Source organism: Urtica dioica, chromosome 6, assembly GCF_054948205.1.
Source record: "Urtica dioica subsp. dioica isolate 48M chromosome 6, U.dioica_male_clone48M_v1_H2, whole genome shotgun sequence".
NCBI classification, from domain to species: domain Eukaryota; kingdom Viridiplantae; phylum Streptophyta; class Magnoliopsida; order Rosales; family Urticaceae; genus Urtica; species Urtica dioica.
Window position 1 is genome coordinate 38681949 of NC_142761.1, and position 70459 is coordinate 38752407.

General features: G+C 39.5%; 7 protein-coding genes and 1 long non-coding RNA gene across 10 annotated transcripts; 5 read left to right on the plus strand and 3 right to left on the minus strand.

Annotated features, from left to right (window-relative positions):
• Positions 1-1386: 1386 nt before the first annotated feature.
• LOC149393988 (uncharacterized) lies at positions 1387-3869 on the plus strand. The gene is made up of 4 exons (XM_089618231.1): positions 1387-1505; positions 1605-2322; positions 2531-2812; positions 3750-3869. Exons 1-4 carry the CDS (start codon positions 1387-1389, stop codon positions 3867-3869), a joined length of 1239 nt encoding a protein of 412 aa, XP_089474357.1.
• Positions 3870-9113: 5244 nt separating this feature from the next.
• Positions 9114-11009, plus strand: LOC149393989 (uncharacterized). Its single transcript, XM_089618232.1, has one exon. The coding sequence runs from the start codon at positions 9114-9116 to the stop codon at positions 11007-11009; it is 1896 nt and encodes a 631-aa protein (XP_089474358.1).
• A 5461-nt stretch (positions 11010-16470) lies between these two features.
• LOC149393990 (uncharacterized) lies at positions 16471-20109 on the plus strand. The gene is made up of 4 exons (XM_089618233.1): positions 16471-17167; positions 17628-18788; positions 18947-19299; positions 19417-20109. The coding sequence occupies exons 1-4, from the start codon at positions 16471-16473 to the stop codon at positions 20107-20109; spliced, it is 2904 nt and encodes a 967-aa protein (XP_089474359.1).
• An 863-nt stretch (positions 20110-20972) lies between these two features.
• On the minus strand, positions 20973-28619 carry LOC149393991 (uncharacterized). Its single transcript, XM_089618235.1, has 3 exons — positions 28581-28619; positions 23311-27155; positions 20973-23121 (listed from the first exon to the last, which is right to left on the minus strand). Exons 1-3 carry the CDS (start codon positions 28617-28619, stop codon positions 20973-20975), a joined length of 6033 nt encoding a protein of 2010 aa, XP_089474361.1.
• Positions 28620-32754: 4135 nt separating this feature from the next.
• LOC149393992 (uncharacterized) lies at positions 32755-34947 on the plus strand. The gene has a single exon (XM_089617225.1). It carries the CDS (start codon positions 32853-32855, stop codon positions 34746-34748), a length of 1896 nt encoding a protein of 631 aa, XP_089473351.1. The 5' UTR covers positions 32755-32852; the 3' UTR covers positions 34749-34947.
• Positions 34948-42162: 7215 nt separating this feature from the next.
• Positions 42163-44106, minus strand: LOC149393993 (putative F-box protein At1g65770). 3 transcript variants are annotated; one of them, XM_089617643.1, is made up of 3 exons: positions 43922-44106; positions 43573-43661; positions 42163-43449 (listed from the first exon to the last, which is right to left on the minus strand). In XM_089617643.1, the coding sequence occupies exons 2-3, from the start codon at positions 43598-43600 to the stop codon at positions 42290-42292; spliced, it is 1188 nt and encodes a 395-aa protein (XP_089473769.1). In that variant the 5' UTR covers positions 43601-43661; positions 43922-44106; the 3' UTR covers positions 42163-42289. The 3 variants fall into 3 exon arrangements, with proteins under 3 accessions (XP_089473769.1, XP_089473770.1, XP_089473768.1); XM_089617644.1 differs by having other exon boundaries at positions 43594-43666; XM_089617642.1 differs by having other exon boundaries at positions 43573-43666.
• A 3812-nt stretch (positions 44107-47918) lies between these two features.
• LOC149393994 (uncharacterized) lies at positions 47919-50433 on the plus strand. Its single transcript, XR_016299682.1, has 3 exons — positions 47919-48316; positions 49390-49522; positions 50197-50433. It is a non-coding gene; the product is annotated as an uncharacterized LOC149393994 (long non-coding RNA).
• Positions 50434-55865: 5432 nt separating this feature from the next.
• SLD5 (DNA replication protein-like protein) lies at positions 55866-57937 on the minus strand. The gene is made up of 6 exons (XM_089617386.1): positions 57635-57937; positions 57286-57408; positions 57097-57170; positions 56902-57011; positions 56399-56501; positions 55866-56276 (listed from the first exon to the last, which is right to left on the minus strand). The coding sequence occupies exons 1-6, from the start codon at positions 57812-57814 to the stop codon at positions 56162-56164; spliced, it is 705 nt and encodes a 234-aa protein (XP_089473512.1). The 5' UTR covers positions 57815-57937; the 3' UTR covers positions 55866-56161.
• Between the last annotated feature and the right edge of the window lie 12522 nt (positions 57938-70459).

The following is a 70459-nucleotide window of genomic DNA, read 5'->3' on the forward strand; positions in this document are numbered from 1 at the left end:
ACTTCGTGACACTAGTGTCACGAACTGGATGTTTTTCCATGTTAATAACCGTATTTTAATACTCATATCTAATACGAGTGAACGTATACAGGTATGGCGGAAATATGTTTATATGCTAAGCATAGCGGGAAGTGGGTAAAACCGGGCGTATATCAAGAGGGTGCTACTCTTACGCTTTTACTTCCTACCAAATTGAATTACCAAAGTTTGATGCAAACATTGTATGCTCGGTTGAACGTGACCCCTGCAACGCATTCAATCAACGTCAAACATGAAGCTGACAGGCTCGTACCGCCAACCATAGACAACGACGAAAGTTTGCGATGTTATTTGTACTTGAGGAAGAACGAACCGAACCGGACGAAGTTGAATCTTGTACTTGAGATTAGTCCGGAGGCATTTCAGGATAAAAAAGCGGATGACGCGTCTTCTCCACGGGTTGGATCCACTCCAACACCAAACACAAGCGAGAATGGATTTGGTTGCAATCGAAGCAGGATCATTCCAAACATGCCGAGTCCTATATCCGAGGCACGTGAATGGGACGTACCAAGTCCGGAGGCTTTCGACAATGATAATGTTGGGTTGGATGACATCAATACTGTTAGCCAGGCAACACCCCAATCCAGAAGGTCTCCACCACCAGTTATTTTGTCGATGGAGGCTCCACCACAGACTCAACACCAGGAAGAGCCTCCTCTTCCACCACAGTCGCGAACTCGATCACAGAGAAAAGAGAAGGTATCGAGCCAAGAGAATGAGGGGTGTTCGGTTACGGTTCCCGAATCAAATACATGTTTCGAGAGTAACGATATTGAGGTGTTGGACATTTTATCTCTGGTACGTGTAAAAAAAAAGGATTATATGCAAACAAAGCGGCGTTGTTGAAGCATTTGTGGATGGATGCAATCAATAATCATTATCGGTTCAAAACGAAGAACTCATCTCCGCTCAAACTTCATGTAATTTGTGCGGGAAAAAATTGTGATTGGGCGGTCCGGGCAGTGAAGCTAAAGAACACGGATTGTTTTGAAATTAGAAGGTAAAATTTCACGACCTAAAAATTGATTTTATTTGAAATTTCCTTTCTCTTCATAGATGAATCAGTCCGTGACAGATCTATCACGAAGTGAATCCACTCCTGACACGAGTGGATGCACTTCGTGACAGATATGTCAGGAAATGGATGCATTTTTATTTTTAAAATGTTTTTGATCGTGTGTATGTGTTTATGGTTCAAGATATGATCCAAAGCACACTTGTTCTGTGGAGGAAAGACAAAAAGGGCAACCGCAAGCTACTGCAGAGTTGGTTGGAGAGAGGGTGAAACACAAATTTATTGATCCAACTGTACATAGTTGTACCCCAAAGGAGATTTAGAGTTACATGCAAACAGAGGTTGGAGTCAATATTTCATACAGAAAAGCATGGAGGGCAAAAGAATGTGCAATACAATCCTTGTATGGGACTGATGATGAGTCATATGCCTCTCTTGCAAAATACAAGTACATGTTAGAGCAAAAGAATCCAGGTTCTCTCATCGACCTAAAAACTGACCGTCATAAATACTTCCTGTAATTTTTCGTTTCTTTGGCTCCGTTCAGAGAGGGATGGAAGTATTGTCAGCCTATTGTAATTGTTGATGCAACCTTCTTGACAAACTATCACAAGGGCAGCATGTTTACGGCTTCCGCGATGGATGCAAATGAGCAAATATTCCCGCTTGCCTATGGTATTGGTGAGTCCGAAACTTCCAAGTCCTGGTTTTATTTCTTCAACAAACTTAAGGAAGCATTGGGGGAGAGGGATAACATGGTCATCGTATCCGACCGAAACACCGGAATCATTAACGCCGCGAAGAAAGTTATTCCAAGAGCAGAACATGGTTTTTGCGCATACCACGTGAAGAATAACGTCAAGGCAAAATTCAAAAAACTTGGCAAGGAATTCAATTGGAAGTTCTACGGTGCAGAAAAAGCGTATACTATATTTGAATATCAAAAGTTTATGCGCATGTTGGACAAGGAAGACCCGTTGATACGTCCGTACCTTGTCAATGAAGTAGGAAATGAGAAGTGGGCACGTTGTTTTTTCAAGACATCAAGGTATACGATCATAACTTCAAACAACGCAGAGTCTTTGAATGCGTTAACTGTTAAAGCAAGATCATTTCCAATAGTGAAGTGCCTTGATTGGTTGAGGGAGAGAATGCAAGTTTGGTTCTACCAACGACGAGAAAAGGCGGCATCAACTCAAAGTGTGTTGTCAATGGAATATCATACCGAAATGTTAAAAAATCTTGCTGTCTCGGCAAATATGCAGGTTATAGTGTATTTTTAATTTTTAAATTCTGTCACGAAATGACCCGAGTCCGTGACACATGTGTCACGGAGTGACTTCAGTCCTTGACACATGTGTTACGGAGTGAATCCACTTCGTGACACAAGTGTCACGGACTCGGGTCATTTCGTGACACATGTGTCACGGACTGAGTGGTTATCTTTAAACTTTTTTTTTGCTTATGTTTTAGGTCCGGCCTTCTGCAGTATACGAATTCGAGGTTTTAGACATAGAAGGAACACCATGGGCAGTGAACTTGATTGATAAGACGTGCTCGTGTCGAGAATTTCAAACTGATCTATTTGTATGTGCCCATGCCATTGCGGCTTGTCGCTTACGCAACCTACCAGTTGAGAGCTATTGTGCAGAGTACTACACGACCGAGTATTGGAAATTGGCGTATGCAGGGGTTATTCATCCTCAAGGAAGTGAATCGTCATGGAATTTTTCCGACGAAATCAAGCAGATCAAAGTAAATCCGCCTAACTTCTTAGGTCGTCCGGCGGGTAGACCTAAGAAGAGAAGGATTCCCTCTCTTGGAGAATCTGATGCCCCGCTTCGTAAATGTTCCCGTTGTGGAGGTGTAGGTCACAATAGAGCTACGTGTCGCAACCCAATTCCTCCAGAAATGAGGGCTCCGGGGATGGGTCATTGGTGTTTTGCTATGTATTACATTTTGAATGTTTTGAACTTTATTGGTATTGAGTTTATTGTTAAGAATGGTTTATAAAACAATCTTATTGTTAAGACGTGAACATAGTCCGTGACACATGTGTCACGAAGTGATCTCAGTCCGTGACACATCTGTCACGAAATGAAGTTAGTTTGTGATACATAAATTGATTTTGAAACAATACAAAAAATTCTAAACTAAGAAATTGATGTCAAGACAATACATAAAGTTCTAAGAATACATGTATATAGTTATAAACACATGCGTACAATCATAAACACATAATTTTAAGTTGCCTCAACATTGACATTTCCACGCGTGTGTAGTTTTAGCGCTCCGTGTCGGTATAATTCGGTGGTCATCTTCTGTCGATACATGATCATGTCCTCCTATTTCAAATCAGACAATGGAAGGTTGTGCGCCAAAAACTCGGCAGTCTTGATCATAAACATGCCACAATCATTTCTGAAGGAACAAAAAATGCATGCTTTAATTAAAATGTGTTATTAAGAATGTAAAATTAAGAATTAAAAGATTTACCCATTGTCTTGTTGTGGCATTTGATCGGAGTGGACGATCTTGAATATTTCGTCATTGGAGAGTAGAACGCCGGCAGAACATATGGCAAAATGGTGGCCAAGTTTCCAACTTCCATGTCCACAAGTGTTTGGTGTCCACCGGTGGAACTCATGGAGTCGTACACCGTTATACACCTTGAACGCACATTGACAACAAGAACATACCAGTGTCCGCCATCTATGACAGGGATGAAGACATCATCGACTCCGTCCCATGGGTCCACCAATTGCTCCGCTCCAGACTCCCCGGTAATGTGGTCGACGACACATTTTTTTAGTTTCTTCTTTAAGAATACACCCGGATCTTGGCTAGCATTGAACTGAGTGTAAGTATCTCGGAGATACTTAAAGAAGACCGTGGACATGATGGTGAAGGAGTGACGTAACAAACCCGCCTTTTTCTTCTTCCGGAGGTAGTACATCGCGACGTCCACATGCTGCACGACAAAAGATAAACATAAGCACTAAATACCTCAGTCCGTGACACATGTGTCACAGAGTGAGTTTAGTCAGTGACAAATGTGTCACGTAGTGAATTCAGTCCGTGACACATGTGTCACGGACTAAGTACACTTCGCGACACATGTGTCACGGAGTGAATTGACTCCGTGACACATCTGTCACGAAGTGAATTGACTCTGTGACACATGTGTCACGAAGTGAATTGACTCTGTGACACATCTGTCACGAAGTGAGCTGCAAAACAAGACATATTTTAAAAATTACTAACACACATTAATACCTGATCAGACAACCAACCGTCCTCGTGCCACATGTTGTAGAAGAAGGTCTTCTGGTTGATAGCCATCTGTCCAAGTTCCATAGAAGGCGCTATGGTTTCTTCCTCCGGCTTATATTTTGGTTTGCCATGAGATATGTTCGTGTGGCCCCTCTTCAAGCCGACTTGGATCCACAACTTCATGACGTCAACGTCATCCTGGTTCGGTCGTTTGGTTACCTCCGACAGTGGCAGTTCATCAGGAAGCACGTCCGGAGCATTCGTGAACCTCAGAAAAGGCAACCCCTTTTTGGAAGGAGTAAACCTATCGGGGTTGTGTCGTTGCCGGGTCAAATGTTTCTTGATAGGTGAGTCTTCAATCAGGATATGGGGATTCGGTGTGTTCAAGTCATATATCTATCCAACAAGAGAAATAGAGTTCAAGTTTATTGTTGAGTTCAACCATAAAATAATATTTCATAACAATTATATGCTTATTTGAGTTCAAGTTTATTGTTGAGTTCAACCATAAAATAATAATTCATAACAATTCATGTGCTTATTTGAGTTCAACCGTAAAAGATAACAATTCATATGGTTATAAAGTCATGCTTCTAAACAAGTCAAGAATTAAGTTCAACCATCAAATTAATGGAGGTACCTCTTGAACCCCCTGTGTCCCTAACAACTCATACTCTTCCATAGCCTCTGCATTCATTTGGACTTCCAGACTGAGAGGCGAATCTTCATCACCCCAAGATTGTTGACCTTGTGTGTTTTCCACATCACTTTCGTCCTCCTGGCCATTCAAAATCATTTAGTTCAACATGAGTGTAATCAAAATAACGAAATTCAGCGACTCCGTGACACTGTGTCACGGACTAAGTACACTCCGTGACACATCTGTCACGGAGTGAATCCACTCATCTCCGCATTTAAGATTTTAAACAACAAAATAATATGTCTATTGCATATCTTGTACCTCTTGTTGACTGGTTTGCTTCCTTTTCCCTTTCTCGACTTCGTTTTTCTTCTTCTTTTGGTTGCCATCCTTCTTCTTCTCCTTCGGTTTCTTGCTCTTCTTGGCGTCATCGTCCTTCTTCTTCTTGTCGTCTTTGTCCTGCTTATTTTTCTTGTCCCCGTCATCGTCATTTTTCTTCTTGTCCTCGTTGTCTTTCTTCTTCTTCTCCTCTTCGTCGTCTTTCTTCTTCTTCTTCTCTTCTTCGTCTTTCTTCTTCTTCTCCTCGTCTTCCTCTTTCTTCTTCTTCTCCTCTTCTTCTTTCTTCTTCTTCTCCTCGTCTTCCTATTTCTTCTTTTTCTCCTCTTCTTCTTTCTTCTTATTCTCTTCTTCTTCTCTCTTCTTCTTCTCTTCTTCTTCTTCTTCTTCCTGCATTTTCTTCTCTTCTTCCTACATATTCTTCAGCTTCTCAAAATATTCTTGTTCCTCTTTTTTTTTTTCTTTTCTTTTTCCGCTTTCTTCTTCGTACTTCTTTAATTTGGCCGCTTTCTCTTCGGCATTCTTCTCTCGGCGCTTCTTTTCTAACTGCAACGCGTTTCTCCAATCGTAGTACTGATCTAGTTCATCAAGAGCCACTCTGTAGCTCTTCACCGCGTCCAAAATATCCTTTTTGAACTTCCTGTAGTCGTCTTGCATATAGCGGAAACGCTCGTGGAGATTTCCAACTAAATTTTCGAGAGAGTCGAGCCGGGACTGCCCATGACCAAAATAACAAAGTAAGCTGGCTGACGAGTGAATCCACTCTGTGACACATCTGTCACGGAGTATGGTTATTTAAATTAAAATAGAAACCCAAAATTGTGTTACATCAACTGTCTGTGCTTATGAATGGGATGGTTGTTGTGGTGGTTGTGGTGGTGGTGCTTCTGGTTGTGGGGCGTCTTTTTTGGGTTTCTTCTCCGGGCGTTTGTCCGCCCCTGCTAGCGTCGTAGAAGGGGTTGCAACGCTTGAAGAAGTGTCGCCGATTCCGTGAAATTCAACCTATACGTGGGACAAGTTAACAAATGAGTGTGATCAATATTAAGTATGAATTAACCTACAAATTTATTACCTCATTGAAGTTGATTCCTCTCATGGCGGCATCCTGAACAAGTCCGATAGACTTCCACCGACGCATTATTGGCCGAGCTGTGGTGGAGACTTTCTCACAAACCCCCATGTTCGCAGGAAAGGAAGACACTCGTACCCCCAAACCTGAAGCGGCTCGACGAATCCGGGGAGATGGAGCTTCCTTTTTTTTACCTTGATCCAATGGCTCGCCACCCTTCTCCACAAACTTCCGGACTTCGCCGAGAAGGTAGTTCCACAGGTTGCCCCATGGATAGCGACCGAATGTGTCCGTGTCCTCCACCGCCTTAATGAGCTCTAAGCACGGTGTCCTGTTCTTCGCGTCGTCCGCCAGGAGGACATTCAAGACGAAGTAAATTTTCAGGTAATTTACCTGAACTTCTGTCGGCCAATCTACGCTCGCCTCCAAGAATTGGTTGACCAAGTTCCGACTCAAATACTTCCCCGGGAAGAATTTTTTGAATAGGCTGTCATTAGAAACAACCCCCTCGAACTTGAATTCCTCGTAGTCATCGACGACTTTGAGGAATGTGATCTCCTGGAAGTCTCTCTTCGTGAACTCCCGGACTTGGCCTCCAATCTCAATTAGAAGCCCGTCAGTGGTTTCTCCGTCGAAGCTCCCGGTCCTCAACACCAAGTGGATTATAATCGCCGATGACCGGACTATTTTGGGTTGCCCCACAAACTGCCCAAAACATGATTGGGCGAAACCAGCTTGAGTTTCGGCGCTGCGGCCGAGTAAAAGAGCGAGGAAATTTTCCAATCCCCCGTGAAAGTTAAAGGAAAATCCTTCAACGTTGGACTCCGGTATAAACCGTCTCCACTCCTACACATATAAGTCAATGACATTATTACTGAAACCATTATGCTTGAGTTCGTGACAGATGTGTCACGGACTCACCCACTTCGTGACAGATGTGTCACGGACTCGCTGACATCGTGACACATCTGTCACGAAGTCATCAAGTCCGTGACACATCTGTCACGAACTCAAGCATAAAAATAAGTTTGTGACACTCACCTTTCGGGAAATAACAGTGGTAGGACTCTCCGAGGCGGCCGCAACGCCCGAGGGCTCAGCCTTGTTTTTTTGTCTATATCAAACACAAAACAAAATCAAATAACCATACATTGCTCTAATTAAGTCACTTAATTTTTATTCTATACCTTCTTCATCTTTGGTGGTGCGACGATGAACGCGTCGTCATCGTCGGATGGCGAAATTATTTTCCTTTTCTTCGCCGTCCTAGTGCTTCTTCGGACACTTTTTGAGGAGACCTCCTCTACCTTGGTTCCTTTAGACTTCGTCATTAAAGATTAAACCTAAAACAAATCAAGTCAGAATCACTGTTACCATAACAGATAAATTAGAAGGAATACTCTTTCACCAATGGTGTTACCATAACACACACACATAGAGATAGAGGAACAACGTTTCATGCACTCTCTGCTCTAACATTTTGTATACATCTAAGACCACAAATCCTATTTTCATATTTACCCATTGTTTGGCTTCACTTCTCTTACGTTGTTCACGCCTTCTATTTCACAATTTCTTCACTTCTCTAAACTTACCAAAGGAGATATCATCTCTTACCATTGTTCACGTCTTTTCAATATACATACAAAACCCAGTTACTCACTAATTCGCAACAATCTCAAAAAAATACAGATAACCACAACAACATCAAAAAAATCGCAACATCTCACTAAATCCTCCAAAAAAAAATCGCAACAATAACAATCTACACAACAATCTCACGATAACAAAAAATCACAATACTAGTTAACCATAACAACAATCTCACAAAAAATCGCAACACCAGTTAACCATAACAACAATCTCAAAAAAATCGCACCATTCATTATCACGATTATCAGATAACAACAATCTACACAATCATCTTAAATAAATCAACCATAACAACAATCTCAATGGAAAAAAGGAAAACGAGACTTACCTTGAGCGAGAAACCCTAAATCGCGATCGGGGGAGAGAGAGCGAGAAACTGAGATCTTGGGTGAGCGAGAAATAGAGATCGTGGAGAGAGAGAAACACAGAGGTGAGGCGCGACCGAGAGAAAGAAACAGGGTCGAGAGAGATAGAGCGAGAAGAGGGGCTTGAGAGCGAGGAGAGGCGCGACAGAGAGAGAGAGAGAGAGAGAGCGCGAAGATGGGTTGGGTTGAGCGAAATCGAGGGTTTGGTTGAGCGAAATCGTGGGTTGGGTTGAGCGTGGAGGTTGAGCGACCGAGTGGGAAGAAGAAGATGAAGATGAAGAGGTGTGCAAGAGATAGAGCGAGAAGAGAGGCGAGAGAGCGAGGAGAGGCGCGACAGAGAGAGAGAGAGAGCGCGAAGATGGGTTGGGTTGACCGAAATCGTGGGTTTGGTTGAGGGAAATCGTGGCTTGGGTTGAGCGTGGAGGTTGAGCGATCGAGTGAGAAGAAGAAGAAGAAGAAGATGAAGAGGTGTGTGTGGAAAGTTTTGAGAAAAAAAGAGGGAATTGGCTTCGGAATGGTTTTTTTCGTTTAAATGAGTTTTAGTGATATAATAGTCTTTACCCAGTGATCTAGATACTACATGTGTCAAATTTTTTATTTTGGGCTATATTTGGTAATGGACATTCATATTCATACGGTATATTTGTGTCAATCCCCCAAATAATATAGAAGAAAAAAAAATCAGATCAAATAGGGCAAAATCAAAATAAGAAACCTCGCATGCTGAGCAGAAGAGCTTCCGTTAGAGATTCGATGAGATCCGGATTGCTGAAATTGGGAATGGGTTTGAAGATGAAAGCTTTCCAATTCTTAACCGGTAATTCTGCTCCTCTCTTTGCCCATTTTCGCTATTATAGTTCACGCGCTCAGTTTGAGACATTGGTCCAAACTCGGTGCAAATCGAGAGACTTTACAGTCGTCGAAGCTCTGCATCTCTTCAATAACTTCTCTGATATGAGACCCATGCCCTCTGTTTGGAGTTTCAATCAATTGATTGGGTCGATGTCGAAGATGAACCAGTGCTCCACTGTGGTTTCGATGTACTCGCATCTCGTCAGGTTTCGCGGGTCCGATTTCGAACCCGATGTTTGTACTCTGACTATTGTTGCTAAGTGTTTATGGCGGTCAAACAGTGCGAAGTCAGGTTTCTCAGTGCTCTCAGTGGCCATTAAAAGCGGGATTCGTCCTGATTCGCTCACCATGAATCCTCTTCTCGACGGGCTTTGTAAGGAAGGTTCTATGGTTGCTGCAATGGAGTTATTCGAGAAGATGGTCGAGCAGAAAGGTTTGTGTAATGAGGTAACATATAGAACCATCATCAATGGGTTTTGCAAGGCCGGAGAGACCCAAAAGGCAATCGGTCTTCTTAAGCGAATCGTCAACTTTGAGGGGATTAAACTGGATTTATACAGTTTTAATGTAATCATTGACGGGCTCATCAAAGAAGGACGAACTGAGGAGGCGTTGAGCTTGTTTCGGGGCCTGACCAGCCGCGGACTTCAGCCCGATGTTGTTAGCTATACTTCTTTGATTAATGGATTATGCAAATCTGGCCATTGGGAAGAAGTCCAGAAACTTCTAGCCGACATGGATAATGATGGATTTTCACCCGATGTTCATATTTACAGTATTCTAATTGATTCACTTTGCAAAGACGAGAAAATCAAGGAAGCAGTTTCACTGTTTGAATCGATGCCAAAAAAAGGTGTGAAACCTAATGTTGTCACGTTCACGTGTCTAATTGATGCGTTGTGTAAGGCTGGTCGATTGGAAGAGGCAAAATTGCTCATTGAGAAGATGAACGATTCTGGAATATTCCCCAACATTATTACTTTCAATACAATGTCGGATGCTCTTTGCAGAAACGGAAGACCCAAAGAAGCACCGGATAATCTTGAGATAATGAGTAAGAGGGGTCTCAAGCCCAATATCTACACATACAATTCTTTAATCTACGGATTGTGCAAGTCGGGCCTATGGAGAGAAGCGAATGAGCTGTTTGACAAAATGAAGGATCAAGGTTTATCACCGGACGTAATAACATACTCTAACTTAGTGGATGCTTTCTCCAAGGCTGGAAGGACACGAGACGCTTTGGCTGTGTTTGGGTTGATGATTCGAAGAGGTCTGACTCCAAACATAATCGCATACAGCTCTTTGCTATGTGGCTTGTGTCGTTCAAATAATATGGAAGGAGCGAAAAGGTTTTTTGACAAGATGGTGTCACGAAATATCCATCCCAACATCGTGACTCGAAATATTCTTATCGATGGCTTTGCTAGAAATGGAAAGATGGATAAGGCTCAGCAATTGTTTGAAGAAATGATTCAAAATGGTTGGGAGACAGATTTGATAACTTACAACACGTTGATAAATGGGTATTGCCTACAAGGTGAGATGGAGAAAGCAACAGAGATGGTTGAAGAAATTTCAATAAAGAATATTATGCCGGATATTTTTTCGTACAACACTCTGGTCCAAGGCTACATAAAGGTGGATCAAATAGGTGTTGCTCTCAAGCTTCTCAAGGATATGATCTATGGCGGCGTGGTACCTGATTATATAGCAAGGAACAGTTTGAAGAAGATTCATGAAATGAGGTTGAAAAGCACGTAAAATAACCCCTGCAATAGGCGGTGAAGGTTATAAATTTCGAATATTTACTGGTCTTAGTTTTGACATGTCAAGGTTAGTAATTTCTCTTTTTCTTATTTTCTTAATTTCTGTAAGTTGGAGCCACATATTCCGTAGAAACCAAATGTAATACTCTGAATGTAGAAACTTTGTCTTCTTTGCTGTTTCCACTTGTCAAAGGCGCGGTGATAAAACGTTTGAAAAAATTTAAACATTTGATTGTAATGTTAATGAAATCACAATAACTTGGTCGTTGATTTAGTGACTGTGATGATAGTACTGGACTCATATTGATAAAAAAAATTATTGTAATTACAGAAGCTGATCGCAGGAAAACAATAATTTGTATACAGTGTAATTTAGTAAAAGTTGACGATCTTTGCTTATTCTGGATCTTTGTAGCTCTCGGAGTTGTTCTGTATCATATGTATAGTGACAACATCTGCAAGAGACCCAAAAACTAAGGAGTCAAATTTATTAACACAATTCCTACATTCCTTCAAATCATTCCTTCAATAAGAAAATCTTCAAAATCCGACTTGTGTCACTACTCTTTGAATAAATTTATCTATGTCCCTCCACAATCCAAAAATTAACTTTATTGGTCTTGTACGCATTAGGATCTATCCATTCCAAAATTTTACATCCTTGAGCCTTTTTACTTTATATTTTGACATTTGAAAAAAATAATAACAAACTTATCAATCCAAAAAATCTAAAACTATCAGACAAAAATAAATTAACACACCATTTAAAATATCGATACCGATACCGATACCGAGGTTCTGATTTTATGGATATATCGGGTATCGACGGATATATCGACGGATATTCTATAACAATTTTAATACCGACTACCGATTATATCGGTGATATATCGATGATATATCGATTACCGATGGATATATCGACAAAAATCTTATAACAAAATATAATAAAATATGTACCACTATTTATATTTTTAAATTTCTAATGAAACAATCAAATTTAAAATATACCTATAACTTTTTTCTTATAGATATACATTATTAATATATACATTACTTTCTCAATATTAAAAAATGTAATAAAACAACCTTCTTATCTTAATATGTACTCAAATAACATTATTATATAATTTACATAAAAGTAATTATTGATGTAATTTATAATTTTTAAAAAACTATTACAAATTAAAATTATGTTAACTTATGCTTATATATATTCAAAAGTTTGATTTTTTTTTCTTTTACAAAATGTATATAATTTAATTGTAATGAATAAAAATATATAAATAGATATTGTAAATATGATGTGGAAAAATGTATATATATATAATTTATAATACATATATATTCATAAAAAAAATAAATTGTATACAAGTGGATTATATATATATATATATATAGATTATTACAAGTGGATTTTATAATCTAATATTAATATGTCACATATGTCACTACATTACGTGTAAGGAAAGAAAGAAAAAGGAATAGTGCAAAAGAGAAAAGTCTCACATCGAAATTGAAACTAAGCAATGGAAGGAATCACACTATATATAGCTATAGAATACATTCACTTCAAATAATCAATTGGGCCCCAATTTTCGTTGGCCTAATTTGATTTTGGGCCCGGAAAACTCATTTAAAGTTTAAATTTTTTAAAGTTTTATAATAAATATGGGCGATTTTTTTAAAATATCGTTCGATATTTGGGGTTTTAAAACCTTCAAAATATCGCGATATTTTGAAGATTTAGTCGATATATCTCGATATTAAAACGAGATTTTATAAAACGAAACGGTATATACCCATTTTTATATCGAGCTTGTCCCGGTATGGATATATCGGCGATATATCGTGAGATATCGCCGATATTTTAAACCTTGGTGTTAAGAACAACCAACGAACCTTTTACATAGATTTTCATGTCCATGTACTAATAATACCGTAGTGGTAGTACATTAATTCAGGAGAAGTTATTTAATTTGTCTTTTTTTTTTCCAAATGAGTTTATGTTTAAAAATTAAAAACAATAGTAATTCTATCCTTTTTTTCTATTCTACTGAGTTGATCTTAAAAAGTAAAACCACTGCTTACTTTTCCAAGACCGAGAAACTTGGTAATGGAATCATGTAGTAGTAATTTCGACGGAGTATTAAAGGAAAGGCTATTTGGCATCCAAGATGGCCCTGTAAATTTTTTACAAAAAATTACTGAAGAACGTCATTCTAAATTATGTTACTGTCTAATGTCGATTAAATATATGCTTTAAGAAGGAAAGTTGCATCTAAAAATGACTACCTATTGTTAACAATTTGTAGGAAATTCCAGGATAAAAAGAAAAGGAGGGTCAAAGTGGTGCCACCCAAATACTAGTAATGCCAAACTGCCTGATATGAATGGCAAAGATAGAGAACATTTTTGGTGTAACACTTGTGAATGAGAGAGCAATGTTCATTCTCTCGGTCGCAGCGGCAGTTTCAGCCGTGAACACCAACACCTTCTCCATAAATTCTTTCGAACTAACTCCCATTTCGAGCGGCTCTGATACCAAATTTGATAGCCATTGCTTACACCGAGGGTCGTAATTACAAACTGCAACAAATGTGACCTCATGAATTATGTGACATGGTTACACAAAATTGACTGAATGTTAGACATACAAGACTTAAAAGAGGCTTTAGGTGAGAGAGGATATTGCAGAAAGTCTTCCATTTTTCAGATCCTTAGCATCTACCGCGAGTGTCTCTTACGTGTGATTTCGAGGTTTCCACGATATTAAAGTGTGTCATACTCGACAGAAATGGTAAAAAAATTTCTTCCATTTTAGCGTTACTTACTTTATTTTATATATATATATTTTTTATTTTTCCCGGGTGATTAGACGAGATTGCTTTGTTCTAAAACAGATAAGAATTACAACTCAAACTGAATGTTTAAGGCGTGGGAAAAATAATGAGTATATTCACATACTAGGGACAGGCTCTCGACCAAACCCAGAGACTAAACATCAATCCCAATTTATGCCAACTGATAAAAAAAATGAAAAGAAAAAAAAAACAAATTGGTCTCCTTGATGTTGAGAAAATGCAATCTCATGAAATCTTACGCATATAAACTATGCATACAAAACATCCTCATCCAAAAGCTTTTGGGTATTACATTGCTTTCAGAAGTACAAATAATGACTTTGAAATCAGTATTCAGATGCAAGTGTACAACAGTACAAGCCCATGTGAAGTTGGTTTTCTAGAACCAACACAACAAAAAACTCGCAGATGAAACATAAATTATAAATCAAATACATATATAATACAATATTTTTTTTAATTATCAACTTAATTAGGTTTGATATCTATAAATTATTATTATTATTATCAGCTTAGTTGTATTTTAAATTAACTACAATAATTATTGTTAACCGCGTTTTTGGGTTTACACTAAGAACCGTCCGTGGTTCGATCTAGGGCCGGACCCTATGATCGCACGTAGGTTGGATTTGGTGAAGTTCTTCTCTTCTCGTCGTGTTTGTGTTATTCGGATCTTCGGGTCTTCGAGTGTCCGGGTCTTCGGATCTTCAAGTCTCCGGGTCTTCGGATCTTCAAGTCTCCGGGTCTTTGGATTGTCTATGTTTTTCGTGTTCTTCGCCGGGTCTTTGAATCCTTGCACCTTCACCTAACCACAAATGAAACGTGAATCTAGAGGGACGCGGAGGGTTTTCCCTCGGCGCGTTCTCCGACGCTCAACATTAGTCGTGTTGTATTGTGTTTTTGGTAAACAATTTGTACTTGTCTCTATGTTTTCTAGAGAGAGAAAGTGGTCGTGTGATTTTTGTAGAGTTTTGACAAGTTGAGAGAAACTTACCTTGTGTTGTGAATGAGTGGAGTATTTATAGGGACCAAGGAGTTTGGTGGAGATGACCGGGTGGTCTTGGCCGAGTGAAGGCGACCGGGTGGTCTTGGCCGGGCGAAGACTACCGGGTGGTCTTGGCCCGGGTGAAGACGACCGGGTGATCTTGTCCGAGTGAAGACGACCGGGTGATCTTGGCCGGGTGAAGACGACCGGGTGATATTGGTCGAGTGAAGACGACCGGGTGGTCTTGACCGAGTGAAGATGACCGGGTGGTTTTGACCGAGTGAAGATGACCGGGTGATCTTGGCCGGGCGAAGACGACCGAGTGATCTTGACCGGGCGAAGGCGACCGGGTGGTCTTCCTTTTTTGGCCGACCGAGTGGTCTTGACCGGGTGGTCTTGACCGGGTGAAACTGACCGAGTGAAAATGACCGGGTGGTCTTGGCCGAGTGAAAATGACCTGGTGGTCTTCTTTTTTGACCGACCGGGTGGTCATTCTTGTGATTTTGTCTTGAAGATTTCTCAAGGAGCCTAGCTTGAAAAAATTATTTACAAGTCTTTTGAAAGACATTTCACGAGAATTAGACTCGGGTTTTGACTTCATGCGATGTGTTCATCGGTTTGGGCCTTGTGCATTGACTTGACGTGCCGTTTCTTATTTTAGGGTGTCGTTTTTATTTTGCGAAAATATCGTCATAACATTAACCCCCCAGTTTCTTGCGCGACTTGTCGTGTGAGAAATTCTCTAATCTTCTTCTCCGATGTCGATTCCGAAATTCTTTTGAGTCTACTCTTTTTTTTTTTTTTTTTTTTTATATAAATATATTTATTTGTATGTACTTGGATTTTCTTTATATATGTACTTCCTTTTTTTTTTTTTTATATATAAATATATTTATTTGTATGTACTTGGATTTTCTTTATATATGTACTTCCTCTTTTTTTTTTTATATAAATATATTTATTTGTATGTACTTGGATTTTCTTTATATATGTACTTCCTTTTTTTTTTTTTTTTAAGTACATGTATATATATGTATAAATATATTTCTATTGCCGTACATACATGCTTATCCATACATATATACATATGCATATGCATATTTTCTTTTGATATATATGAGTATGAGCATGCGCCTAGATGGGCATTTTAAAAAATTCACATGTATATATTTCTATGTACATACAAATGATACAATGTTCACTTTTCCTTCTGACATACACATGTTTTTTCTTTTTTCTTTTTTGAAATTGTTCTTTTGTTATACATCAGCACATTCTGACACACGCTTCCCTTTCTTTTTACCCTTTTTTTATTACTATTTTTTTTTTAAAGGAGAAGAAAGAAACAAACAGAGACTTTCTACACGGGAAAAGCATTACTCTGAGTTTCATCTCTTTCATTTTGAAACTAACAGTGCAAAAACCCTAGAAACACATCGTCCACCATTCTTGCCAGATTGAAGCTCATTCTGCAACAAAAAAAAACGTCGGATTTCAGGTGAGAATAGCTTCTTGGCTCCTCCTCTTCTCTCACACTTCTGCTTCCTTTTTTTTTTTTTTTTTTTTTTTTTTTTTTTTTTTTTTTTTTACTTTCTCCCTCTTCATTGATGGTGCTCAACGACCCCATTGATGACGGGTCCGAGGTTTTAGATTTAGTACGTTTGTCTGAAATTAATTCAAACAATGGGGAAGCTTTTGACCCGGGAGAAGAGTTTGGGGTTCATTTGCTTGACGATTTGTTTTCCACGGAGGAGGTTCAAGGTTCAGATGTGTTTAGGTACGATGACTTTGGCTGGGTGAGCGTCTTGGCGGAAGTAAACCAGGCGGATTTCGTTGACGGCGGTGGCGGACATCGTGCCTCCGGCATCGGAGTCGAAGATTCTTGCGGTGCACGAGTGGTGGGGTCACACGCGGAGGTCGTCCAGGTTGTGGCAAGACGGTCCCTTGGTGAGATTGTTCAGGCGAAGGAGATGGCGAGAATTTCCCCGAAGAATGTCAGAAGCCCGAAGGTCGCCGGCGTTGGCTCTGCGATGCCTTCGGTGCGGACGCGGGCCGGGTCAGCGAAGGCGGTGAGGGAGAGCGGGGTGTCGGCCATTCCGCAGGGATCTCCAACAGGGATCGGTGGCAGACCCAGGACCGAGTCTCCGTCCGAGGTGGTCGGCGAGGATTCGGCGACTGGATGCGCTTCTTCGACTCGTGTTACTGGTAGAGGCTTCATGCATAAGTCGTCGATGTCGGGTCAGGTCGAGGTGGAGTTGACAACGAGTGCTCTAGCGGCGGGGGTTGTCTCGGCGGCCGGAGGAGGTACGTTTCTTCTTCTTTTTCTCTTTTTATTGCACTCTCTGGTTCCCATGAGCATGATTCTCATACCATGAATACACACGTTTGTATAATTTGAGGTGGTTTGGCACAACACTATATAGAGTTCTCTTGTGTTTTGGCCATGAAATTTTTGGGTCATATGGAAATGCTTGCGGTTTGTCTAAGGACTCTGGAATGTGTTGAGGACTTTGTGATCTTTGGACTTTGCCATGCTTTAAATTTCCTTGAATACTTGGTGGATGCTTTGTGTGACTATTTGGTGGGAATTATGGGTTATTTATTTTTTTATGCACATTTGAGCTATGTTTTGGGTGGGATGTGATTTTTTGTGCCCTTAGCTTCGTACGCACGCGTTGTAATCATGTAGCGGATGGCGTGAGACATTTATGAGCATATTTTTGTCTCATTCGGAGTTTGTCTTCTCACTATTTTGCGTTGGCAGGTCCCGAATCTAATCACGAGTCGGATGACATCCCTCTTAGCGAGCTGAGGAGGAGAAAAGAGGGGAAGGAAGCAAGGCAAAAACAAGACAAGCCTCGAGAGAGGAAGAAAGCGGCGGGGAAGGTGTGGGTAGAAAGTTCAGGAGAAGGCAAAACGGTAGCCATTAATAAAAACGAAAAAGAGCATGCCTCCCACGGAAAGGTGTCCAATCCGTCCGTCTTGGAGGTCGAGAGTTCTATCACCACGGAGGAGTTGAAACTGATCCGGGAGGAGCTTTGCATCCCGAAATCGTTTCTCACTCTCGCCCCTTCTCCGAATGATATTCCAAGTTGTCCTCCTTTGGGTTACGGACCGGTACACCTCGAGAGTCTCATGTGCGGGTTAAGTTACCCCTTCCAGCCTATCGTACAAGACTTATTAGTGGTCCTTCGCATCCATGCCTTCCAGTTGAGTCCTACAGCCTATTGGGTTATCTCGGCATGTTACATGATTTGGTCGTGGTTTTCTGGTCAGGCGATGACGGCGGGGGATTTTCGTGATTTGGTGAGGCTTGTTACCTTGCCTTCGGTTTCGGGTTCGTACTTTTTCATGGACCGTACTCGGAGGCCGGAGGTTTTGGGTCTTCCTGAGAGAATTCGTAGGGGATGGAAGAAACGGTGGTTTTGGATTTCTGACAAGTTGTACGGTATTGCTCCTCGAGAATTCGGTCTACCGGCTAGTTTCAGTGCGAGCAAGGGAGCGAACAGAACAGAGTTCTGCCAACTGATTCGGTCGCTACCTGACGACGCATTATGTGCTGAGTTTTATCGGTCTCGTGTCACATGGTGGGAGTTTGGTTGGCTTCCGTTTCGTTCGGGCGTGGTCGATGGCATTGAGCCGTGCGCATCGAGGGTCCCCGATGCGCCTCTTGTGTCGAATTCTACCCCGCCGTCCCCAGAGATCTTCGAGGAAACTTCTGAGGCCTATACGGAACTTCTCGGCAACTTTGTGGCTTCTCCCGTTTCGAATCATTCCCTCGATATCCCGTGGGTTTCTTTATCGCCGTCTGGAGGTCTTTTGTCACATGAGGTCGCGACTCCTGATACTTTGCCGTCGAGGGTAGCTCCTTTGATGTCACCCGCGGATCCGTCGATTTCCTCGCCCCAGCCATCGACAGTTGACGGTATTATTTATTGGCGTGGGAGAGGCGATTGTGTGTAGCGCGTGGGTGATCGTGTTCCACCAATTGTGCATACATTCCCAATATTTACTTGCCATTGTTATTACTATAATTATTAGTATAATAATTTTAGTTTTGCTTAATCCTCTTCTTCTTCGCAGGGATGGCTCGAGGCACCCACGCTCGCAATGAACGCAGTGGATGGCCGAGCTCGCAGTATCCGATAATTCGCAGCCCGGGTGTGTGCGAGACGGGGGTCGTGCCGGCTCGCCCCTCTATTATTTCTGAGCATCCGTCGTTGGAGGTGTTCACGAGGAAGCGTTCTACTGACCCTATTCCTGATGGTCTTGAGAAAAGATTAAAGGGAGACTCGTCGTCCACGTCGGGGCGCGGGAGGAGATTGGGTGAACGTATCACCGCGGTTGTCAAGGCAGTCCCGCATGAGCGGCTCGCATCCGTGAGTCGGATGAGTTGCTTGGAGTTGATGTCCTCCCACTCGGAGCGTCTCATGATGGTTGGTGATTTATTTCATATGTTCCTTTTAGTGTTGATACCTGGTTAAATGTATTTTTGTACGAACATATGTTTTGGGTATATGCGTCTTGTTTTATATTGTCGTTCCCCTTTGTAGGCTTTTGTGGAGTCCGTGGAATCCGAGGAGGTTGTTCGATCGTTGAAGGCGGAGGTGGACGAGTTAAAGGGGAAAATGAAGACCTCCGAACGTTCTCGAAAAGATGCTGATCGCTTATCGAGGGAGGTGGACTGTCTGAAGATTGACTTAAAGAATTCCGAAGCGGAGAAGAGAACTATCCGTCACACCTCCGGTGACCTGGTGAAGCAAGCTCGTGAGCTACAGTTGCTAGCCGAAAAGAAACTCCGGGATCGTGATGACGATGTGGCTTTCACGCGCTCTGAGATTGAGCGGTTGGGAAAGAGGATTGCCGAGCTTGAAGCATCGGCCGCATGTAATGGCGACTCGTGTTCTCTTCGCTTGGAGTTGGACAAGGCACTTGAGTCGATTACCGAACTCAGAGCGTCTCTTGAGGCTAAGAACGTCTCTTTGGAGTGGGATGCGATGCTCTATGGTCGGAGGCAGACTATGATGGAGAACCCCGGCCCGCTTACCTTTAGTTATATCCCGCCAGAGTACATCGCTGCGGATGACGCACGTGCGGCTAGGCGGGCGGCTGAGAGAGTCGAAGCATCGGAGGGTCCGAGGATGTCAGGGGCTTCTGATGGTGATGTGGATCGCACGGTCCGAATGGAAAACAGAGATGTTCCGGAAGACGCCGAGAGGATTAATGCTCTAGATGGCATTGGCTAGTAGTCTTGATGCGTTTTGTTTATTTAGATATTAGGGTATTATTATATGTTTATGTATGCGTTTCAGGGCGAACCATAATTTGTTGGCTATTTTTCTTTTTGTTGACGCGGTATGTTGTGCGTCTTTTCGAGCCCTTATTATCTTTTGTGGGCCCTCCCTCACGGGTGTATTGCCGATAAATGAAAGCTCTCCCATTCGCATAATCGTCTTCTTTCCTCTTTTTTTTTCTATGTTTTTATACATCGTTTGTTGATGGTTTGTGGACTTCATAATTTCCAACGTGCTTGCGGAACCTGGGGTGCTATAGCCCTCGATTGTGTTCGCTTGCTTTGTCGGGTTTTTTTTTGTAACGTTGATGCGTGTTTACGCTCGTTTGGTGTTTACTTCGCGTCTTGTGCGCTTTGGCTTGTCACCATGGGTCTCAGATAGGATCGCTTCTGTTGGGGCTCGTTTTCGTTAGAGCCCTCGACGGGCGATCCTTCATTTTTTTTTTACATCTTTTGTGCTTGTAGACTATGTCTTTCATGCGTGTTGTTCACGTCATACCTTTTTTATTTATTTTTTTTTTTTTTGCAGCTCGTGGCTCGTTCCTTTGTATTCATTCATTCCATGTATCCATTATTAACCCCCCAGTTTTTGTATAATTCAAAGAATTGTAAAAAAAACTTAAGAGTAGAATACACAATTGAGAGGAAATATGCTTGCATTTTCATTGATCCGATTTTAAGATAAAACAAAAAAGGGCACTTGGTTGAGTGCTTAGCATTTTACTATTGGCTAAAAGTGCCAAATCAAAAGGTACGTAATCTTAACGAAAATCAAAATCAAAAGTAGAGACTTAATGCTATAATTAGCTTAATCTCCTATTGGTAATACTGGCGGAGGTGTTCCGCATTCCACGGATGTGCGATCTCGGTACCATCGATTCTTTCGATCCGATATGTGCCGTCGCGTATCACTTGTCGGACTCGGTACGGGCCTTCCCAATTGGGCCCAAGTACTCCTGCTCCTTGTACCTGCGTGTTTTGAAACACTCTTCGGAGGACCAAATTTCCTTCCGCGAAGTTACGCGCCTTAACCTTCGAGTTGTAGTGTCTCTCGACGATCCTCTTCTGTGCGGTCATGCGTGCAAAAGCGTCCGTCCTCTTTTCTTCAATCACGTCAAGCTCCATCCTTAGGGCTTCATTGTTGTTTTCTTCATCGAAATCCTCCATCCGATATGTCGGGATGCCGATCTCGGCGGGGATTACCGCCTCGACTCCATATGTGAGGGAGAATGGGGTCTCCCCAGTGGCAGTTCTAGTCGTCGTTCGGTATGCCCAGAGGACGAAGGGAAGCTCTTTAGCCCAAGCTCCTTTCTTTTCTTCCAATTTTTTCTTCAAATTCTCCTTGATGGTTTTGTTCACGGCTTCGACTTGGCCATTCGCTTGCGGATGTCGTGGCGATGAAAAAGTCTTGCTAATCTTCAATTGCTCGCATATGTTTCTGATCTTCTTGTTATCGAACTGTGTACCATTATCGGTGATTATGGATTCGGGAATTCCGTGGCGACATATGATTGATCGCCAAATGAAGTTAGTTGTATTGGCTTCAGTGATCTTGTGCAACGGTTCCGCCTCCACCCATTTTGTGAAGTAATCTATCGCGACAATGGCATAGACTCGATTCCCCGGTGCAGTGGGTAGCTTGCCAATGATGTCGACCCCCCATTTGGCAAATGGTCGGGCGACCAGGATAGGACATAAAGGTGCCGGGGGTTGCTTCGGAATGTGCGCAAATCTCTGGCATTTGTCGCACTTCCGCGCCAAGGTATGAGCATCCCTTTTGATAGTCGGCCAAAAGTAACCTTGCTTCAGAGCCTTCTGCATAAGTGATTGTCCCGCCGCGTGATTCCCACATATTCCTTCGTGAATCTCCGGAAGGACGTAATTGGCCTCGGTGCTATCCAGACAACGGAGCAGTGGTTGCGAAAACCCGCGCTTGTATAACACGTCGCCCCGTAAGACATATCTCGATGCGTGGAGCTTGATTCTCCTGGCATCGGCGCGATCGTTGGGGAGTTTATTTTCACGAAGATACTCCACGAGGGGAGTCATCCAGGAGGACCCTGGAGGTGCTTCAATGGAGTTTATTTCTTCTTTGGCGATCGAGGGGCGCGCTAGAGTTTCGATGGGAACTTTCCCCAAACCTTCATCTCCAACTCCGGAGGCTAGGCGGGCTAGTGCGTCTGCCTCAGCGTTAGAGCTTCGTGGGACTTGAACTATCTCATACCATGAGAATGATTCGAGGCGTCTCTTGGTCTCACCGAGGTAAGCCACCATATTATCTTCTTTCGCTTGGTATTCACCTTTCACTTGATTAACGATCAAGAGGGAGTCGCAATAAATTTTGAGGTTTTTGACTTCTAGTTTTTTGGCCAATTCGAGTCCCACGAGGATGGCCTCGTACTCTGCTTCGTTGTTCGAAGCCTTGAATTGAAAATGCATAGCGTACTTCAACTTTTCTCCGTCTGGGTTGACGAAAACAATTCCTGCTCCAGACCCTTGGATATTCGATGCTCCGTCTACATGCAAGCTCCACAACGGGCCCTCAAGACTGGCTTTCCTTTTCCTGGTGGGGCTCTCTCCTTCTAAGTTTCCCTGTTTTGCTTCCTCTTCTTGTTGTTGCGCATCTACCGCGTACGTAAACTCCGCTATGAAGTCAGCCACAGCTTGGCCTTTGATGGCGACCTTCGGTTGGAAATCCACCCCATACTCTCCAAGCTCTTGGGACCATACGGCCATTCTCGATGATGATCCCTTTTGAAGGGCTTTTCGAATTGGATACTCCGTTCTCACCACAATTTGGTGTGCTTGAAAATATGGACGGAGCTTCCTAGCTGCTGTTGCTAATGCCAAGGCGAGCTTCTCGATCTCGGGGTATCGAGTCTCGGCGTCTAGCAATGCCTTGCTTACGTAATAAATTGGCCATTGTACTCTTCCTTCTTCCCGTACTAAGACCGTGCTTACCGCCCTTGTAGATACCGAAAGGTATAGGTATAGCGTCTCCCCCTCCTTGGGCTTGACGAGAAATGGGGGAGATCCGAAGTAGGTCTTCAACTCTTGGAATGCACTCTCGCACTCGTCATCTCACTTAAAGTCCTTGCCGCCTTTCAAGGCTTGAAAAAATGGTCGGCAACGATCGGTTGCTTTGGAGACAAACCGGCTCAGAGCGGCGACTCGCCCCGTCAAACTCTGCACCTCTTTCACCCTCCTCGGGGATTTCATCTCCATTAGGGCTCGTATTTTTTCGGGATTAGCCTCGATTCCGCGCTGGTTGACAATGAATCCTAGGAACTTCCCTGACTCGACTCCAAACGCGCACTTGTTGGGGTTCAACTTCATCTTATATCTTCGTAGGAGAATGAACATTTCTCTCAAGTCTCGGACGTGGTCCGAAATTTCCAAACTCTTTACCAGCATGTCATCTACGTATACCTCCATCGTCTTTCCGATTTTCCTTGCAAACATTCGATTGACTAGGCGTTGGTATGTGGCCCCAGCATTTTTCAATCCGAACGGCATTACTTTATAGCAGAACAGTCCGCGGTCGGTGGTGAACGTGGTCCTAAGTTGATCTGGTTCATGCATCCGGATTTGATTGTATCCAGAATAGGCGTCCATGAAGCTCATGAGCTCATGTCCGGCCGTAGCATCCACTAGCTGGTCGATCCTCGGTAGAGGAAAACAGTCCTTTGGGCACGCTTTGTTGAGATTGGTGTAGTCGATGCATATTCTCCATTTCCCGTTTGCCTTCCTCACCATCACGACGTTGGACACCCACGTAGGGAGCTCCGCCTCGCGAATGAATCCAGCAGTGATCAACTTCTCAACTTCCTCATTTATGGCGAGATAACGCTCGGGATTGAAAGAGCGCCGCTTTTGGACTTTTCCATTCTCCGGGGAAATGACGTTGAGTCGGTGGACGATGACTTCTGGGTCTATTCCCGGCATGTCTGCGTGTGTCCATGCGAAGACATCTTTGTATTCTCGCAAGAAGGCCTCGAGTTGGGTCTTCACTATTACGGGTAGGCGCGCTCCCACCATGACTACTTGGTCGGGTTTTGTTTCATCTAGCACGACAGGGGAGAGATCGCTTGATGCTTCAATCTTCTTTCCATTTGCCTCATCCCTCGGGTCGAGTTCCCCAAACATTCGTGCATCGTTAACGGCACATGGATAATTATCTTCCATTTGGTGAATTGTCCCGATCGTGAGGTCGGATGCCTTGTGATTGGTCCCACGGATGTAGCACATTCGCGCATCTATTTGATTTCCCTTCACAACCCCGACCCCAGCGGGAGTCGGGAACTTCATGAGGAGATGATATGTAGAAGTGACCGCACGAAGCCTGTTGAGTGTCGGTCGGCCGATGATTGCATTGTGAGCGGATGGTTGGTCCACCACAAGAAAATTGACCATCCTAGTGACTTGAGCTTCTCCTTTGGTCCCGAATGTGACCGGCAATTCAATGGATCCCTCTGTGTATATGCGCTCTCCGGTGAAACCAAAGAGCGGCGTCTTGATTGGTGTGAGGCTGATTCCTCCCAAGTTCATCCGGTCGAGAGCCGTTTTGAACATGACATCAGCTGAGCTCCCGTTATCGATCAAAATTCGTCTCACCATGTTGTTGGCAACCTGGGTCTCGATGACTATCGCGTCATTGTGAGGATGCATCACCCGAACGGCTTCCTCCTCTGTGAAATGGATTGCCTCGCACGGGGTGGTTGGCCAATTCTTCTCAACGAGGTTGACGTGGTGAGAGAAATCAAACTTGAGTGCTGCCCGGGAGTAGTTCTTTCGGATCTTGTTAGAATCCCCCGTTTCCGGACCACCGAATATAGTTGATACAATGTTGAGTGGGGTGGTCACGGTGTTCCCTCGGGCATTGTCACGGTTGTTATTGCTGGCGGAGGTTCCTCTAACACCTCGTTGCTGGTGGTTGGCGAGTGGGGCTTGTCGGCTCGAGGAGGCGTTCCCCGTTGCTACCATGGCCAATACAAATTCTTTTAGTTTTCCATTTTGAATCAAACTTTCGATCTGTCTTCTCAAGTGGACGCAGTCGACGGTCACATGTCCATGATCTTTGTGGAATTCACAATATTTATTTTTATCTCGCTTGGCGGGGTAATTCTTCATAGGAACTGGCTCGGTAAACTTGCTTCCATGGAGAGCGAGAATCCTATCCGGCGGGGTGTTGAGCGGGGTGAAATCTGATTGCTTTCGAAATCTCTCCACCAAATGGGGTCTTGCTTCAACAAGAGGACGAACGTGTGGGACTAGAGCATTTCTACTCCTCTTCTTTCGCGAGTCGTTGTTATCATGGTGATCGTCTTCTCTGTTCCGATTTCCTCGCTCGCTGGTTCTTCGACTTTCGAGATACTCTTCAACAGAGATATGTTGGGCTGCGCGGGCCATGAGTTCGGTCATCGAGGATGGTCTCTCTTTGACTAAGGATATAAGGAATTCGCTTGTCCAGAGCCCATTCATGAGGGCAACAATCGCGTCGCCGTCATCGTAATCACCCACTTTATTTGACTCATCGGTGAATCGAGTGAGATACTTCTGAAGAGATTCGTCTATCCCTTGCTTGATTGACCATAAGTGAGATTTCTCCTTCTTTCGAACCCGCGAAGCGGCAAAACGTGTGAGGAATTGGCTTTGTAGGTCTTCGAATGAGGAAACGGTTCCTTTGCCAAGTCTTTGAAACCATTCAAAGGCGGTGCCTGTAAGTGTGAGACAGAACGCTTGACACATCGCCGCCGGAGACAATCTCTTCATTCTCATTGCCGTCTGGTACTGGGTTATATGGTAGGACGGGTCACTCGTTCCATCATAAAGAGGAAAATTCGGTAGGCGGAAGTCGCCCATGATTTCTTCTTCGAGTATGTTTGCGGTAAATGGGGAAGCCGTACTCTCTACTAAGTTTCGGACCGCAGGCGTGAGAGTTCGTTCTGCTCTTAGCTCCTGAACTTCATCCCTTAGCCCTTGAATCATTCTTGCCAGGTCGACATCGCCAGTCGGCGTTCCTATAGGAGCGGGTCGCGCCGTGCGACCCCTTTCGTTGGATTCCTGGTTGACCAGAGCGATTGGCGGATGAGGAGGATTTGCTATGAACGGTTCTGTCGCATACAATGGCTCTGTGTTCACTCGCTCATTGTTGCGGCGAGGGATTTCCCATTGTGCGTTGAGGTGTTGCCTCAAATCTAAGTTACGCGTGGGTGGTCTCGGAACATCTACTCGCCGTGGTTGTGAGAATCTCCGAATGTCTCCACTATCCGCCACTTCTTCTCCTCGACCTAGGCGGGCGAAGGCGGAGCGACGGGAAGGTTCTGCCCTAGGAGCGGACGTCGAGTGGACACTCCGGGGTTGGTTTTGGTTTGGTCGCCTCGGTGGCTCACGAGGGCGAGCTTCCGCATGTCGGGGTGCTCGGCCTCCTTGGCATCGGTCTTCGTCGTGGCCGTCCCTTTCGTTTGAGCGTTCACCGCGGTCTATATCTCGGATACTTGGGTCGGGGGCATCACCTTGCGTGTCATGGTCAACGTATTGGTTTCCTTCGTACCCCTCGGCGACCTCTTCCAGCTCTTGTCCTTCATGCTCTGGTAGGGCTTCCACCGGATCTTCGTATTCACCATAGATTTCGCCCAGGGTGTCTCCTTCTCCTCTCATCCTCGCGATCATTCCGGTCAAACGAAAGAAATTATTCTCAAGGCGCTCCATTCGAGCATCTCTTTCGGGGTGGACGGGTCCTGAGGTTACACTCGCTCGGGGAGCATCTTCGATTCGATTCTGTCGGGCTTGGAGTTGAGCCCGCGTGCGGTGAGCAATGTTTCTTCCTTGGCGGGGTGGTCCGCTCTCGGAGACGGCTACTCGGTTAAGCATCTCGTAAGGATGTCGTCTAGTACGGTCACACAGAGTGGTCTCCCGCTGGTAGTTCCGAAGCTCTACTTGTGGAGATGAGAAATTTGCCGTTGGGAATTCGTGGTTGTACTCGAGAACCCCCTCCTTCTAGCGCCAAAATGTTAACCGCGTTTTTGGGTTTACACTAAGAACCGTCCGTGGTTCGATCTAGGGCCGGACCCTATGATCGCACGTAGGTTGGATTTGGTGAAGTTCTTCTCTTCTCGTCGTGTTTGTGTTATTCGGATCTTCGGGTCTTCGAGTGTCCGGGTCTTCGGATCTTCAAGTCTCCGGGTCTTCGGATCTTCAAGTCTCCGGGTCTTTGGATTGTCTATGTTTTTCGTGTTCTTCGCCGGGTCTTTGAATCCTTGCACCTTCACCTAACCACAAATGAAACGTGAATCTAGAGGGACGCGGAGGGTTTTCCCTCGGCGCGTTCTCCGACGCTCAACATTAGTCGTGTTGTATTGTGTTTTTGGTAAACAATTTGTACTTGTCTCTATGTTTTCTAGAGAGAGAAAGTGGTCGTGTGATTTTTGTAGAGTTTTGACAAGTTGAGAGAAACTTACCTTGTGTTGTGAATGAGTGGAGTATTTATAGGGACCAAGGAGTTTGGTGGAGATGACCGGGTGGTCTTGGCCGAGTGAAGGCGACCGGGTGGTCTTGGCCGGGCGAAGACTACCGGGTGGTCTTGGCCCGGGTGAAGACGACCGGGTGATCTTGTCCGAGTGAAGACGACCGGGTGATCTTGGCCGGGTGAAGACGACCGGGTGATATTGGTCGAGTGAAGACGACCGGGTGGTCTTGACCGAGTGAAGATGACCGGGTGGTTTTGACCGAGTGAAGATGACCGGGTGATCTTGGCCGGGCGAAGACGACCGAGTGATCTTGACCGGGCGAAGGCGACCGGGTGGTCTTCCTTTTTTGGCCGACCGAGTGGTCTTGACCGGGTGGTCTTGACCGGGTGAAACTGACCGAGTGAAAATGACCGGGTGGTCTTGGCCGAGTGAAAATGACCTGGTGGTCTTCTTTTTTGACCGACCGGGTGGTCATTCTTGTGATTTTGTCTTGAAGATTTCTCAAGGAGCCTAGCTTGAAAAAATTATTTACAAGTCTTTTGAAAGACATTTCACGAGAATTAGACTCGGGTTTTGACTTCATGCGATGTGTTCATCGGTTTGGGCCTTGTGCATTGACTTGACGTGCCGTTTCTTATTTTAGGGTGTCGTTTTTATTTTGCGAAAATATCGTCATAACAATTATCACACTTGAATCAAATTTAAACAACAGAAAAACAATAAATAAGATATTCTTATATGGGTAATTAAGCTATATAGTCTCCTGAAAATAGGCAATTTATTTTTAACCCACATTTTGTTAATAAATGGTAAATAGCCAGGAGGATGTATTTACAGCCAAAATATGACTAGACTACCCTTTTGTTTTCCCGCCCAGTTTCTTTCAATATTTACACGTAATCAAGTCAAATATTTGGTTATTAATGCTCGCGAATATCAAGGAGGTAATTATAACCGTGTAGCTGCGTTCACACTTAACCACAACCGCTCCCATTTATAGTTTTAAAAAAAAAAATGAAAGAGAACCGAGAGAGAGAGAGAGAGAGAGAGAGAGCCGAGAGAGAGATCGAGGGAGTGAGAGCTCGAGGAAGAAGAGAATGCTCGACCGGACCACCACCAAACACCCCGTCATGAGCGGACCCAAAACCCGCGCGCGCTCGGACCGGGGAGTCGCCAGGAGTTGCCGAGAAGAGATTGACGAGGAGTTCGGCTGGAATCAAAGAGGACCGTCGGAATTCATCAAATTGAGAAGGTATTTCCCGTGAAAATTCATCAAATTGAGAATGTATTCATCAAAGAGAACCGTCGGAATTCAAGAGATTGATTTTTTTTCTCGTGCTCCCTGTTTGAATTTTCCGAGAAGAGAAGAATTTGCGTCCAAAGGTCTCGATCGATATTATGGACTCCGCGAAGAACAGTTTTTTTTTTTCAATATGTTCGTGTAAATAGAATTCATATTTACAGTATATTCGTGTAAATACGAAGCTTATTTACAGTATATTCATTGTAAAAACAAAGCATATTTACAGTATATTCACTGTAAATACAAAGCTTATTTACAGTATATTTACAGTATAATCGTGTATTTGCACTGAAAAAAAATTCTGAAAATATTTTGAGCACGAAAATTCTGGAATTTATGAATATATGGAAGACAAATAATAGCAATGAATGACGAATATATTTACAGATTTTATCCATTATTAATTGCACGAAAATAGAAACTAATTACCTAAAGTCAACGCCGAAAATTTCCAAATACATAACAATTAATGGCTGAGAACTTTCAAAATCTGCTCAAAATTCAAATTTCAAATTTGAAAACTTCCCTATTCGGTTTCAATATTTAATTCGAAATTAAAAAAAAACTGCCTAATTAAAATAGCGTAAGGGCAAAAATGTAAAACTAATTCAATTAATAAGCTGCCACGTAAGCAAGATGGCTATTTACGGGAAATTAATGAAATCGTGGCTAAAAATAAATTGCTACACATTCCGTGGCTTAAGCAGCCAATTATTTGTTCTTATAATTAAGAACAACTGTACCCGGGGCCTGGCTCAAACTAATTCAAATGCTAACGATACATTTTTTTATTTATATATATAATGATGTATACAATGAAATAAAATAAAATAAAAAAACTACGTTATTTGATAAATAATTTTGAGAACTGATATTAATATACATTATTTAATATAAATTATAAAAGAAAAAAAACAAAGTAGCAATCATTTTCGGTCTAGAAATCTCTACTCGGGATATCGCCACTCGAATAAAATTTCCGTGTTTTTCATATAGTCTTCAAATGTCACGAAAAATGTATTCACGTGGTCATATCCCGAGTATAGATTAGTGGGTCGGAAATGATTGCTATGTTGTAATTTTCGCACCAAAGCTTGTTGAAAACGTCAGGTGTATACCGCACGAACGGCAACAAAAGAATCTTCAAACTTTGGGTGAGAACAACAATTCTGGTATGTCACGTTGCTTTTGAATCTACCTTATTGAGTTGGGTTAGCAGTGAGAGCCTACATACGGTGTCTAAAACTGAATAAGAAGAAAGTTGATAACTAAAAGGAAACGAGCAGGGAATCAAGACAATAAAAGATAAAATATATTTTATTGCTTCTTATTTTACTATAGGCTCATGCATATTATTTATACAAGGAAAATAGTTTCTTTTTATTACACAAGAACCCGTGAATAAAAATCTATCATATATATGTCTGTTGTTGACAATCTACGTCGTATACTATGCACCAATGAGAGCAACCCAGCATGTAGCTCTGTGCTGGGTGATACTCTATGCGACACCTGGCAGTGAGTTTGGCACAATGGGTATGAGAATCGCAATAGACAAAACGACACATAGCTTGGTCGTTTTAGTTAATAACGAGTTTGTTTACCCGAGCGTTGCTGCGGGTTAGGCGTCGGAAAAAATATTAACCATCCTTTAATATGTTTTAAATTTAATATAGTAAAAAAAATATCGACATTAGTGATAGTACAAATTTTGATTATTAAATTAACTTTAGTCAAATATCGATTTTCATAAACTCATTCTGGAACACCCTAATTATAATCTTAATATGATGATCTTAAATCTTATTATAAACTAAAATCATAAAGTAATTAGTTAAATAAAAAATACATAATTAGTTAAAAGTTACATTATAAAGTCTGTTAAAAAAACTGATATTTAATATACGTTATTCAATGAACATTATAAAATATTTCTCTGTAAACTAAAATATTTTATTATCTAAAGTCTATGTAGAGAAATCCGTTCCCTTGGAATGGATTATATTTTAAAATTATTGTTTTAGCATTAATAATGATAATGCCATAAACATATCATTATGTTCTTTTTCTAAGAGGATAAATCTGGAAATATAAATAATCACATAATAATGACAACTTCAACCCCCCCCCCCCCCACACACACACACACACACACACACACACACACACACACACACACACACATATATATATATATATAGATATAGATTCTGTCCATTTAGCAAAGGATAATGTCAACCAAACATTCGCACCGGATTCTGTCCGACCAAACATACTCAAACATACCTTAACAACAAACATTCCTTAATGGTGTTAAACAAAATAGAATAACTAAAATTAAAAAATAACATAAAATAAATTAAGGAATGGGCGGGTATGTTTTCTTCATGGTAATCGTATATTCGCAACCAGGTATTGAACACTTGTAACTTGTGCTGAGCTGAGCTGTTTCGGCGCTGGGTGGTGATTCCACATGCTCATCCTTGATTACTACGACCTAATGAGAAATACAATTTTTAAAGAACAAAAAAAAAGTCTACAAGTATTTAAAGGTACCTTAGATTTCTCGGCCATGTTGAGAGAGTTGAGAGACTTGAATAGGCACCGATTGAAGAGGATGACTAGAACCGGCCTTTTATATGAAGGAGTGTACATAACCCTAATGACACCAACTGTCTGTGTTCGGCCTAGTTTCTTTGGCTCGTTAATTTGCCTTATATTGGGCTATTCAGACTGGTCCATTAAGCAATGTAACTATACTCACGTGAGCAGTCACAAGGCTCACAGCTCTATCAGAGACTAACATATAATGTGTTGTCACTTCAAATACCCTAAATTAGGGAATTTGAAGTGACAACACGCTATGTGATTAGCAACATTGCATGACATGTGATTCCACGACAAAACTAAGCTATCATGCAAGCCACAATCTGTATAGTGTAGCTAGCTGTTGATACAACTCTTAACAATAATCTTGAAGAAGTTAATTTTGTCTCAGTGAGAGTTGATGAAGATACAACGAAATTGTTGTTACTCTAGTGTTGGTTGTTTTTGTTATGACAAATTTGTTGTTCTCTTTGATGTTGAAAAAATCCTCTAGAACATAAGCTATCTGCTTAATACGTCAGAGTTGTGATTGGCTAATTATATCAAATACTTTGGTGCAATGTCTAATCTAGTACCATGGTCACATAACAAGACTTTAACTATAAGCCTGAGGATAAGTGACTTGCATGCTTTAGGCTTTGTTTGGTAGAGGAGTAATGGAAGGAGAGGATTGATTTATTCTATTGATGTGACATGTAGCCTTGTTTGGTAGGAAGGAGATAAAGAAAATATGAAGGATTTTGAGGGATTAATAATCCACCGGGCCCACCATTTTTAATCCTTCCAATTTTGGAAGGGAAGGAAACTAAAGAAGAAAAATATTATTTTTTTTACAAATATACCCTCAAAACAATCCATCCATCCATCATTTTTTCCTTTCTACCAAATATAAATAAGAAATTATTTAATCTTTTCCTTTCTTTTCCATTCTTTTCCATTGTAAAAGAATCCATCTATTTCCTCAAAATCTTTCCTACCGAACAAGACATTAATTACAATATGATCCATTGATCGACAAAACCAAAAAATCAGACAATATTGCTATAGTTTCCTATTTCACCCCCTTTAACTAAATAAAAAATTAAATAAAGTACTAGATCAATTATACAACATTAACAAAACAAAATTTTTTTAATTTTAAATTGTTTAAAAAAAAAATTAAAGTTGTTTAAATTTAGGCAATAGAAAAATAGAATATGTAATATTGAAATCAGCAGAATCAAAATAAGATGTGGGTGTTTACAAAGAGTGCGAAATAATATAGAAGAAAAAAAAAAATCAGATCGAAGAGGGCAAAATCTAAATAAGAAACCTCGCATGCTGAGCAGAAGAGCTTCCGTTAGAGATTCGATGAGCACCGGATTGCTGAAATTGGGAATAGGTTTGAAGATGAAAGCTTTCCAGTTCTTAACCGGTAATTCTGCTCCTCTCTTTGCCCATTTTCGTTATTACAGTTCACGTGCTCAGTTTGAGACATTGGTCCAAACTCGGTGCAAATCGAGAGACTTTACAGTCGTCGAAGCTCTGCGTCTCTTCAATAGCTTCTCTGATATGAGACCCATGCCCTCTCTTTGGAGTTTCAATCAATTGATTGGGTCAATGTCGAAGATCAATCAGTTCTCCACTGTGGTCTCGATGTACTCTCACCTCGTCAGGTTTCGTCGGTCTGATTTCGAACCCGATGTTTGTACTCTGACTATTGTTGTTAAGTGTTTGTGCCGGTCAAACAGTGCAAACTCGGGCTTCTCAGTGCTCTCAGTGGCCATTAAAAGTGGGATTCGTCCCGATTCGTTCATGATGAGTACTCTTCTCGACGGGCTTTGTAAGGAAGGTTCTATGGTTGCTGCAATGGAGTTATTCGAGAAGATGGTCGAGCAGAAAGGTTTATGTACCGAGATAACTTATGCGACCATCATCAATGGGTTTTGCAAGGTCGGAGAGACCCAAAAGGCGATCAGTCTTCTTAAGCGAATCATCGGATTTGAAGGGATCAAACTGAATTTATGCAGCTTTAATGCGATCATTGACGGCCTCTGTAAAGAAAGTCGAACTGAGGAGGCATTGAGCTTGTTTCGGGAACTGACCAGCCGCGGTGTTAAGCCTGATGTTGTTAGCTATAATTCACTGATTCGTGGATTATGCAAATCTGGACGCTGGGAAGATGTACAGAATCTTCTAGCTGACATGCATAATGATGGAGTTTCGCCTGATGTCCGTACGTACAATATTCTAATTGAATCACTTTGCAAAGATCAGAAAATTGGGGAAGCGATATCACTGTTTGAATCGATGCCAACAAAAGGTGTCAAGCCTGATGTTGTCACATTCAATTCTCTACTCGATGCATTGTGTAAGGCTGGTCGATTGGAAGAGGCAAGTGTGCTCATTGAGAAGATGAACGATTCTGGAATATTCCCCGACATTATTACTTTCACTTCGATGTTGGATGCTCTTTGCAGAAACGGAAGACCCAAAGAAGCACTGGAAAATCTTGAAATAATGAGTAAGAGGGGTCTCAAGCCCAATATCTACACATACAATTCTTTAATCTACGGATTGTGCAAGTCGGGCCTATGGAGAGAAGCGAATGAGCTGTTTGACAAAATGAAGGATCAAGGTTTATCACCGGACGTAATAACATACTCTAACTTAGTGGATGCTTTCTCCAAGGCTGGAAGGACACGAGACGCTTTGGCTGTGTTTGGGTTGATGATTCAAAGAGGTCTAACTCCAGATGTTTTCACATACAACTCTTTGCTATGTGGCTTGTGTCGATCAAATAATATAGAAGGAGCCGAAAGGTTGTTTGACAAGATGGTGTCACGAAATATCCATCCCGACATCGTGACTCGAAATATTCTTATCGATGGCTTTGCTAGAAATGGAAAGATGGATAAGGCTCAGCAATTGTTTGAAGCAATGATTCAAAATGGTTCACAGCCAGATTTGATAACTTACAGCACATTAATAAACGGGTATTGCCTACAGGGTGAGATGGAGAAGGCAACAGAGATGTTTGAAGAAATGTCATCAAAGAATATTATGCCGAACATTGTTTCGTACACCACTCTGGTCCAAGGCTACATAAAGGTGGATCAAATAGGTGTTGCTCTCAAGCTTCTCAAGGATATGATCTATGGCGGCGTGGTACCTGATCATCTAGCAAGGAACAGTTTGAAGAAGATTCATGAAATGAGGTTGAAAAGCACGTAAAATAACCCCTGCAATAGGCGGTGAAGGTTATAAATTTCGAATATTTACTGGTCTTAGTTTTGACATGTCAAGGTTAGTAATTTCTCTTTTTCTTATTTTTTAATTTCTGTAAGTTGGAGTAACATATTCCGTAGAAACCAAATGTAATACTCTGAATGTGGAAACTTTGTCTTCTTTGCTGTTTCCACTTGTCAAAGGCATGGTGTGATAAAACGTTTGAAAAATTTAAACATTTGATTGTAATGTTAATGAAATCACAATAACTTGGTCGTTGATTTAGTGACTGTGATGATAGTACTGGACTCATATTGATTAAAACATTATTGTAATTACAGAAGCTGATCGCAGGAAAATAATAATTTGTATAGTGTAATTTAGAAAAAGTTCTTTGCTTATTCTGGATCTTTGTAGCTCTCGGAGTTGTTCTGTGTAGTGCAATTCGCAACACATATGTATAGTGACAACATCTGCAAGAGACCCAAAAACTAAAAAGGAGTCAAATTTATTAACACAATTCCTACATTCCTTCAAATCATTCTATGAAAAATCCAAATAAAAGATAAATTCAATTATTAATTCGTTTAATAAAAAAAACATACAAGAAATTGATAAGATATTTGCAGAATAAATTTAATTAACATAGAAGAATAGAAGAAATGAGTTTACAATCACAAACTAGGTCCTCGGTCTTCAAAGAAGCAAGTTCTCTAATACACTTCTCAACCATAAGCATGGTCTCTATGCTTCCATATCCAGATAGCTCATTCGAAGTCTCTTTGGTCACTCTCTTCTACACTTCTAGGGCCTGATCATCAATAATGATTACAGATTAAGCACAGTGCTTGATAAGTAGAGCAAAACCTACATCTATCAGGTGTACATAAGCACAAAACATAATGGCAACGAGACGAGTAGTAGAAGAAGTAAAGGCATGATATTTCGATACAAGTCAGTATTACAGACAACCAAACGAGAAAATGGTAAGGCTTCATGGATTTGAATATTGTGTGAGAGAGAGAGAGATTTACCAAAACTTCCATGTGCGAGCTCGAGAGAATGGATGTGAAAGAACAACTCATTGATCCAATGATATCTGATATTCTAGTTATTTGTTTAGTCGCAAGGCTCGTCGTCTACTTCGCGACGCAATATTTTCATATTCTCAAAGCTTGTAGTAAAACTAATATGTGCCTTAAAAACAAACTCATAGGCAATCAGCCTAAAACACATTTAAGTTCACATTCACCCAAACATAATAAAAATATCAAAGTCTCTGTCCTATAGAAAAAAATATCTCAAGTAATAAAAATACTAGCTACCTGATTGTGAACAAACTCCGAGACATCATCACGCAGTCGCCTGTCAATGATTGAGCTCCCTTGGGATATTTTCAGTATGGTAAATTTTTTTCAAAATCGTAAACATTTTCACAATGGTAAATTTTTTCAGAATTGTAAGCAGTTTATAGTAATGTAACATATTTTTTAAGATTGTAAACAGGAAACTCAACCATAGACAATATTTTCCTCCGGCTTTAAATGAAAAATAGAAAGTGTGTTGGGCCTAAGTCCTATGAGAAAGATAGAAAGAAAAAAGAGTTACAATAATTGTCATTTTTTGGCGGTTTTGTTGCTTGCACTACAAGTTATGCAAATCTATGAAAATTTAATGGAAAAAATATGTAAATGAGAAACATACCACGGAGACGAACGTGGTGTATGATTCCGGAGGTGTAGTTTTGAAGGGTTTCGAAAGGGTACAATTGGCTGTACACAAGAAAACGACCCGTTGCGATCTTATTGAGTGGATGGTCATAGCGTCCGTACGAAACCACGCTTTTAACGCTTTGAGTGTCCAATGGAGATATTCTCCTACAATGTCAAAATACTAGAGAGGATGAATAAAAGCTCAAATTAATGTTATCTTACTAGAAAAATTAAAATGTGGCGCTAGCTCTTGATACCTAGGTCGATCACGGTTGAGAGAAAATAAGGTCAGGCGGGACGAACAATTCCGTTCACATTGCACTTGTCGCGTTTTAGTAGTTGTGGTGATAAAAATATATATTGAAAATACAAACAAAATGTTTGAATTTTTTTTTCATCTACAACTAGACTAGGCAACGCTGTATGTTACTAAATTTTAACATCAACTTTTAAGTACTACCGTGCATTAATTTATGAGACTGTTTTGCATGTCTTTAGAAAAATATTTGTATATTATTATCATTTATATCATTTTCATGTATTCAAATGTGTGGAATCAAAATTTGTTTTCAAAGTTCACATTAGCTGTCTAGTTTAGTGATGTTAGAATCAAGGTTCGAAATGCCGTTTCGAATTTCCTGATTCACGGAAAATCGACATGTCGACGGAAAATCGAACAGAAAAAATATGGAAAAAGGCAAATGAAATGTCATTTTCAAATGCCGTTTTCGATGGAAAACTGAACAGAAATAATGTTGTAAAATATATTAAAAAATATGTATGATTTTACATGTATGATTTTATCAATATTTTTATTTTCAAATTTTTAATAAAATATATTTATCTTACTTTATTAAAATGTAATAATATACAATATTTTTTTTATTAAAATGTTATATTTGTTTCTATTTATCTTACGTTATTAATACTCTTATATATATATATATATATATATATATATATTTTATACATATATATTATACATATATATATATTATATATTTATAGATATTACACGTCAACTCTATTGTATTATGATAGGATATACAATCATATCTTTATTGATTCAGTTTCAGACTTTCAGTGTTTTAAATCAGTTTTTTATTGTATTTATTTTTACCAATAATGTCCCTATCAATTTTAGCTGTCTCAAATCAAATCCTATATGTGTTTTGAATCAATTTTTTGTATTTATTTTTATTATTCTTTATGTCTTTATTGCATCTCTCTCCTCCTCCTCTTTTTTCTTCGTTTTTCTCGAACAATTTTTAAACAAGAACCAGTGCCATTTTTTACAGAGCTTGAAATTTTTTACAGAGCTTCAACCTCGGATTTCTTTGATATTTGCCGAAAAAATATTGAATTTGTACTCCGCTGTAACGAAACGAAATGGAAATCACTGAACGTCGCCGATTTTCGCCATCTCCAACCTCGCCGCCGCTGATGGAGATGAAGCGTCTAGGTTTTTTTTTAGTTTCGTTCGATATTATGAGAAAGCCCACGACATTTAAAAGCTTTTGTGAAGAAAAGGAGCCAAAAATAATCGGTCGCTTTTCTCCCGAACGGCGTGTCGTTTCGCCGGCAACCGAATGACATCGAGTGGGAAAACGACATATCATGCATCGGCGGCCGTTCATGGTCCGAAAACGCCGCCGCCGCCGATTTCCAACGAATTTCGTCGGTATTCCGTGCGATACAAGCAATCAAAGAACAGATGACAAAAGAATTTGTTTACTAGGTTCAGCTTTAGCTTAATCCCCGAAACTCCTCAACCGGTAGTTCAGTTTGATGAGACTGTTTTGCATGTCTTTAGAAAAATATTTGTATATTATTATTATTTATATAATTTTCATGTATTCAAATTTGTGGAATCAAAATTTGTTTTCAAAGTTCACATTAGCTGTCTAGGTTAGTGATGTTAGAACAGAACTCACACAATTGCACGAGCAGATTCCTTGCGATACAAGCAATCAAAGAACAGATGACAAAAGAATTTGTTTACGAGGTTCAGCTTTCGCCTAATCCCCGAAACTCCTCAATCGGTAGTTCAGTTTGCACTATATCAATAGATCACAATACACACTCAATCGCTCACAACACCTCTGAGTACAAGAGAATCACTCAAACCCCATAAAACTCTTCCCCGATCAATCGCTGAATTAACCCCAAATTCCAGACTGTGTTTTCCAAGTGTTTTTCCCAGTGTTTCCGTATTTCCCAAACCCATATTTTAGATGAGAGAACTTATGTATCGCTATGAATGATTTCAACTAACTAATTAACTTATTACATGAGATAATATATCGGGTAACAGCAACAGATCTCAGCCGTCCAAACCCCTTCCTTTCTTCTTTGTGTGCCACATCAGATAAGAAGATGTAGTTAGCATGCTGACGTGTTAGTGCTGACTTCAAAAATCTCCACCTCAGCATCATTCACGATCAGCTTCACTCGTGCAAACTAGTGGTTTATCCCACTATCGGTCGATTCATTGTTCAATCTTTGACTTCTAATCCAAGTTATCTACTCTCAGGAGGTTCAGACAGTGCTTGAAACTTCCCAAGAGTAACAACTTTTGTACCGCAATCTACTGGATTGTCGTTTGTGCCCACTTAGCTATATTGATAGCTCCTTCTGTCACTTTGTCTTTGATGAAGTGATACTTAATGTCAACATGCTTGCACTTGTCATGAAAAACAGGATTCTTGCACAGGTGTATAGCTGACTTGCTGTCAGAATATACAGTGACCACCCTTGTGAACATGTTTAACTCTTTAAGCATCCCTTGTATCCACAAGCCTTCTTTCACAGCCTCAGTAGCTGCAACATATTCTGCTTCCGTTGTTGACAAAGTAACCACTGGTTGAAGTTGTGACTTCCAACTCACGCAATTGTGATGGATGAGGAAGAAGTAACCAGTGGTTGACTTTCTGCTATCCACATCTTCAGCATAAATTACCAAGTCAACGAAACTCTCCACCTCAACTGTGTTCCCTGTCTGCTCATAAGAAAGACACAAGCTTGTAGTACAACTTATGTATCTCCGAAGCCCTTTCATTGCCATAAAGTGCTCTTTACCTAGATTAGACATGAACCGGCTGAGAAAACTTATGGCATGAGCATAAATATCGAGAAAAAATCAACCGATTTTGAATATTTTTTAAAATAAAAAATTTATTATTTTCTTTTTTATTTTTATTTCTTTTACTTATTTATTTTACTTAGTATTACTATTATCAATATTTCCTTATATATATATTTACATATAATCATCATAATTTTAATTTTAATTTTTATATGTAAAAGAAAAAATCAAGCTTTTGAATATATATATTATATATATACATATAATTATCAAATTTTACTTTTTTTATAATTTGTTAAAATATATTATAAACTAGATCATTAATTCATTGTTTGTAAATAGAAAATCAATAATATATGAGTTTATTATATCAATTTTTGTCAAATATATTTGAGTTTATTATCGTATGTAAATATATTTTAATGATAAAGAATAAAATACTAGAGAAAAAATTCATTATGTGGGCTTAAAAATGAAATTTGTAACTGGTTCAGCCTATTCAAACCTAAGAATTTCATTTTGTCCTGCGTTTCAGATTTTTTAATTTCTCGCCATTCTACTTATGTGGCACATTGTTTATACTACTTTTACCCTTATTAATTAGTTAATATAATTTATTTAATAAAATCTAATTTATTATTTAAAATCTCTAATTATTAGGATCTCAGTTATCTCTCTTTCACTCTCTATTTTCACGTTCTCTCTCTCTCTCTCTCTCTCTCTCTCTCTCTCTATTTTCACGTTCACTCTCTCTCTCTCTCTCTCTCTCTCTCTCTCTCTCTCTCTCTCTCTCTCTATCTATCTATCTATCTATCTATCTATCTATCTCTCTTTCGTCACATTTTTTAGCCATGGACAAATGTCAAAAACATTAAAAGTGCAATTAATAGTCATTAATAACTGTTAATAGGTTTCTGTTTTAACCAATAGTCGGTAATAACTGCTAATAGGTTTCTATCATAAATCTATTAGCAGTTATTACCGACTATGAGCGGTCGTGGCTGCTCATACGCGCTCACGCTTTTTTTAGGGAGTTTTACTAAATCAAACTCGGACTAGGAAGTATTAGTAAAAGTTGCATTTCATACCTTGAGAAATCCTAAATCGAAACTTGATAAATTTTAATTCACGGGCCTTGGAAATGCAAGGTAAACACACAGAAGCAACGTTGGAGCTGTCAAAGATATGCCTCACTTTCGGAATATTTCCTCCCGAAGAGTCCTCTGTAAGTGGCGCGACACTTTTATTTTCAATTTATTTTTAATTATATTACCACATCTTGTTTTCTACTTCTAAGAAACATTTAGTCTTATGCCAGACTCATCTTTGGTTGACTTGAAATCGTTCTAATGAACCCGTTCGTACTAAGTGAGATTTATTATGAGGGAATCAATGATCGAAATACCGTTACCGTTACCGTTCCAGGACTCAGAAATCGTTCTAATGAACCCGTTTTTTTAATTATTATTTCGTCAATGAAATTTTATTCGATTTTATTTATTTATTTACGCAATAATTATGTAAGCTGTCTTTTTGTCAACCGATAGCTTTGCGTACCGGCATTGGAGATCAAGAGTCGAACACGAGCAGATTTGAGCAATTTTTATATTTTTAGGTAAACAAAAATAAGCATCTTTAATTGTTAGGAAAATAAAATAACAATAAAAGGCTGTAGCTCATCGCTTTAGTTTATTTTTAACTGATTGGAGGAGCAGGTTATTTTAATCTCCCTGGATTTCTCTCACAACTCATCTGTAATTTAACATAATCTAATTGCAAGTTCCGCTTTAATTCAATAAATATGCGTTAGTGTTACAACGAAGGTTTAAACTTCATGGACAAAAAATTAACACGTCCTATTTTTAAAGCTTTGGTCGTTGTATTTTAATTCCTACTAATTTGTATATGATCTATAATTTAATTCTCTTGCACATAGAATTGTTTAGAATGCTATTTTAAAATCGCAATTCAGCTATGCTTGATATATTATTTCTTTTCTATTTGCCATTATGGTAAAACACCTAATAAATTGTGTCGAATGTACCACTTATGGAAAGATCAAGAGCAGCTCGACCACAAAACGCCTCGACTTGTTGTAAACCTATCCAATAAATTATCATAAAGGTCCTCTTGACGAGCGCAATCAAAGAAACCATTCCAAAATCGCTTCGAGTAAGCCTTTCTAGACTTTGAAATTTTTTTTGTTCTAGTCAAGGACGAGGAAAACTTGTACCTCCTTGATGTAAAGCGCTATTTTTTTCGCGAGTTTCAAAACTTGTACCTCTGTTTTATAATATTCTTAAACAATGCCTTTATTTTTCCATGGTAGATTCAAGCAGAGAATTGGCAGAGGACTGTTTCTACTAAATTCGTAAGCTCTGAGTGCTGAGACCTGATTGCTTACCTGTTAAAGCGAAGTTCCTTTTCTGTATCAAAACAATGACATTGGATAATGTGGCGCCATAAACCGAGTTTATTTTCTTTTAAGCTGGCCAAGAAACCTTTGAACTCGAGACAAGGTCGTTGTTCATAATTTTCGGCCATGTAGTTTTGAAAATAATTAATGCTAGATTTTGAATGTATGCTTTGATTAGTTCTATGATACAAGAACAACATAAGAATATCTACATTCTAGATCCTGAACTCTATCGATTGATCAATAAAAGTATAAAGTAATATCAGCAAAACACATGACTTCATTAAAACAAGAAGCTAAACAATGTAGTCCCAGGACTATAATAAATACGGAGTCATAATATGATCCAAATCAAAGGCTTTCTGACCAAGCTTCTGAACATATTTGGATGTAAACCAAAAGGTGATGTCAACTTTTGACTTTCAAGATTAAATACGCCCACATCAGATACAACTAGAGTCTCTTCAGCCGTTATTCTATCTACGTCTTGCGTCAAATAAGCACAATTCGGAAGACACCCAAAAAAGTCAGAAGCTCGAACCAATATAGCAGTATTGTCGCCCAAAAACAAGGATACATCACCAGGTAATATTAGCTTGTTCCATTCATTGCTGTGAGAGTCTAACTTGAAGACCTCGATCTTAGTCGTCAAACGAGTAAAGCTGTCCTCATAGTCGTAATGTCTATCAATACGAAGAATCTCATTGTCAAGAGTTGTTGCAAGATATCTTCTACCGAATACGTACTGCAGGTCACCATCGTAACTCGAAGCTACAATAGTCTTCTTCACAGGCTTGCCCGCATCATCAGGAACATCAAAACATTCAAGTACACCGTGAAGGTTGACAGTATAAAGTCGATTATTATGCCACATCATGTCTTCATAGCTACTACCACGGGTAATCCATGTCCACGTGGTATCTTTATTGTATCGGATAAAAGCCAACTCCTTATTTATTCCGATCGACACGAAAATAATGCAATCCTTAGCATGTGGTTTCGGGTTTGATGTGATGCAAATGTTGTTGACGTGATATTCACAAGGAGAAACATAACGGTCGACAAGACCGACAAGATGTTCTTCAACGAAATCCACTCGAGGAGGAAGTGGCGGAAGGGAAATAGTTGATGCTGCATCGTTTCCATCTCTGTTGACCCCGAAATAAGGCCTGTGAAGCGTCATCGTGTAGTCATGATTTACGGATGCTAGCCATCCATTCGAAGAGCCGCAAAAGCGCATCTTATGCGCGATGTTCAGTCTCGCTTCCGAAAATTTTCTCCGAACAGCGTCGTATACTTGCCAGCTGTCTTCTCTTTCATTTGGAACCAACAGCATCGGGACTTGGTGCTCGTAATATTCCACTCGTTTGATGTTGTGCTCCATCAGAACCTTGCACCACGACTCACACACCACTTTAAATTGCAACGAATCGATGGAAGAATTTAACTTGTCAATAATTGAGTCCAGTAAGTGCTTTGGTAAGTCTCTCCAATCTGTGCACGTAATAGAACATTTGTGTAAAAACACAATTACCAGCATTAAGATTCTTCCAAAGATGTTTAGTTCTTTTGACAGAACTAAAAAAAAAAAAAAAATTATATAAATAGGTGTATTACAATGCAATAAAAAGTCTGCACCTTCCATTGTTTTTGTTTGAGGTGAGGTGTTACTCTGATAGAAACTCTTTTACAGGCAAAAGCTCCGACTGACCTATCATCAATATAGAAGTTGATATCTAATGTTAGTCTAAAATCCAAATAAAAACATATCAATTATACATATCAACAATACATCCAAGTAGCGAGTATTTTATCATATATTGTAGTCACTTTTCAGAACATACATCATCCAAAACTACATATTTATCTATCCGTTCCCAAAAAAAAAAAAAAAAAAAAAAAAAAACTTGCGAGCATTAAAATACAAATCTATGAGCGCTTGTTAAAAATAATGGCAGATGAGAACCTGAACACGGGAAACACTCTCTGGATCTGTTTTTTTTTTTGCTCGAGACTTTATGGTTCTGTTTGGTAACTACGTATTTAGGTTGATTTTTGAGAATGACTTGGTCTGGTTTAAAGCTTTAAATAGGAGTTTCGGGGAAAGTGAAAGTCGGATTCTTATTTTTCTTTAGTCGGACTTAGGCTTTTGATTTTTTAATTGGTCGGGTGATCCACTACGTACGTGTACTACACGTTCCCTTTTAATCGAGGAAGTAAATACGGAAGGATTTTTTTTTAATTCTTTTAGCTTTTATTATAAGATTTAACGATTTCATGAGCTTTTAATTTTGGGAAAATATCAATTAATCGAAATGTTGTAATTATTCCCACAATTTTCAAAAATATAACATGTATCTCTTAAGTTTATTATTTATAGCATGTTTATTATACCCTAAAAAAATATATTGAATCAAATTTAACCCTTTTAATAATTTTAAATTGATTTTATAATTTAAAAAAATATATGAAATGCACATAATACTTTAATAGGATCATCAATTTATTTTTTCTCCAATTCGTTTTCATTTTATTAAAAAAAAAAAAAAATTCATCCTTCATCTTACGATGAGCTTGGAGATTGGCTCCGACAGTCCAAAAAAACGATAACGGTGAACTTGGACTTTTGTTGGTTAGACGAAGAAAAAAAATGTGTGAAATGTGCCCAATACGATTTCCTTCCCTCTGCACGCTAAATGTTTTAATTTTTCAAATATTTTTATCTATGAGAATAACAAAATAGTAGGTATTCGTTAGTATATTTTAATTTTTTTCATAAAATAAAACATAAATAGGCGAATATTATTTGGGATAAATAAGTCAAAACTCAAAATTTAATAAAATTGTATTTTAAGAGATATATTTGATGTATAAACTATGATTTAAGGTAAAACTATGATATAAGTAGCAACTTGAAGGGATAGATGTGATAATACTAAAAACGGTGAGAATAATCGTATCATTTCGACTAAATATGACATTTCCCTTTAATAAATGTTATATAATTTTGAAAAAAATAAATTAGGATGTCCAATAACACTATTAAATTATCGAGACTAACCAGTATAAGTTTAGAGTAGTCTAATCATAAAAAATAAAATTTTAGAAATTTTAAATTAATAAAGAAATTATAAATATCAAACATTAATAACGGTACAGGTAATTTCTAGGCTCTTGTCCAATAAATCAAATATTGAATTTCCACGATGACGCTTCTTGTCTCAAAGTGAGTGACTAAGCGATTGCGCTTCTTGTCCCAAGTGCCTAACCGGTCTCGTGCGTTACTATATCCTGCTATGAAGCTTCTTGTGCCAAAGTGACTAAGCAATTGCGCTTCTTGGCCCGAGCACCTAAGCGATCTCATACGTGTTAGCTTGTACGAATTGTGCTACTCTATCCCGCAATTACACTTCTTGTCCCACAGTGACTTAATCGCTTCTTGGCCGTGATGGGAAGTCAGTGGTATCATACACGACCAATCGCTCTGATACCAATTGTTGGGGAATATAGGTTGGGTATCAGACACGAACAATCGCTCAAATGTCATTTAATGAGAAACCGTATGTTGCGTAAGTTACTTCCCTAGGGTTAGTTACGGTTCCCATGTGTTGAACACAAATAATCGTAATAATACTTCTTATTAGGTAACCAATCTCTTAACAATACAATTTGTTTACAAATGCGGAATAGAAGAATGAGACCAAAGACATGATGCTGCCCTTATCATATCAATCTTAATTGTCGCTGTATAGCAGGATGATGATGGAGTGCCGAATGAGACCAAAGACATGGATGATGGGGACGGGGACTAATAGTGAAACTGGATACTTGTTGTAAGAGCATGACCCGTGATGACTTGAGCGGCATAGTGGTTGATTGTTGCGTAAGTCAAAGGAATCATAACTTGACGTTGACATTAAATATGAAGCTCCCGAACTCTCGAGGGTAAATGAAAACAATCAAAAACATTAGGGACAATTGATCAATGTTATTACTAGATGACATTAGCTTTGAATGTGTAAAGGATAAATTTTGAATCACTCGACTTGTAAAATTCAAGTTTAATAAATGAGCTTCCATTGTTACAATTAAATTTTTGAGTGAATTATGGTCATATAAGTTTATCGAATTAATTTAGAATATTTTAAAGTAATAGAAAAAATCGGAATAAATAAAAGATTTATCGAGTTCGTCTCGAATAATAAATTATTTTTTGAAGAAATATTCCGAAAATTAGTTTAAGAATTATTTCCGAGAAACATTAAATATATTTAAATTAATCGAGAACGCACGAGAAAATTCTCGATTTAATCATATAATTAAAATCCGTTTGGTCACGAATTTAATTAAATAATTATGTGATGAAGGATATAATTGTAATAATGTTCAGAACCCATTTGAAAGAAATTTCTCAAGTGGGGTCAGTTTGAGGTTATGAGAGAAAAAAAGATTTAATGAATAAATATGAAACAAAAGTGTGGTCAGGTTGAGGTTATGAGTGAATAAAAAGATTTAATGAATAAATATGAAACTTTTGTTTCATATAAAATGAAATTTAATCTCTCTCTCTCTTCCTCATTTTTTCTTCTTTCTCTTCGCGATTCTTCTTCTCTCTATCCTGTTCTCTGCGTGCGTCACCTGCAAAGACTAACAAAGAAAAAAAAATGAAACAAACAATGGAAAATATAAATAGTATCCCCGTGTTTAATCAAAATACAAGATTTATCCCTTCGATTTTTAGAAATATCAGACATATTCATTCACTTTCGTATAAATGACATATACTTCCCATATAAAAATGTAATATTATAAATATAACCTTTTTTCGTTTATTTTTTACAAAAAAAAAAAAAAATTGAACTCCACAAAATATCATTAATGAAATAATTTTTTTATTATCTATTCTATATAAAAAAAAATTAAATTAAAAAATATCTTTATAAAAAGTTAAGGATTTTTTTTATAAAGAGAGATTTTGATTTTCTTTAATAAAATAGTAAATAAATATTTATTCTATTAAGGGTATTTTGGGAAGTTTAAATTATTTTTTTGTAAAAAATAAACGAAAATTGTGATATTTGTAATATAACATTTTAAGGGAGATATATGTCATTTATATTAAACTGAAGGAATATGTCTGATATTTCTAAAAACTGAAGGATAAATCTCGTATTTCGACTAAACATAACTCTTGATATTTTCCCAACAAACAACCAAGCAACATCAACGACCACCATCATCATCGGCATACTTCCTTCATCTTCTTCTTCTCCCGGTTCTTCTTCTTCCTCGCGCGCTGTCAACCCCAAGACCGACTCCACCACGCGCGCGCCGACCAAGAAAAGAGAACGCGGCGAGCTCATCGAGGACGCCGACCGAGAACCAACGCCGGGAAAAGAGAGAGTGATCACCTGGAAGCTTGAAAATCATGAAAGCAAGGTGAGAAATCATTTCCTCGAAATGGAATTTTGAAGTTAGGGTTTGAGAGTGTAAATTGGGGATTTGTGATTTCAATGAAGATTTTTGTAAAATTGTAGCGACTCGAAGTTTTAAGATTAATCTTGTAAATTAAGTTGATCAAAGGACGAGAAAATTATGTAAATTAATTTTCTAAGAATTATTTCCAGTAATTTTGGATTTGAAATATATTAAGGTAATGAGAAATCTCGGAATAAAATAAAGGATTTATCGAGTTCGTCGCGAATAATAAATTATTTTCCGATGAGATATTCCGGAATTTGATTTAAGAAAATAAATTCTCAAGGACGAGAATTATTTCCGAGAAACCTTGAATATATTTGAGTTAATCGAGAATGAACGAGAAAATTCTCGGTTTGAATCATTTAATTAAAAGTTCGATCGGTTATGGTTGAAGTCACAAAATTTTGTGACAAGGATGTGATTGTAAGGTTTTCTGGACTCAATTAAAATAAAAAGCTTGAGTTGGGGTTGGTTTACAAGCGGTGGAGTTACGAGGGTATTATTTGCAAAAATTTAAAGAATTCTTCTACACTCTTCTTCTCTTTTCCTTTTTCTTCTTCTTCGATTCACTTCTTCTTCTTCTTCTCCTCGTTGCCGCTCGATCTGCAAAGGAAAGCAGAGAAAGAGAAAAAAAAAACAAAACCACGCAACCACAACGAAGAACTCCGGCCGATCCTCACCACTCCAACCTCTTCCTCATCTTCTTCTTCTTTCTTCTTCTTCAGCACCTCGCGCTCGGCCACCAGTTCCAGCCGAGACAGCGCTCGCCCGCTGAGGCCGAGAGAAGAACGCCGCGAGCTCGCCGTGGCCGCCGCCCGAGAAAGAACCACCGGGAGAGAGAGAACACACCCCGGAGAGTCCAAATCCACGAAAGAATTGGGTAAGAAATCAAAACCCAGGATTGATTTCGTGAATTCTAGGGCTTGAAGTGGATTTTGGGGCTTTTTGGATTTCGGGTTGTTTGGGTAAAATTGATTTTCTCTGATTGATTGTTTAAGCTTGATTGTCATGTTTAGAACTCGAATTCACGGATTGAAGTTGTCATTTGAATTTATTTGTTGGATTTTTGGCCTTGGCCATGGATGTTATATTTTGGCCGTGAGGTTGTTGGCCGTGTAACTTTGGGTTTAAAATTTTGGTTATGTGTAAGTGATGATTCGAGTCGTATCATATTAACGTGTCTTGCCGTTTTGTTGTGAGTTTATGTGTCGAGGGTCTAGACTCTGATATAGGTGGGCTACGTAGAGCCCAAAACAGCGAGTTCGGGACGGCGAGAGTGTGACCGGGAGACGACGGAGCTATCGCGCGAGTGTCGACGAGACGAGACCGAGACAGGGTGAATGACGGCGTTTCGGTTTAGGCTCGGAGACTCGCGGAACGCCCGTTTTAAAAATTTAACGAGTCATCTAATTATTATTACCTTGTAATTATAAAGTTTAAGGTTTTTGTAAGAATTGTTCCGAGCTAGTACGTTAGCACGTTTAAGTTGTTTTAAAGTCGGTTTCGATGTAAGTTGTAAAGAGAAAAAAAAATGGATTATCTCGTTATTATTATTAAGCTCGTTTAAGGGTTTTAAGAGTTAAGACTCGATTGTGAGTTAAGGTTGGATTTCTCGGTTACTCGAGCTTAGTAATAATAAAGTTTGATTACGTTCTTTGGAATTCGGAAAGGAAGAAACGATACATGTTTTACTAGAGTTATTCTCAGATTTCGTTATAGAAATGAGATTAGATTCGTTCAAAGGAGAACGAGCTTGCTTATTAGAATTATTTCTCGGTTTTGAGATTGATTGTGGTTTTTCGTTCAAGTTTATACGTGTTCGAATCGTTTGAAGTTTTGTTCCGAGGATATGTCTTTGGGTTCTACGATTCATTTAAATCGTACGTTTGAGTTTGAGTATTGTGGATTACTCATAGGATTCTGATTCAGGATCGATTTGATTTACTGTGATAGGACTCAAGACTGAAAGTCGTTTAGAGGGTTCACGGAGTAAGTGAACGTCTGGAGTCTCGGTTTTAGTGAACATTCAGGTTCACAGGACGAGCGAACGTCTCGTTGAAGAGCGACATAGACGCTTACTCTCGAGGTAGGTTATTATAACCCTTCTCTCCTGATTTTATGGTTTGGCCTCAAGTATATATTATTTTCGAAATGAAAATGATTGTGAACGTGCCACGAAACCTAAACCGTTCTTAGAAAATGTGGCGGAACTTCATCTCAGGATATCTGATCATGAAGTTGAGAATATTTCGATATTATACATATATCCCGTATTTGCGAAATAAAATGTTTTGTATATCCTGATAGAGCCGGAAACGTATATATATGAAGCGGAGAGTGCAATCGTATATATATAAGGGTGTGGAGAGTGCACCATTCTGATCAGAGGACTGTCACGGGTTATGTTGACAGGGGCTCAGGAAATAGTAGACGTTTAAATGGGCGTAGATGCACATTTAAATTCAATTGCATTTCTTGCATTTACATTTCTAGCATCAGCATTCCGTCATTTACATTTCTGTCATTTACATTCATGCAATTTACATTCCTGCAAGTTATACTTGTGCGTGTATGGTGATTTACACGTATAAGACTATTATTATACTTGTACGTGTATGGTGATTTACGCGGGACAAGAATATTATTATTATAAAGTAAGTATTATTTTCGAAAATCTTTTTTTAAAAATCAAACCATTACTATAGTACCTACTGAGCCTCAGGCTCACCCCTATTTCCCTCAAATTTTTCTTATAATCAGGATGTGAGAAGGAGAAGGGTTAGGAAGACCTCGGAGTTAAGTGTGGTCGAGAGTTGGAAGGTTTTCGCTGGATAGTCTATCAAGTGTCGAAGGTTGGTTTTATTTTTCGTTTTCTTTCTTTTATCTTTGGACTTGTAAAGTAATCAACTGAGTATGCACCGTGGGTTGGTTTTGTAAAGTTTATTACTGCTTAATTATATTCTAATCACACCCCACCTTTCCCGGGGCGTGACAAAAATTGATGAGTTGTTAAGGTTGATTGAGCTCGGTTTGTGATTATTGTTGCTCGGATTTGTGAATTGGAATTGATTTCTTTGAATTTTTCTTGAATTTGGCCGAAAATGTGAGAAATTAGGGTTTTTGGATTCTGACTTTGGGTTTGTTGATTCCGAGAATTGTTTGGAGATTTTGCAGTGTATTAGAGTGATTTTTATGCTCAGTTGTGTTGTGGATATAATGAATTTCGGATTGGGATAATTTTGGTGGTGAATTCTTGTTTTGGCCGTGTGACTTGATATTGGTCGTGAGAAAAATTTGAGGGTTCTTTGGAAATTCTGAAATGGAGTTTGTTGTGTTGTTGTTGTTGTTGTTGTTGTTGTTGTTGTTGTTGTTGTTGCTGTTGTTGTGGTGAGTGAGTCAGAAATGTTGAGTTCGTTTTCATTCGATGATGATTCGGGTTTATGTGAGATTTGTTCTTTTGTGGTTGTTTTGGCCGAGCCTATTTAATTGTCTAGGTTAGATATGAAATCTGTTTTGATTTGTTTTGCTGCTGGGTTCTAATCTGTTTGGCTGGCTAGTTACCTTATTTAATTTGATTTAGTGGTCGGATTGGTCCTGACCGGTCTTGAGTATAATCACTCTTTGATAGGAGTTCGGTCGAATTGTGAATATCTTAACCGGATCTGAGAATTTTATTACGTGTCATTTGGATTTGAAATTGGTAAATATGTGTTTGAGGAAGTATTTTCGATATGTGGTTGTTCGATTTCGGTTTGAGACTTCTTGGTTTGATTAAGAGTTATGGTTTGTCGTTTAGGTCGGAAAATTCTCAGATCTCGGAATGAGACCGAGAACTGGAATTTAAAGATTCGATTCTGAAATTGGTATTATTAATTGATTCGATGCTCGTTTTTTAAACCTTACAGCTTATTTACAGATCGAGTCGGACGAGAAAGAACCGGCGGAATCGAACGCATCGAAGCCGAAAGTTAGAGAATTTAGGAAAAGAGTAGATCCCGATCTAACTCGTGAGTTCGTCAATTGCTTTCTAGCATTTAATACTCTCGAGTTAGATCGTAGATCTAACGATTTGGATTTATTTTAAATAATTCTTAATTATCTAATTAAAAGATGTTCAAGAATTTAATTTTGCTTTATTAATTTGGAATTCTCGGTATGTATGATTTCGGATTATTTATTTGATTTATTTAAGACTCGTTGAAAATAATGATTGAATTTTATTTCATACTATTTCTTCGGTACGAACACGTACGAGCCTTAAATAAGTTTAATTTCCGAAAGACCGGGAAATAAGTAATTAAATTCTCGAACCCCCGAACCGACTCGCAACGAATCCCGACAACGAACCTTAAACTCTTCAACATTTTCGAATCGAATAACTAACGAAGTTTCAACTTGGGATTTTAGTTATGTCAACGCTTCAGGACGTGATAAGAGTCTCGAGAAGCGTGTAAGCGAAGAAACTCCTCAAGTCAACAAGTTTTTCGACGAACTATTCTGGGTAAGTGCGAAGACCTAAGTCAACTACTTACCAAGAGAATAACTCTGTTTACGTGCATACGTGTTAGTAAACAAGAGTAGGAAAAGCCTTAAAAACTAATAATCTCAAAGATTGAGGCTTCGGTCGCTTTTCTTGAAAACTTAGCTTGGGTTCGCCCGATAAGTTCAAGCATAGACTTGTGAAACCCAACCTATGCTACATGATATAATTATCCCTTAAGTTCTGCACTTGATCCGTTAGAACGGGGGAGATAGGAGAGTTGTGTCTACTCTCGGATTTGAATCGAGGGTAGAAGTACTGGGAGTCACGTCCCGAGTCTTCAACTTAAAACACTAACGGGCATAAAAAGGGGAATGAAATTTCTTTCAGGGTTTATCCTGAGTCGCTCTCCTGTAAGTAGCATAGGTGTGTACTCTAAGTGCTGCAGAGTACCCGAACCATAATGAACTGTTGTCGGTGGTACCTACAAATCATTGACTTGTATTAAGGAGCATATTGGTCTAGACGACGCTGAGTACTCAAACGGAGGCCCATTGAGTGCCACGTACCCAATGAGGTTGTTTCTCAAAACGCGTGCTCATTGTCGGCAGGAGACCCTGAAGGAGGCTCACCGAGTGCCCCGTGTGCCTTGGGACTACTTCGCGAAACGCGAACCCATTGCTGACTGGAGACTCAAGAGGAGGCCCACCGAGTGCCCCGTGCCGCAGTGAGATGGTAATCGCGAATCGAGAGCTCATTGCTGGAAAAGCTCGGCCGCGCCGATGTCACCATGAAGACGGTACCACTAGTGGATCCCAGACAAACGATAAAACTCTTAGGCCGCCAGACGACTGCCGCTCAAAGTCTAAGGCTGGTCTCTTATCGTTTTGAAGGTTATAGCGGGGGATGTGTGTAGCCTTGCGGATGACTTAGAGTGTACGCGCATTAGTCATGCTCTAGAACTAGTTAGATTTGCATCATGCATCATTATGTGCTTGTTTGCATGTCACATGGTATCACATGGCATTAGCCGTTTTACTTTCTAAGTTAGACTCCCACTTACTGAGTCAATCGACTTATAGTTTTATGACCTTTGGTAATGTAGAGAAGGGAAAGGCGGCGATGTAAATAAAGAAGTTGAAGATGAAGATCGGACGTGTATCTCTTGACCTTTAGGCTAATGGAAACTCACCCGGGATCAACCTCTTCTATAATAATATATATATTTTGTTGAACCCCTTCTGTACTCTACGCTCCTGAAACTATCTCCTGTAATATACGCAAACCAATGAGCTTATATGTATATATAAAGGGTCATTGTGAGACTCAAAGTCTGAATTGAGAAAAACGAAAAATTTCTCATGGTTTTTCATATAACCACTTTCGATACTTATATGTTATGTACTTTAATTATGTTTATATAAGTGTTTATGGTTATTATGTTTATTTATTGTTGTATCTGTTTGATATAACATATTGATATGTTGATTATGATACATGACGTTGATCGCCGTCGCGGCTCGTGAGTCAACGGGAGCTCTCGCGGGTCGTGACAGAATGAGTCATACATCGTTGTTGGCCGCCTCCATATCCCATGCTAAAAAAGCGTAGGACGCGGACGGTTGTAGTCTTCATCCGATTGTGGTATGTATTATGAGCCATATGTGACTCCACATTGCAAGTCACATCCAACAACCACTGCTATTTTCACGTCCATCATCACCACTACCTAACATGATCATGATAACCATCACAAATAAAACATATGACTTGATTGATAACGATTCCTAAACGTTCCGCCTCCTAAGCTACTTTAGGATCCAAGTTTTAGTTTTTGCCATATGAGTGAAGCGGATCAATCTAAATCTAATAACATAGTTCATCATCGCGCTCATTTTGGCTGTTTGACCTATCAAAAGCCCTTTGATAATATTTTAAAGGAGCTATGTGCACGGTATACTCTTTGTGCTTCCCTGTCAATTCCATTGTGCTTTAATTCATGTTGTAGATATAAAAGACAATTTTTTTTTTCCAAATTCTTCTAAGGCAGATGTTGTTGTTGTTTTTTTTTTTTTTTTGGTGGACAAGTGCGATCACACTCAAAATCCTTTCACAAGCGGATGAGAACGCGAACCGGAATAGGATTCACATGGCCTATGCTACATTAGGGTACAATTAATAATGATTAATATACGATCGATCAAATTTCTATATTCCAAAAATATTACCTGCACATAATCTCCCTCTTTCTGATATTGCATTTATCTATACAAAGTCTCTGTCAGCATTTCAAAAATGCTAACCAACAGTTTAATGTTAATACAATTAACGCGGTTCCAGGATATACATAATTACTAAATAATAATTTATACCTCAATTCCAAGTCTTGATAAATCATATGTATGATGCTAAAGTATTGAATACCTTTGCCACCGTTACCATATATCAAGGATAGTCCCACATCGACTGGGTATTACGATCCTGGGTTCTTTATAAGGGTTATGGGTTACTCCTCTAATTACCAAGCTTGGTTTTAGATGGAACCCCACACCTTTAAGATGGTATCAGAGCAGGGCCCATTCTCGGTTGTGGGCTACCTGATCGGGCCTATACTTCACGCTTCCAGTGCCTGTGCCTGTGCGCGTGAGGGGGTAACCCACAACCGAGAATGAGCCCCGCTCTGATACCATCTTAAAGGTGTGGGGTTCCATCTAAAACCAAGCTTGGTAATTAGAGGAGTAACCCACAAGCCTTATAAAGAGCCCAATATCGTAATACCCAGTCGATGTGAGACTATCCTTGATACACCCCCTCACGCACACAGGCACAGACACACATTGGCACAGGCACTGGAAGCGTGAAGTATAGGCCCGATCAGGTAGCCCACAACCGAGAATGGACCCCGCTCTGATACAATCTTAAAGGTGTGGGGTTCCATCTAAAACCAAGTTTAGTAATTAGATGAGTAACCCACAACCCTTATAAAGAACACATGATCGTAATACCCAGTCGATGTGGGACTATCCTTGATATCATATGAGTACAATACTCGACATATCGTTCAACATAGAATTTAAAAAAATAAAAAATAAAAAATTGATAGATTCGTTAGTTTTTTCAACCTGGGACAACAAAATTAGGGATGTAACAAATTGAAGGTTCCAATACAAAACTAAACTCACAGCCAGCTATAAAAACACGGAATCAAAGCTAAAATGAAAAACCTTAATACAAATAAAAAAATATTCTAATAAATTAGGATATAATAAAAGGTATTAAAAAAATAACCATAAAAATGAAAGATTATGCAATGAATCAATTCAAAAAAATCAAGATCATGCTTAAATATCAAATTCGGAGTCCAACGACCAGAAATTCTAAGAAATCTATGGGAAGTAGAGGTTTAATTGTCGAAGCAAAAATCACTTGATTTTTTAATTTTCTGAGCGGAATTCTTGATTAATCTACCGATTATGCGCGGTTCGCAAGAAACCATGCGCAAAAACCGTTCAGTTTGTGCATAATCTCAAACATTGATTTGCATTACGAATTGCCTTTTCACCAGCTCAAAATACTTTACAAAATATCAATGTAACGTATTGTTCACGTAGCAATCATATTTGGTTATTTGATTATAAAAACTATTATGAAGTGAAAGACAATTTCTTCATTCCGTTACCATTTGAGAGTTACAGACTGTCATGCATAGATACTGCGTAAGGAATTGAGGAAATCTGTAGGCCAAAGTGATCAGCTCTTAAAATGAGACTTCTTAATTTTTTATTTATTTATTTAGAAATCTCATCCTAAATAATTTATGGCATCACCCATGGTTGCTCGCTCCATCCTTGTAATCCAATCTTTCATTTGCGCCTGAGATATTTAACAAGGTAAAACCTAACGGCTAGACTTGGGAAATAAGATACGAAAGCTCAGCATTTACGGTGAGACATTGCTTCAGCAAGCCTTTGTTATTCAGATTTTTTTTTTTTAATGCTTCACTCATGAAAGCATAATGAAGATTAAATGCGGAAATCCCATGACCCAAGTCTGGCAAGTTTTCAGTTGTTTTTTACAGTTAAATAAATTTTTGCTCATTTTCATTACAGAAAAATTAAATAAGCGTACTAAAATATAACGCTAATTTACTCGAAACAATTGGATAAATAACTATCTTCAACCACATGGAGGTTATATAGTTTTCTCTGCTGTGAAACAAAAGCTCCCACTTTCACCAAATTCTGCTCAGTATAAATCAATCTTACCCTCCTCAACAAGCTTCTTTATCGGCTTGTAGCGAACAAAATACAGAACATTTGGCTCCATTTCGAATGGTTCCTCCAACGGTCTCTGGTTTGTTCTGTAAAAAAAAAAAGAAACATGCTTCTTTTCAATATTTAAGCGAAAAAGAACCAAATGTGCTTTACAAGTGCCGGTTATAGAGACATGGGCATGAGAACGAAGGGTACGAATAGGCGACACCTGTCATCGGGATTTTTTCCTTCGTCACTGTCTTCGAGCTGAATATGTCCAAGATAATACTTGGTCTTACACACGACAAATGTGTCCAGTTGCGGTCTCGGGACTGAAAATTGACATCACGATAACCATAATTTCAAGCCATGTACAAGGAGAGTCATATGGTTCTATGGATACATTTACAATCAACGTAATATTAATTTGACAAGGGTAACATTAAAAAAGATATGACACAAACATTTCTAGATTTTCATCGAAAACGACACCAATATGCCCTCAGTTTTCATCGAAAACATTTCTAAACTTTTAATCCTAGAATGAAACTATGCCTTCCGATTTGATTTTTTTCCTAGTGATGTGAATTTGGATGAGATTAAAGACTATTTTGATGGTGATTTACGACAAGTACAGTCTCAAATCGTTGAAGAACCACACTACACAAAAATCCAAATACTTATGGAATGGACTTGAATAATAAACAAGTTGAAGGGAAAATGAATACTTACTCATGTCAGACTCTTCACTGATAATGGATTGCTTCAACTCAGACTGGTAATTCTCTGGCAATCTTGAGAGAATGCTATCTTCAAGATGCGTTTTCAAATGACCATAACACCTAAGAAAGACCCACACAAAAATCACCTTCCCAAAAAAATACAAAAACAGATTGCTTAATAAACATCAACGTAAAGCTCTTTTACCTTTCGGCGAACAATTTTTCTTCTTTTGAAAGACGATCAAGGAGCTCGGTGGTGTGGAACATGTATTTCTCAATCTGCAGGCCAGAAACATAGATTTTTTTATTTATTTCTTCTAATCATGTTTGATTGAACCAATCCCAAATTTCTTTTCAGTTCAAGATTTTCAATAGGAATTGCGCATTTTAATACCTTCTGAATGCGAATTCGTAAATAGGATCTCAATAAGAATTGAGTCCTATCCAAATCCATTTGGTAGAGAGACACAGTAAGCGGGTCAACTCCGCTCTCAACAAAGTCTTCTACAGTCTCTTCCTGTGACCAAAAAAAAAAATTAAAAAAATTGAATAATAGAATTCTAGCTAATGGTCACTTAATGGTCTCAAATTACCCAATCAATCGCCCAGAAAACATACATTTTGATAAAAAGGCATGTAATTCAAATATGAAATGGACGAATTTGGTGTTGAACTTGAATTAGACCTAAGATGAGAGAGCCCTAGGTTTTTAGCTGGAAACGAACGATGGTATATATACATACCATGAGTAGAATCTGTTCTCTAACTCTGGCGATGAGGGCGGTCTCGAATTGGAAGAGCTCGGGACCCGCTTTTTCGCGGCGCCAGACGATCTTGAGGTGGTCGACGTCGGAGATGGAGATCGGCGTCTCGTAGTCTTCCGATTCCGGCATAGTCGAACCGTCTCCTGAACCAGACGCCATTGTCGAACGCCAACAACTCTCTCTCTCTCTCTCTCTCTCTCTCTGTGATATCGGTGGAGGGAAAAATGAAAACACAGAGAGATTTGGCGCCAAGAGAAAGCGAGATGTGAGGGGCGATTAGTAAAGGGTATTGATTTGAGAGGGCGATGAAGCAAAACTCACAAATTGCTTTACGGTGTATCATAAAATAATAGGATAAATTACAAGAATACCCCCTGAATTCAAGGGTCGATAATGAACTGCCCCCTAAACTCGAAAAAGTAAAAAAAAATCACCTGAACTCTCGTTCTGTTAAAGTATTGTCCCTTCTGTCAAAAATATTCCGTTAAAATGAGCACATGACTCTCATGTGATTATTATTTGAAAGGAAAATTAATAATATTGCTTAAATAATTAAATGAACCATTTATTTAAATAAAACCCCAAACCTAACCCTAGAACCTTCATCGTCGCCAATGTCATAACCCCAATGTCATAAACCACAAAAAAAAGATTAATTGATAAACTAAAAAATAACCAACGCAACAAAAATAAACCTAATCAACAAAATAATAACTATATTTAAAAAAATTAATATTTGTTTCCTAAAATTAGTTCAACATTAATTATATCATTTTATAGTACAAAATATTTATAAAACAAATCTTTAAAATATTTATATCTAATTTTACCCAAAATTTATTATATTTTTCTTCAAATTAATTAAAATTAATTATATAGATTTATTATACAAAGCATTGAATAATTATTTTTCTTAAAACTACTAAAGAGTACTTTTATAATATAAAAATAATTATTAATAAAAAAAAATTCACAATAATTAAACATCAAATATCATAATTTTTTCGAGATTTCCCTACAAAGAAAACCCAGTCCCTCGCTTTACTCTGTTTAAAAATGACAAATTCGCCGTTTACTCCACTATTTTATAATATAAAAAGTTATGAATATTTTTTTACAATAATAAAACATTAAATATATTTTTATTAAGTCAAGATAGTTTTTTTTTGTTAGATTTTTTTGCATTATGAAATAATGTACTAATTAAGGCATGTTTGTGTCTTAAAAACACTTATTGACTTTTCAAATGATAAAAATAAAAAACAAAATATAAAAAATGTTTGGTACGCTTTCTAGGTGATGTAACTTAAAAATTATTGAAGTAGTTTTGTGTATTTTCTAATCCACTCCTCCCTTTCTCTCTCTCCCGATATCACTTCTTTCCTCATTTTTTTTTGTTCATCTTCTTCTCGAAGCGTCAGCGCCGCCTCTGGATCTTTTCCAGCGGACCTTTCGCCGCCGCAGCGGACTGGACGGCGTGGACATTGGGACAGAGGTGTGGCCGAAATTTGATTTTCCTTCCAACTCTTATCACCATTGGTGCCCTAAAGCTCCATTCGCTTATGCTTCGTTCAAAACCACCGTTTCTTTGATTCCATGGCGGATATGAGGCAGACGAGCCCGCAACCGTCTTCGGCAACCCTTCTCTTTATGTTAAGAATGAAAAAGCACTACTACAAATACTATTTTCCGGTGCGGAAGACATTCGGGTGCGACTTTTCGCACCCAAAATTCGCACCAAATGAGTCTTTCAGGTGCGACTTGTCGCACCCAAAACTCAAACAAGCATATAAAAATTTTAGCTGAGTTGTCGCGACTTGTCGGGTCAGCCCGGTCATAATCCGTCTTTGGGTCCACAGCAAATTATGCTCTTATCATCCGAGTCAACTCTTGGTCAACATTTTCAAGCTCAAGGAACCACCCCCCCTAAAGATACAAACGAACATTTGGCCATGTGACTCCAGTAAACATTAAAATTTCCAAGGACATGACAAACAAAATTTATTTAAGACTGAGAGAAAGAGTTATACCAAACAGATTTATGAAAGCAATTACAAAAATATTTTCCACAATAATTACAAAAAACTGAAGAAAAAAAAAAACAAAAAAAAAAATTGAGTTAACAACCAAACAGGGATGTTTATTTAGTTTTTTAAAATTAATAACTTTGTATCTTAATGAGGAAAACGTTTTTATTTTTTATTTTTATTATAAAATGACACATTTGATGTTTAACTAATTTTTAAAAAAGTATTAATTTTTCATTAAATATGAGACTGTTACGTGTGTTTCCATTCAAGTTAATGGAGAAAGTACTTACGGCGCAACTAAAATATAACATTGGATATTACTACCGGCGCAATAAAAATGAATATAGAAATACCATTTTGAGTAAATATTAAGTATTTTTGTCGCTTAATACCCATAAAAAAATCTAGTGAACAAATTGTGATCTCCTACAAGAAAGGGGCCTTGATAATCTACCATAGATCGCACAATCTCTTCCTTTTGTGTTGGATTAATGCATGTGAGTGACATCCACACTACCCATAACTTCGTGAAAAACAACGCCTCTTACTTGGTCGGTAGGAGAAATTCGGTGATGGTTTTTGCTGATAAGTAGGCTTTCAAGGAGAAGCTTATTGAAAGAACAACTCTCGCGGGGGAGGATATTACGGTGGACAACCTGTTTGTAGAGGGCCAAAGAAAATGGGAGCTGGTGAAGGTTGCCGATATCTGTGGTGAAGGTTTGGTGGACATAATTTTGTCTCTCAAAGTTCGAGATCAGCCAAGAGAGGATGATTTGTTCTGAGATGCCATTGAACGTAGGAATTTCACGGTGAAGTCGACGCTGGCTACTCTGTGTAATTCTCTGAGGAATCCGTGCGATGATCTGTGGAGAGTAAGTTGTTTCTTTGGAGAATCGGCTCAGGGTGCTTTAATCTGGGGAAGCATTTGGTGAATTCTTTCTTGGAAATGACCCTATCTACAAAGTTTGCAATTTGGAAGATGAAACGCTCGCTCACCTTTTCTTCAGATGTCCTGCTGCGCGGAGACTATGGTTGAGCGAGGGTTGTGGGAGAAGTTGGGATTGTGGAGAAGAAGAAGACGGCAATGAATTGCTTAAGTCGTTGCTAGACCTGAACGAGGAAGTGAATGTTAGGGGTCAGAGACTTGATGAATTCCTGATAAGAGCTTGGGCAATCCTGGAATCTATATGGACTCAGAGAAATTCGATCATTTTCCACGGCAAATTAAACTGACAGTGAAGAGGCGTCCTTCATCAGAAAGAGAGTGGAAGATTTCTGTGGGAGACCGATCGAGAATCGAGATGATGACCCTTCGTTGATCCCAATCTCTAGATTAAGATGGCGGCCGCCGAAATCTGGGATCATGAAGATCAACTTCAACGCGGCCTTTAACCATGGCAAGGCTGCTGTTGGGATTGTAGCGAGAAATGAGGAAGGCGGGGTTCTATGGCAATGGTGCTCGAAGGTGGAAACTCATAATGCAAGGGAAGTGGAGCTCATCGTCATCCTCGTAGTGGTGCTCCTGGCTAAATTCTGTAACGTGGAGAGAGTCATTTTTGAAGGAGACAACAAAAGTAATAGAGACCGTTGAGAACAATTTTCATTGCCCAGATTGGAAGCTTTGCCGATTTTCGAAAAAATCGGAGATCTTATTTCATGTTTTTCTGGGAGTTTTTTTAGATGGTGTTTAGGCAGGTTAATGGCGTGGCTAATGAGTTATGTCGATAGGCTAATAGATTTGGATTCTAAGGATTTTGTAATGTAAGGGAACTCCCGCCTCTTGTGCGGGAGATCATTGCGGCTGATGCCATACTTGAATGAGATGTAAGGGGCCTATTTTCCCTCTCTGTCACACCGATATCGCACTACTACAAATTGACATATTGGGTGCGGAAGGTTATTAGTTACGGCATGTCGCACCTAATAGTCGCACCTAAGTCCATATTAGGTGCGACATGTCGCACTGGATACTCATCCGGATGACTAAAAATTTCGCTAATGTTTAGTGTTATTCGGTGCGACAATGTTGCACCTAATATGAAATTGTCGCACCGAATACCTTTAGTTGCGACAAATGTCGCACCTAATACATTTAGGTGCGACAAATGTCGCACCCAATGAGTTTTAAAATTAAAGTTGTCAGCAGAATCCCTCCGAATTTTTTTAGACCTAGGATTTGAATATTAGGTGCGACATTGTCGCACCCAATATGAATATTGGGTCCGAATACCTTTAGGTGCGACAAATGTCGCACCCAATGGGTTTTAAAATTAAAGTTGTCAGCGAAATCCCTCCGAATTTTTTTAGACCTAGGATTTGAATATTAGGTGCGACATTGTCGCACCCAATATGAATATTAGGTGCGACAATGTCGCACCCAATATGAATTAGGATTTTTAAACCCGAACTTCCTTCTTTTTCACTCATTCTCGCTCACTCTTTCTCTCTCTCACTCGATCTGTCTCTCTCCCTGTTCCCCGCTGCCGTCCTTCCGCCGCCATCCCTCCCGCCTCCGTCCCTCCCCGGTACGTCTCTCTCTCTCTCATCGTCTCTTACTGTCTCTCTCTGCCAGTCAGCCGCCGCCGTCCATCCCTACCTCCGTCGCCGTCCCTCCCCGCCGCCGTGCCTCCCACTGCCCCGCCCCGCTGCCCCCTCCCGCGCACCGCTGCCCCGCTGCACGTCGCCGTCCAGCCCCGCTGCCCCGTCCCACGTCTAGCCCCGCCAGCCCCCGTCCCGCCCCGCTGCCCCGCCCCGTCCAGCCGCTGCCGCTTAAATGAATTTTGATTTAATTTTCTAATTTCTTATTTTGTTAGGTGCGACATTGTCGCACCCGAAAATTTCGCACCTAAAGATGTGACTATTAGGTGCGACATGTCGCACCTAATGCCTTTAGCGACAGGCTTTTAGGTGCGACTTTATCGCACCTAATAAACTATTAGGTGCGACTTTTGACATATTTGGTGCGACATCCGTCGCACCAGATGACGATTTTTGTCCTAGTGACGGGGGCGGGGAGGTTTTTTCAGAGGCCCTGGTTATTTAAAAAAAAACTACATTAACTCACTTGATCAGACAAAAATACCCCTCATTTAAAATTAAGGGTTACCAAATATAAATTAAATAATAAAGTAAAATTAATAAATAAAAAATATCACAATAAATAACTCTTATATTAATAGATTAAAAAATTATCTAAAAATATTAAGAGATCTTCACCATCAATCTTCACCACTGATCTTCAACGCGACATCTGTCTCGAGCCGCCGGTTCTCTGACCAGAGACATAGAGACTCTTTCACTTTCATAGAACGTGCAGACTTGTCGTTTTTTACTTGATCCATTGATTCACCGACCGAAAACACAAAATCTCCTTTGCTTTCGCGCCTCCGAATTAACAAGGATTAACATTGAAATTTAACAACGAATTAACACTTAATTAACAAGAATTAACACATAATTAAACAGAATTAACACTGGATTAACACTAATTAACAAGAATTAACATTGAATTAACATTGTATTGACACAAAATTAACATGAATTAAACATAAATTAATACGAATAAACCAAAAATAAACATAAAAAATGTCGATTTAGTCGCACAAAGCTCGGTCGCCGAATGTACGACGAATGACGACGAAAGCCATTCATAACCGGCGCTGGACGTCCTCCGTGGCTTCGGTTCAAAACTCGATTCTCCTCGCCTCCTTCGCCGCCCAAACCGGTTCAACTAGCAGCCGGAAGAATTCGGCGCTGTCGAAGCTCACAATGGTGACCTCTAAAGGATCTTCGGCGACTCAAAAGACCAGATTTCTGGATTTCGACAGAATAGAGGCAACGAAACAGTCGCCGAACACCAGAATCAGCAGCGAAGATGATTTTATTCACGGTGGAGATATGGATCACCAGTTTGGGAATCTTTCGACGGCGGAGATTAGGAGGCTTTTGCGGAGGATCGCTCGGAGTTCGGGGGGAATCAAGGTGAAAAAAGTAAAGGGAAAATAGAAAAGAGAAAATGAGTCTCACTTCTTTCCCGGTGACGACGAGCGACGGTGGGGACGAGCAACGACGAGGGCAGAGGGAGGCAACGCTTACGGGAATGGGAGTAAGAGTGACCGCTGTAGCCGCATGAGGACCACAGAGAGTGCGGTCGTCAGTGGAACGATGTTGACGAGATGAGTAGAGGCGGAGGACGGAGAAATCTGGCAGGTCTATCTCCTTCGATGACGGAGCTTTGAAAGCGCTGGTTTCCTTGTTTTTTTAATGGAAAATCTATCGAGAGAGAGAGAGAGAAAGAAAGAAAGAAAGAGCTGTTATTATAGAGATAAATAAGGAATTCAAAATAAAAGCAAATCAAATTAAATAAATATTGGCTGTTGACTTCCTTTTGTATATTTCTAAAAATAAAACGCAGCAATCTCAAGAGGTTTATTTTCGACCTTCAAAAAATGACTGAAATGCCACATTAGCGAATTTGGCTATTTCTCAAAACAATTTTAAACGTCGGCTAATACGCAATCTCAACGTTTGAGGTTGGCTAGTCCGTGTAACTTTTCTTTATTTTTTTGCTTTTTTCTTCCTTGAAGCTTTTTCCTCCAAATCTAAGCATTTTTTAGATCCATATCTGCGACATCCGGCAGCCTCTCCACAACACCGCTGTTCTTCAATGCTTGGGTCTCCGCCTGGCAACTCTGCTACCAACCCTCCGGTGCTCTCCTCGGACTTTCGACTATGGGGGGTGCTTCGTCGTCTCGGTCTTCGGTGCCAGAAGTTTTGCTCCCCCGCTCGTCTCGAGGTACTAGCTGTGGGTGGATTTTTCGCGATGTTAGTCTTTGACGACGGGAGGTCCACTCTGAACCTGTCTGTTTTGGTTGCGGGTTGGTTTGGATCTGTCTTTGGGTTTTCGAGTTTTTACATGTCTTTAGTTTTCAGTATTTCCTTTTCCATTCATTATTTATTGTTGGTGTTGTATTATGTTTTAGTTTGAAGGCTGGTTAGCCGTCGTCCACCTTGACGTTAAGAAAACATTGTTAGACTTGTATCTTAACACTCTGAAGACTTGTCTTCATCCTAGTCAATGGACTGCGTTGGTTGGATCTCTCCATCATCCATAAAAGGATATTTGATAGAGCTAGCGTGAATTTTGCTCTATTCATATTGTGCCTTTTGTGCACAAATTGATCTTTTACCTATACTTGATGTTAGCATTAGCGCTAACTGTTGATCTTTCCCAACCTATGTCTCTTTTGTTCATTGGATCAAAAAAGTCTAAAGTTGTATCTGTATGTTATATCCTTTTTCTAATAGTTGATCTCGAGCCATTTTCCTAAACAACAGATAGTTACCAAAATTTGACATCACAAAATAATTTGGTATCCCTTGTTAACTTGTTTGATATTAGCTTGTCGAATATTTCATCTAAGGGGGTACCATTTTGGGTTCACTTGGCTTTTTTTCATGATGATCATCTCTTTTGAGTCGATATTAAGACGGTGGTAAGCGTGTTTGGGATTCGAAAAAAAAGTACTTGTGAGGGGATCACTAATTTAATAGAATTATTGATTGTAAGTTTATTAAGAGCAACTACAATGTAAAAGATGACATTTTTTTAGGCATCATTAAAAATAATGTTTTTAATTTTTTCTTCATCCACATCATTTATTATAGCACCTTAGATAAAAAAGCAAGGATTAAAATACCATTTAATGTTACCATACCGAGATTTCAATTTTATTGGTTTATCACTTACCTTCCGTGGTAAGTGTCTAAGGTTTACCTCAAAGTATTATATAAATAAATATATTAATATATATGATATATGTGGTATTCGCTAAAATTTGCAGCATGTTTGGTGGGGAGGTATATGAAGGATGCCGAACAGACTCCTAGATGTCTAGTTTTTCCACTTTAGTTTTGCCCCAGGAAAGCTTGGTAAGCATATTCCCCCATGAACAATCATGTAAAGAAATAGACAACTCACCTTATACAATATAAGTTGCATGAACACCAGTTCTTTCATATTGAGTTGTACAAGATTGCTAGATTGATATAGAGCATTGATATGCCACTATGATAGGCTTTCAACATTATAGATAGAGTAAGAATTGAGAAAAGAGAATGATCCACTTCTTATCAGACTCTCATTATAGACTCTTATTAATAGATAGACCCATCATTAACCACCGGTCTGTAGGGCTTGTGTTTCAATGAATCAATCATTCTTTTCTTCAATTGTTGTGGAAAGCCAAGAACTGACATACCAGATTATATTCTGATAGGCATTCAATGAACCAATTAACAATCCTTAGTAGGAATAGGTCAATAAAAGATGAAATAAGAGCATGCTATTGAAGACGCCGTTTATATAGCATCATAAGAAAACAAAACCACTTATATTCAGTGAAATATAATATTCAATCAACAAGTTAATATAGAGGCCGTTCATAGTAGAGCTCATGCTGATATATATGTCATATCCGAGCACAGATAATATTATCTGTTGTTCATCAGCATCGTTGTTTATAAAAGACTCTTGATTCTTGCTAAGCATATAATTATAATTCTTTCTAAGAACATATCGGTTCTAGGACGGATTGATTTAATAGACGCGAGGAATATAACAAGACAAAGAGCTTTCACTCAACAGTCTGGCAACTGCCTTTTCTGGTCGAAAGAAGACTAGTAGCCCTTCTTCTCTTTGTCCAATCCTGCCAAGCCTATTAAGAGTATTTCGATTTCATTAGTAACTTCATGCCTTTGCTTGAAAAAAGTCTGCAAGAAATTCCGAGTTTCAAAGGATTTCTCAAAGAGAACCAACCGGGGCTCGAATAACGAGCCTCTGCGTATAGGAAGCAAAGTGAAGCGAAGAAGCAGCAAGGATTTTCTTTTAGGCTGACGGCTGTGACGCGCGGGATCGAAGTCCTGATCGTATACTAGCCCAGAACAACACAGCCAAAGAGCTAGACCACATGGGTACCGCTCACTTACGCCCTTGGCCTTAACCGCTTGCTCCGACGCCGACGGATCCGTAGGTTTTTTGTGACTCGTCTGCAAAACGAAAAAAGTATAGAGGAATCCGCGATTTCGAAAGACGGTGAAAGTGAAGACCAAGATAAAAATACCCAAAGCTATTAATTCGATGATACGGGAATGACCACGGTTTCATCATTCCACAAGGAGCCCCACCTAAAGTGTATTGGTTCTGGTTCTCACACTGTTTCCCATTCGGGAATTTAGTCTTTCATCGCGAAGTAGGCTTTTGTATCACCGATAGGTCTTTCGCTCCTGTTATTGACGGGTACTGCCAAATGTCGAACCGCTGTAACGTAACGGAGCTGCTTGGAGAACTGGTGTACCATTCGTCTCTATTACGAGGCGAGCGTTGACCAAAAGAAAGCACCTTTCTCGAAAAAAAAAGAGAATTCTATTATCCCGGCCTGTGATCCTACCAAACAAAGTCATCTGTCCCATCACGACGAAGTTTCTATCTTTCTCCAGCCAGAGATTGCAATCGCAAACGAGGAGCATATCAGGGCTAAATGTTTATCACTTTTTGTTCTCCGCCTACGACTACATGCGATAGCTACCAGTCGGCTGATCCCAAAATCGAAAAGAAAGCGAGTTTCGTGCTTTGCTGCTTACGTTCCCTTTGAGGGTAGGGTAACTTTTTAGAAAGAGTGGATTCTATTTAATATAATAATATTTATAGATGATATCCTTGTTCGAAAGGAAAAAAAAGGCTTGAATCACAATATGGATTGGTGAGGAAAGCTTGGTCACGAGCTGGATTCGAACCAACAGTACGCGAAATCTCATGCGGAAACCGCATGTGTCTGCGGTATTTAAAACCCGGATAAAAAACATTTTAATGATGGTAGAACCAAAAGTTGGTTAAAGTGAGTCTCACTCTACCTTAAATTGTATTGTATATTGTAATTTTATTAACTTTTTTAAAAATAAAATAATGTATTGTAGACAATGTTAAGTTGTAAAAAAGGGAAATGGTAGTAAAAATACTCAATGTTTAGACAAAACACTATTTATATACTCATTTTTTTTCTTGGGTAAAATACTCAAAGTTTCAAATTTAATTATACGTAAATACTTTGCCGTTAAAATTTTGTTTGAACTTAACGGTCCGAGTAGTATCGGACTCACTATAACGTAACATGTGGTATTTTTGTCAAAGAAAAAAAAAACTTTGAGTATATAAATAGTATTTTGACCAAACATTGAGTATTATTGCTACTATTTTTCCAAAAAAAAAGTGTTATATAATTGCGACTTCAACAATAAAACAATTTTGGGCGCTTACATAGTTGTTTTAAGAGTAGATAAAGTTATTCACAGAATTCCGACTTTAGAAAGTTGTTTAGCTATTTGCATTTTTCTCTCTCTAGAAACGCATTTTCTCCCATACAGTCCTAGGGTTTCAAGCTTTTCTTCTAACCCCTTCTAGGTGTCTGGTCGCCGCCGCTGGTCTTACCAACGGTGTGCCTCCGACCCGGGAGGAGTTGTACCCGCAATGGGTTTTATTTTTATAGCTCAAATAAATTTTCCCTCTCTTGTATCTACTCTCCGGTGCCCGGCCTCTCTCCCACTTTTCCATTGCCAGTTGGCCTTCGCCGGCAAAGCTTCTTGGCCATGTTGAGGTCGCTCTTCTCTAGCTTGGGTTTTTTTGCAGGTCGCCGTGGTGATGCAGAGCCGCGGATCCTTCCGATGGGTGGACCTAAGATGGTTCCGCTGGTGAACCCCGCTGCCACCGGAGATATCATCGTGATGGCTGGCATCCCCGAAGACCTGAGCTCTTCTCCGTCCCCGGATCTGGAGAAGGACCTTTGGCGCTCTGCCTCGAAGTCTCTCGCCGGCCGTCGTCTTCATCAAGTACAGAAGATCCTCGTTGTGGCTTTTTTCTCCTCAGATCGGCGCCTTTTGGCACCGTCGCTGCCCTCGACGGTCTGGACAGTCAGTTGCCGACTTGTCACCTCTGATTCCGCTCTCTTTGGTGGTGATTCGGGCCTGTTTGTTCGCGCCGATACCGGTTCCACTGTTCGCCGCGGTGAGGGTCTTTTTGCTATCAAACATAGGCCACCAACACCAACCCTAACTTTCGGCTCTTGGGGGTCGTTCATGTATGGGGTAGCTAGTGATTTATAGGTTCATGATGGGTTCTGGGGGATGATTCATAGATGGTGGTGCTTATTTGGTTTTTGTTGTAATTTAGTTTTTAGTTGGCTTGTTAGTAGCCTAGACTTTGTTGGTCTGTCCATCATTCTTGGGAGGTTTTGGTGTCCTAGAGATGTTTTTGACTTCTTTAGGATGTTTAGTGTTGGAATCGATCTAGGGTTTAAGAAAATAATTAATGCTTCGGTAAGCGGCGGAATTTTAAAAATTTTCTTTTACAAGTAAAAACGGTTTTTACTAACCTAGACAAGTGCAAGTACATGTAATTAAAAACCAATATGAGCTAGAAGTTTACTAACCTTTCTTGAAGCTTGAACTTTGAAGAAGCTTGTGGAAAGTTTGCAACGCTCGTCTCCCCTCGCAGCACGTCTCTCTTTCTTTCCTCGGCACCTCGAGCAACCACGAAAGTTTCTATCACTAAATCACTCGAAAAGAAGGAATCAGTGAGTGGGCACTTTTTAACACTACGACTTAAGAACGAGTCTCGAAGTCGCAGAGCTAAACACTAGGTCGAGTGAGGACCTAGGTGCCAAGACAAGAAAAAATCGAAAATAAACTAGAGAGAGAGAGAGAGGATTTTCGGCCAAGTTCTAGAGAGAGAGTCTCTCAATCTCTTAAACTTAGGATGAATGAAATGTGAGGAAATGAGGCTCCTATTTATAGGAGAGGTCTCACCTTCAATAAGGTAGTTTCCTCTTCTATAGAATATCACATATTCATGAGCAATTTCCTCTTTTTTCCCTTTGAGACACTCGGCCAACTCAAGGCTTCTAGAAGCCTTGATTTGTTTCCTATTTTGTTCAAGGCCTTGCCTTGTCTCTCACTTGGCCGATTCCCACTTTCCTCTTGGAGGAAATTTGTTTCCTCTTTTTCTTTTGGCAAGTATCTAAATACATTTATGCACAAAATAAACTCTCCTATTTCTCTATTAGGGTAGGCGCCCAAGTCTCTCTAGAAGGAGCTTCTAGAAGCTTCTTCATTTGTTCATGACAACATGAGAAAGGCCCATTAAAATTCTTATGAAATGAAATTAATTCACAAGGCCCAGTTAATCATATTATGGCCGAGTGACATTAAGTCATCAAATGAACTTGTCAAAATTTATTGACATCCATTTCATCCTTATGTCTCAAAAGACAAAAATACCCTTTCGACAATTTTCGTTCTTGTTTTGACTTAGCTTCCAGTTTAACAATTCCTATCGATGTGATTCGTGACAGTGACCTCATGGACCCAAATGAACAAAGCTTGAGCTAAATACTTGGACTCAAAAGTTCACAAACCTTTTCCAAGTTTAGCTTAATGCCAACTGACTCCACTAAAGAGCTGACACTGAAAATCTCTCGGTTCAAATGAATTTATTTTCTACTCAAGAATTCGACCTAATTATGATGAGCGGATCCACTGAATATTATCTATGTTTACCCTTCATGAATGTCATCAGCTAGTCGGGATTTACTAAATTACCATTTTACCCTTCTAGCTGTTATTTACTCAACTCCTTTGTCGCTTGTGAATAAGTTAGAAACAATGTATTGACGAGGAGCTAACAAGTCACATTGTTTCATCCAAAAGAGTCAGGACTCAATTT

Excerpts from the sequence above, each read along its gene's own strand:
- LOC149393988 (XM_089618231.1), top strand. The coding sequence starts at position 1,387 with ATGCAAACAGAGGTTGGAGTCAATATTTCATACAGAAAAGCATGGAGG. Across the intron at positions 2,323-2,530 it reads CTGTCTCGGCAAATATGCAG|GTCCGGCCTTCTGCAGTATA; the intron begins GTTATAGTGTAT and ends CTTATGTTTTAG. Across the intron at positions 2,813-3,749 it reads ACGAAATCAAGCAGATCAAA|AACATACCAGTGTCCGCCAT; the intron begins GTAAATCCGCCT and ends ATTGACAACAAG.
- LOC149393989 (XM_089618232.1), top strand. The coding sequence starts at position 9,114 with ATGCTGAGCAGAAGAGCTTCCGTTAGAGATTCGATGAGATCCGGATTG.
- LOC149393991 (XM_089618235.1), bottom strand. The coding sequence starts at position 28,619 with ATGGGAGCGGTTGTGGTTAAGTGTGAACGCAGCTACACG. Across the intron at positions 27,156-28,580 it reads AGTGTGAACGCAGCTACACG|AAGGAGGGGGTTCTCGAGTA; the intron begins GTTATAATTACC and ends TTTTGGCGCTAG. Across the intron at positions 23,122-23,310 it reads CGAGTCGCCGCTCTGAGCCG|GGCGGTAAGCACGGTCTTAG; the intron begins GTTTGTCTCCAA and ends GGTATCTACAAG.
- LOC149393992 (XM_089617225.1), top strand. The coding sequence starts at position 32,853 with ATGCTGAGCAGAAGAGCTTCCGTTAGAGATTCGATGAGCACCGGATTG.
- LOC149393990 (XM_089618233.1), top strand. The coding sequence starts at position 16,471 with ATGGTGCTCAACGACCCCATTGATGACGGGTCCGAGGTTTTAGATTTA. Across the intron at positions 17,168-17,627 it reads TGTCTCGGCGGCCGGAGGAG|GTCCCGAATCTAATCACGAG; the intron begins GTACGTTTCTTC and ends TTGCGTTGGCAG. Across the intron at positions 18,789-18,946 it reads CCAGCCATCGACAGTTGACG|GGATGGCTCGAGGCACCCAC; the intron begins GTATTATTTATT and ends TCTTCTTCGCAG.
- LOC149393993 (XM_089617643.1), bottom strand. The coding sequence starts at position 43,600 with ATGGAAGGTGCAGACTTTTTATTGCATT. Across the intron at positions 43,450-43,572 it reads TGCAGACTTTTTATTGCATT|ATTGGAGAGACTTACCAAAG; the intron begins GTAATACACCTA and ends TTACGTGCACAG.
- SLD5 (XM_089617386.1), bottom strand. The coding sequence starts at position 57,814 with ATGGCGTCTGGTTCAGGAGACGGTTCGACTATGCCGGAATCGGAAGAC. Across the intron at positions 57,012-57,096 it reads GAAAAATTGTTCGCCGAAAG|GTGTTATGGTCATTTGAAAA; the intron begins GTAAAAGAGCTT and ends GGTCTTTCTTAG. Across the intron at positions 56,502-56,901 it reads CAGTGAAGAGTCTGACATGA|TCCCGAGACCGCAACTGGAC; the intron begins GTAAGTATTCAT and ends GTCAATTTTCAG.